Consider the following 72,089-nt stretch of genomic DNA (forward strand, 5'->3'; position numbering starts at 1 on the left):
TTGTTCCTCAGGGGTAGAAGTATCCCCCACGTTGAGTTCTTTCCACCATAATATATCTGAAGGATGTTTTTGTGGACTTAGCTTCTGAGCCGATTGTTCAGTGGTAGCTGCAGGTACGCTGATCACATCTTGGAAAGTGACTTGTAGCAGTTGAGCCACAGGGCAGTGCTTCTTCAAAGTTATACTATGATCACTTAAATTCAGAAGACGAATAGGCACTTTACCTTGAGATACAGTCACTAGGCTTCTTGCAGCTCGGACTAAAGGATGGTCTTCTAGCGTAATGGGTTCTACCAGGGCCTGTAGTCTTAGCCTTGGATCCCAAGAGCAGCTTGGCACCACAGGAGTGTTTTGATATTTGGTTTAAGGATTACTGGTTGGTTACCTCGGATGTGGGCACAGCAAATCTCTCCTTTCTCATTGGCAAATTTCTGTTGTGCACTTAACACACGGATAGTCTGTTGTATCGTCTTTTTGGAGGCAGGTGCGGCGGTAGGCATAGATTTATACAAAGCTTCAAGCATTTCAGTATAACAGTTCCTAAGGACGTTCATCCCTAGGACTACCAGAGGGTTGTTATCTTCCCTGACCTGCAAAACAATGATACCTTGCTGGAGCAGTGTAGTTCCTCCTACTAGGAGAGTTGGCTCCCAGTAACCATGCACTGGCACGGGTTTGCCGTTGCTGGCTATAAGACACAACCAGGATTCTGGGGGTTGTGTTAACTGGCTCTGATCCCAGTATTTCTCAAATGCCGACTGTTGAATAGTTGTGACTTGAGACCCGGTGTCTAATAAAGCAACAAAGGGAACCCCATTTATTTAAAGAACTACTTCTGGAAGGGATCCTACATATCTGGGCATCCAGCAAGGATCTTTTGGACCTACTGGTTCACCTCCCAAGGGGTGGTACTTGACCTCGAGGGTTGCCCTTTTTAACTGCCAGAACATCATTTCTGTATGGCCTGGTTTGTGACAGTAGGTGCAAGTGGGTTGTCTCCGAGCACTGATGCGGCCAGGAGGGCACTCACCATAATTTCTGGGAAATGTCTCTTTATAATCCGGAGGGAAAAGCCTCCTTCGTAACAGTGTCTCATCCTTCAGCACCAAGGGTTTTTCCCACTGTTCTAATTTTTTGAATACTTTCTCTACACTTTTGGTCAGAAAGTTGATATGCTCTGTCAAGGCAGCAACTGCATCAGGAGCTGGGGCTGGAGTTGCTTGACTGGCTATAGAATAACATTTTGGAGATGCAACTGGCGTATCCATAGATATTTCGGCAGGCCTAGTAGGCTCCGATGGTGTGTTTGTTCCCATAATACTGATGGCTAACTCTTTGAAGTCCAGGAAAGTGGAGCTTGGATGCTGAGCCGCTAACCTCCTTAACTGACTTTTAAAGGCTTCTGTACTAAAGCCTTCAATAAATTGCTCCTTAAGCGTTTTATCTACATTTTCCGCTTAATGTGGGTCTACCTGTACCACAGCTCTGAGGGCTTCCTGTAATGACAATGCAAAGTCTCTGAGTGACTCACCAGATTGCTGTTTCCTGCTGAAGAACCTCATCTTGACCTCCGACACAGTCTTGGGTTCAAAGGTGGTGCAGAGCCGTTCAAATATCTGCTCCAGCGTTTTCCTCTCTGAGCTTGGCCAGGACTTCACTTCTCTGAGGGCAGCTCCTTCCAGTTGCGCAAGCAGAATTTCGATTTGTTGCTCTACTGTTACAGGGTACAACCTGACTATAGCAAGTCTCTCAAAGTGTGAGCTTCCCCAGAGTATCGTGGGAACAAGGGTGCCCGAAAGTAATAAGGCATTGTTAGAGGCATCATACTTGATGCTGCATTTGCCGGTGATGCGTTAGGACCGGCTGCGGCTACTACGGGGGACCTGTTGAGGTCAGGCTGCACCTTATCTTCCTGCACCGACATGGTAACAGCAGATGCTTAATAATACGTAGATTACACACGGCTTTACGCACTTGCTAGGTTGCGTTGCGATGAGACACCTTTATTTGTGGGTTTATGACCCTTTAAGAATCACGGTGCCGGCCAAATAAGGTACTTAGTAGGGCTGCTTGTATATGGTCCCGACAAGAGTCTTTCTCCAGTTATATACAGATTCCGTGGAGGATGGCTGGTATTCGCCTTCTCTTTCCTACCGTTTGCTTACACGCCAGGTCTCGCGTCTTTTATCGGGCATGCGTACGCACGTCATGCTCCCCTATTGCGCGTGGACCCTCCTTCCAGTTTGTCCGACAGACAGAAGAGGTGGTGCGATGTTTTGCATGCAAGGCCGGCCTTCCCTGATCACTACAATGAAGGTATAAGGGGCCGTCCAATTTATTTTGCATATGGGGTGGCGCTCAATTTTCCCGCCAAGCAGGGCGTTTTGCAGAGCGATGGCGTAGCAGTAATTTAGATATATACTTCAGGTGGCCATTTTGGGTGCAAGAGAAAGTCAATTCAGTCACAGCAAGCAGCGATTTTCTCAGTTTTAACAGTGCGATTCCAAAGTAGATAATTGGCACAGTATATCCAGGCAGTTTTAAGCAGTTTAAACAGTTCCTTAGCCCAATAAAAACAGTCAAACAAATGGGGCTCATTCAGATAAGGCACAGAGGATATTGAACTGATTTTCTGAGCCAGGACTTAACATAATTGGGTGGTTTTTGGTATGTGTGGCACCGTCACCTCCTGCCCGTTAAAATGGCATACCTCAATAATCTCTATTGAGATGTATTTTCGAGTTATGACCGATGACATAACTTTTCCCGATGACAGCGAGGTGTGGAGAACAGCTTGCCCCCACCCTCCGGAAGTGTGCCCCTAACATAAAGTAATAAACCCCTTTGAAGCTGTCCACTATACAGGCATGTTTATATAAAGTGTCGTGGATGCCAGTGATCGTTGTCACCTCTGGGTCAGGGACTAAGAAGTTTATGGCGGTGGTCTAGTTTTGGATGTGGGGGAAGAGGGAGAGAAGGGACAGTTATCTGTTTGAATAAGGGGGAGCTCCGAGTCTCCAGAACACAGGCCAAGCACTCATGCTCGGTGTGCCACAGGTACCATCTCCAGACTGCACGTCTCAGCTCCTTCTACAGATGTTCCATAGGATTTAGAACTGTGCTCATAGAAGGCCACTTCAGAATAGCCCAGTGCTTTGCTCTTACTGTAGCTATCCCTGGATGTTTTTAGCTGTGTTTTGGGTCATTATCCTGTTGGAAGACCCATGACCTGTGACTGAGACCATGCTTTCTGACACTGGGCAGCACATTTCGCTCCAGAAAGCCTTGATAGTCTTGAGGTTTTATTGAACCCTGCACTGATTCAAGACACCCTGTGCCAGATGCAACAAAGCAGCCCCAAAACATAACTGAGCCTCCTCCATGTTTCACAATAGGTACAATGTTCTTTTCATTGTATACTTCATTTTTGCATCTGTGGACATAGAGCTGATGTGACTTGCCAAAAAGCTCCAGTTGTGTTTCATCTGCCCAAAGGACATTCTCCCAGAAGCTTTGTGGCTTGTCAATATGCATTTTGTCAAATTCCAGTCTCACTTTTTTATGATTTTGCTTTCAACAGTGGTTTCCTCCTCAGATGTCTTCCATTAAGTCCACTTTGGCTAAGACAGCGATGGTTGGTGCGATCTGACACTGATGTACCTTGACCCTGAGTTCACCTCTTTGGAAGTTGTTTTGGGCTCTTTGGTTACCATTCCTTTTATCCATCTCTTCAATTTATCATCAATTTTCCTCTTGTCGCCACATCCAGGGGGGTTGACCACAGTCCTTCTGAATAATATGTGCAACTGTAGTAACAGGAACATCAAGCTGTTAGGTGATGGTCTTATAGCCTTTACCATGTTTGTCTATAGTTTTCTGAGACAACTCTCTCCTTAGATTTATTTGGTCATGTTCAGTGTGGTACCCAACATGATACCAAACAGCACAGCGACTACTTTTCCCACTCTCAATAAGCAGACTGACTGATTACAAGTTTGAAGACACCTGTGATGCTTATTAAAGGACACGCCTTAGTTTCACATGTCCCTATGGTCCAATTATTTTAAAGCTTTTCTAGGGTAAGCATCATTTTTGTCCAGACCAGTCATTAGTTGTTTTACTAAATATTCTGTTGAACCACAATTCAAAAGCAAGCTCTGATTTTCATTAGTTGATTTTCAGTTAATTTTTATTTATTATTACTTTTGTCAGTTTCAAGTTATTTCAGTGACCATTGTGGGTTTTTCTTTCTTTATCAGAAACGGTCCAACAGTTTTGTCCATGTGTGTATCTAATTATCTATCTATCTATCTATCTATCTAACTATCAACGGGAGGTTGCATCAACTGTTTCATTCTCTGCAGTTTTGCCTGTGCATAACCTTCAGCATTCAGTTGTCAGTTTCAAGTTATTTCAGTGACCATTGTGGGTTTTTCTTTCTTTATCAGAAACGGTCCAACAGTTTTGTCCATGTGTGTATCTAATTATCTATCTATCTATCTATCTATCTATCTACGGGAGGTTGCATCAACTGTTTCATTCTCTGCAGTTTTGCCTGTGCATAACCTTCAGCATGACAGGAAGATGCGCATTAAAGGGTTTCTATCACTTGGTATGACATAATTAGCTGTCAGACACTAGCGATCCGCTAGTGTCTGCTCTGGCCAACCATCCTACTATAATCACTTGTGGGGCAGCGGTTTTGCTAAAAAACTAACTTTTATAAATATGCTAATGAGCCTCTAGGTGCTATGTGGGCGTCATTAGCACCTAGAGGCTCCGTCTACCTTCATACACAGCCGCCGCCCAGCGCGTCCCTCCAGCCCGCCCATGTCCTCCTCCGTGTGACGCAGCGGCCGAATTCTCGCGCATGCGCCGTGCGCGGCTGTATTCGGCGCATTTGAGATGTGAGCTCGGAGCGGTCAGACATTCAATGCGCATGCGCCGAATACATCCGTGCATGCGCATTGAATGTCTGACCGCTCCGAGCTCAGACATCTCAAATGCGCCAAATACAGCCGCGCACGGCGCATGCGCGAGAATTCGGCCGCTGCGTCACACGGAGGAGGACATGGGCGGGCTGGAGGGACGCGCTGGGCGGCGGCTGTGTATGAAGGTAGACGGAGCCTCTAGGTGCTAATGACGCCCACATAGCACCTAGAGGCTCATTAGCATATTTATAAAAGTTAGTTTTTTAGCAAAACCGCTGCCCCACAAGTGATTATAGTAGGATGGTTGGCCAGAGCAGACACTAGCGGATCGCTAGTGTCTGACAGCTAATTATGTCATACCAAGTGATAGAAACCCTTTAAGGAATTCAATGTATGGCTTGGTGAATGGTGTCTGAACCAAGGGTTTGGCTTTGTGTCTCATGTTAGCTCTCGTTGGAATGAAAAAGAACTGTACAAGAAAGATGGTGTGCATCTTCCTCTCAAGGGAACGAATGTCCTCGGTGAACAGTTCCAAGTATTTGCTAAGGAGCATTTAAACTAGGAAAGGGCGGCAAAAGAGTTATAATCCAGCAGTCCGACTACCCCCCGGAACAGTGCCAGAAGATGCCAGTATCACAAAGGTTAAGAAATGACAAGCTCAGATTCTTGTCTACAAATGCTCGCAGTTTAGGGAATAAGATCAATGAACTTGAGGCTATAATGGCATCTGAGAATATAGATTTAGTGGCTGTTACTGAGACGTGGTTCAATGGGTGTAATGACTGGGATATAACAATACCAGGGTTCTCTCTATACAGGAAAGACAGAGAAGGCAAGAAGGGGGGAGGGGTGGCCCTGTATGTGAAAGATAGCATGAAATCTAATTTGATACAAGTTAGCAAGACCAATTTAGAGTCAGTTTGGGTTACGTTGCAGCTTGATAATCATAAGGTAACTCGTGTAGGTGTGATATATAGACCACCTAGCCAAGTCAAAGAATTAGATGATCTACTAGTTGAGGAAATAGCTAAAATGACATTGAAGGGGGAAGTTATCATTATGGGAGACTTTAATCTTCCTGATGTAAACTGGAAAACCAACCTAGTTCTGCCAGGAGTACAGATATTCTAAATGCCCTACTGGGATTATCTCTACAGCAAGTAGTTAAGGAGCCAACCCGGAAGGAGGCCATTTTAGATTTAGTATTCACAAATGGGAATTTGGTATCTGATATTACTGTAGGGGAAAGCTTGGGATCTAGTGATCCCCAGTCAGTGTGGTTTACTATAAGTACACCACACAAAAACAAAAGTTTTAGATTTTAGAAAAACTGACTTTTCTAAAATTAGATTAGTGGTATACGAGTCCCTATCAGATTGGAACAGTTTCAATGGAGTCCAGGAGAAATGGGACTACTTAAAAGTGGCACTATTGAAGGCAACAGAAAATTGCATTAGGCTTGTCAGTAAAAGCAAAAAAAGGAAGAGACCACTGTGGTACTCAGCAGAAGTGGCCAAAATCATTAAAAACAAAAAGATAGCATTTAGTAATTATAAAAAATTAAGTCACAGGGGCCTGATGGGATACACCCAAAGCTATTAAAAGAGCTCAGCGGCGAACTAGCAAAACCATTAACAGATTTATTTAACCAATCACTGGCAGCAGGAGTCGTCCCAGAAGATTGGAAATTAGCAAATGTTGTGCCCATTCACAAGAAAGGTAGTAGGGAGGAATCGGGCAACTATATGCCAGTAAGCCTGACATCAATAGTGGAGAAATTAATGGAAACCATACTTAAGGAGAGGATTGTGGAACATCTAAAATCCCATGGATTGAAAGATGAAAAACAGCATGGGTTTACTTCAGGGAGATCATGTCAAACTAATCTTATTGATTTTTTTGATTGGGTGACTAAAATAATAGATGGCGGAGGTGCAGTAGACATCGCTTATCTGGACTTTAGTAAGGCTTTTGATACTATCCCACATAGAAGGCTTATCAATAAATTGCAGTCTTTGGGCTTGGACTCCCATATTGTTGAATGGATTAGGCAGTGGCTGAGGGACAGACAACATAGGGTTGTAGTCAATGGAGTATATTCAGACCAAGGTCTTGTTACCAGTGGAGTACCTCAGGGATCTGTTCTGGGACCTGAATTGTTTAATATCTTTATCAGCGAAATTGCAGAAGGCCTTGATGGTAAGGTGTGTCTATTTGCTGATGACACAAAGATTTGTAACAGGGTTGATGTTCCTGGAGGGATACACCAAATGGAAAAGGACTTAGGAAAACTAGAGGAATGGTCAAAAATCTGGCAACTAAAATGTAATGTTGATAAGTGCAAGATAATGCACCTGGGACGTAAAAACCCAAGAGTAGAATATACAATCAGTGATACAGTCCTAACCTCAGTATCTGAGGAAAGGGATTTAGGGGTCATTATTTCAGAAGACTTAAAGGTAGGCAGACAATGTCATAGAGCAGCAGGAAATGCTAGCAGAATGCTTGGGTGTATAGGGAGAGGCATTACCAGTAGAAAGAGGGAGGTGCTCATGCCGCTCTACAGAGCACTAGTGAGACCTCATTTGGAGTATTGTGCGCAGTACTGGAGACCATATCTCCAGAAGGATATTGATACTTTGGAGAGAGTTCAGAGAAGAGCTACTAAACTGGTACATGGATTGCAGGATAAAACTTACCAGGAAAGATTAAAGGACCTTAACATGTATAGCTTGGAAGAAAGACGAGACAGAGGGGATATGATAGAAACTTTTAAATACATAAAGGGAATCAACAAGGTCAAAGAGGAAAGAATATTTAAAAGAAGAAAAACGGCTACAAGAGGACATAGTTTTAAATTAGAGGGACAAAGGTTTAAAAGTAATATCAGGAAGTATTACTTTACTGAGAGAGTAGTGGATGCATGGAATAGCCTTTCTGCAGAAGTGGTAGCTGCAAATACAGTGAAGGGGTTTAAGCATGCATGGGATAGGCATAAGGCCATCCTTCATATAAGATAGGGCCGGGGGCTATCCATAGTATTCAGTATATTGGGCAGACTAGATGGGCCAAATGGTTCTTATCTGCTGACACATTCTATGTTTCTATGTTTCTATTATTTATCTACCTGTCTCATTATCTATCTATCTTGTATTATCTACCATCTAATATCTATCTGCCTATCATCTATCTGTTGATCATTATCCATCTATCTATCTATCTATCTATCTATCTATCTATCTATCTATCTATCTATCTCTCTCATATCTAATCTAATTCATGTATCTAATCTATCTTCTTAATTATTAAACTCAGTGACTCTTCAAGTAGGTATTAATATCCTAGAAACTGAGGAGGAAAGGCCTGTGGCAAAATTTAAATAGACCCCAAAATGGTGTGAATGGAGAACAAAAAGAAAAAAAAAAATACTCAACTTATCAGTTTATTGATAAAAAGAACTGTACACACAAACCAATACAATATCTCAGTCGCCTTGTACATGAAGTGCGGCTCATGCACAGGTGCAGTAGCGTGACCCAGTTGTATAAGCCGCAGCGAGAGGCTGCCGTTACATACCCCGGTATAGCATGGTACCGTTCATTCACTGGCACAAAACATCCTTCACATTAGTATGTCAACTGATGTAAAATGGAAAAGGTTAAAGGGGAGGTTACTGTGGGGCATTTATCAACAGTCTTAAAGGGTTTCTGTCAGCAGGAAAATGGTTATTAACCTGGCTGACATTAGTGATGTACTAATGTCAGCTGAGCATAACTATATTAGTGCCACCTCACTGCGTGCCGCCGTTATTGAGGAAAAAAAAACGTTTATAATATGCAAATGAGCCGCTGGGTGCAGGGGGGGCGTTGCTCCTGCTCCTAGAGGCTCCGTTCTCCCACCTCTGGCCGCACCCTGCTGCACTTGATTGACAGGGCCAGGCACTGTTGGTCTCCGCTTGCCGGCCCTGTCTCCTGTGGAAATCTCGCGCCTGCGCCGTCCCGTTCAGTATTCGGCGCAGGCGCAGTGAGTGAAGATGGCAGACGACGAGCATCCTTCACTTACTGCGCCTGCGCCAAATACTGAACGGGACGGCGCAGGCCCGAGATTTCCACAGGAGACAGGGCCGGCAAGCGGAGACCAACAGTGCCTGGCCCTGTCAATCAAGTGCAGCAGGGCGCGGCCAGAGGTGGGAGAACGGAGCCTCTAGGAGCAGGAGCAACGCCCCCCCTGCACCCAGCGGCTCATTTGCATATTATAAACGGTTTTTTTTCCTCAATAACGGCGGCACGCAGTGAGGTGGCACTAATATAGTTATGCTCAGCTGACATTAGTACATCACTAATGTCAGCCAGGTTAATAACCATTTTCCTGTTGACAGAAACCCTTTAAAGGGGTTGTCTGGTATGGAAAAAAAAAAAACATTTAAAAAAATTCTGAGTGGAGAAAGGCTACAAAGAGAGATTTCTTATATGTCAAGCGGCGTAACAGTCCCCAACGGGGCTCACAGTCTAAGTTCACATTGTCTGATTTGGACTTTCATCAAGGTCCCTTGGCAATATGATCACAAAGGGTCCCCTTGTTGTGAGTCCCAGCGATCAGCTGTAATCTGTGGGGAAATCTGGCAATAAGTGTTTAATTTCCCTGCAGCGCTACAACAGGTGAGATCAAGCATTACACAGTGCTAATTAAAATCTGTTGGTTGTCCGTGTAATGTAGGACAGGACAAGTCCGCCAGAGAAAGAGACACTCTTTGTAACCGTTTTCACCTCTGGCCAACAGCTGAAAAAGGAGACTCGGGAGTCACTAATAGTAGACAGCCCTTTAAGGGTGATGTCCCACAAAAAGTAGTCTACATTTTTCAAACCAGCCTCTGGATCTGAATACTTTTGTAATTGCCTGTTATTAAAAATGTATTAAAGCTACTAAGTTATTCAATGAAATCTAGATGTATAGCTCCATCTGCTGTTGGTTCTTTTTCTAATTTCTCTGTCCACCTCAGTGAGGTGGACGCACATGCTCGTTTCCATCCGGCAGCAAAAGGACCCCCCCCCCCCCCCCACTGAGCTGCCAGCTTAATAAATCTAGTGGAGCAATTGTAGCAATGAATGTTGACAGCTGTGGGTCCATGTGAGGTACACGGCTGGTTGTAGCTTTGTTAGAAAGAGATTATCATGTGCTATATGACCTCTGGTTTTAATTTTTTAGATTAATCATGGGATAACCCCTTTAAAAAAGCCAATTAATTTATCAGTATATTTATAGCATGTGGGAGGAAAACACAGTAGAACATACTAACTCCATGCAGATGTTGTCCTCACTAAGATTCAAACCCAGGACTACAAGATAAGAGGGTTAACCACTGAGCTGCTAATTCATGTATACGTGCCCATATTACACCTGTATGAGGCCAGCTAGCAAATAATGGTCTGTACAGTTGGCTAACATGGTGCGACATCCTACTAGAGGGAAGCCCTCTGTATCTCTAAATGTCACCCAGACGAGAATGCCATTAGACCATATCTAGTAATGTCGCCTAATGCATGATGCCGCAGCCAGAAATATTGATTTGTCATCATAAGCGGTTTATTTCTAGGATTCCTGGAGAAATGAGTACTTGTAATGTAGAGGAGCAGAGCAAGGCTTTATGGAACAGGTGGCCCTTTGGCTATGACGTGTTGGTGGCATCATGGACAAGCAGAAGGTCCGCGGAGGAAGCAATGAGTTCATGATGTCCATTACATGTGTCTGTTTGGTATATTCATTTTACCATTCTTCTCATCCATGGGCCTGTAAAAAAAAAAATTGCAGTAAGAGGGATTAATGGAACATTTCTTGCAGGTACTATCATGTATTATATTTTTGGACAACCCCTTAATGATAACATACATGGTAGTCTAGAGCAGAGAAAGTGTTAAATCTAACATTCCTGGTGGTCTAGGACAGAGAAAGGTTTAAGGCTGACATCCCTATTGGGTCTAGAGGAGTGAAAGCATTAATGCTAACATTTCTGTTAGTCTAGGTTAGTGAATAGGGTTAATTTTAACATTCCTGGTGATCAACAGTAATGAAGGCGTTAATGCTAATATCTCTGGTCATCTAGGGTAATGATGAGATTCACGGGGTTTTCCAGTAATAATTACATTTTACCTATTGCCCTCAGCCTGCCTCCTACTCTCTACTGCCTCGGTCCTCTGTGCTACCTCTGCTGTCTCAATCCTCCGGTCCCCATAGTGTTTACATCTGGCAGTGCGTGGGCCTGGTCACATGCTCTGCTGCAGCCAATCACTAGCTTCGGCGGTGATGTGCTACTTGTGGCCATATTACCGCTGAAGCCAATATTGGTTGCAGCAGAACACATGACCATGCCCATACAGTGCCAGATGTAAACACTACAGGGACCAGAAGATGAAGACAGCGGAGGCAGCACAGAGGAGCGGTGCAGATAAATATGAATTTTCTGTTTCAGGAGGTAGGCTGCTAGCATTAGGTTAAATGTAATTATTACTGAAAGACCCCTTTAACGCAGCTCTCTGGTGGTCTAGAGTAATTTAGGAATTAATGCTAACATTTCTGGTAATCTTGGGTAGTAAAGAGTTAATATTAACATCCCTAGTGGTCTAGGATAATTTAGGAATTAATGGTAACATTCCTGGTAATATTGAGTAGTTAAGGGTTAATATTAACATCCCTGGTGGTCTCGGATAATTTAGGAATTAATGCTAACATTCCTGGTAATCTTGGGTAGTGAAGGGTTAATATTAACATCCCTGGTGGTCTAGGATAATTTAGGAATTAATGCTAACATTCCTGGTAATCTTGAGTAGCGAGGGGTTAATATTAACATCCCTGGTGTACTAGGATAATTTAGGAATTAATGCTAACATTACTGGTAATCTTGGGTAGTGAAGGGTTAATATTAACATAAAATCACTGTAGAATTGCAGTGGCCAATATGGCGGAACTGCTCAGACCCCAAACACTGTAGCGTGTTTCTCATTGGGCGAGCAGTCCCATCGCATGTGAACCACAGAAATATCGTGGCAGATATGGAGGAGCTGCTCAAACCCCAAACACTGTAGCGTGTTTCTCATTGGGGGAGCAGTCCCACCGCATGTGGACCGCAGCAAACGACCATCCCGAGCAATTAACGCGTACAAAGGAGGACGCCAGCGCGGTCCACATGCACCACAAAAGCATCCTGCACAGGCGGAGCACCGTGCGGATGAAAATACAATTATATAAATCACTGAAGAAAATGCACCAAAAGGATATGTCACTGACTATACTGGCTGGTCATACAAGCAGATATTAAAAGCTGAGACTTCCGCCAATATGTTCCTGTCAGGAAGATATCGGAGCCCATCATTGCACCACGTCACGGTCACTCAGCATGGCAAAGGGTCCTACCACTACGCTAACTGTGGTGTGAACACGGTCTGAAGGTGATGTGATCCAGCTCACAGCCCAGCCTGCACACAAATGCCTAGCAGGACAGCCAGTGCAATGTGAACAAAGCAGGACTGTGAGCCCCACCCATATCAGACCATGTGATGGAGGATTCCAGGTGCAAAGGAATGTTCAATTTAACATCCCTGGTGGTCTAGGATAATTTAGGGATTAATGCTAACATTCCTGGAAATCTTAGGTAGTGAAGGGTTAATATTAACATCCCTGGTGGTCTAGGATAATTTGGGAATTAATGCTAACATTCCTGGAAATCTTGGGTAGCGAAGGGTTAATATTAACATCCCTGGTGGTCTAGGATAATTTAGGGATTAATGCTAACATTCCTGGAAATCTTAGGTAGTGAAGGGTTAATATTAACATCCCTGGTGGTCTAGGATAATTTAGGAATTAATGCTAACACTACTGGTAATCTTGGTAGTGAAGGGTTAATATTAACATCCCTGGTGGTCTAGGATAATTTAGGGATTAATGCTAACATTCCTGGAAATCTTGGGTAGTGAAGGGTTAATATTAGCATCCCTGGTGGTCTACGATAATTTAGGAATTAATGCTAACACTACTGGTAATCTTGGTAGTGAAGGGTTAATATTAACATCCCTGGTGGTCTACGATAATTTAGGAATTAATGCTAATATTCCTGGTAATCTTGGTAGTGAAGGGTTAATATTAACATCCCTGGTGGTCTAGGATAATTTAGGAATTAATGCTAATATTCCTGGTAATCTTGGTAGTGAAGGGTTAATATTAACATCCCTGGTGGTCTAGGATAATTTGGGAATTAATGCTAACATTCCTGGTAATCTTGGGTAGTGAAGGGTTTATATTAACATCCCTGGTGGTGTAGGGTAATGATGGATTAATATTAATATCCCTGGTGGTCTAGGTTAGGAGAGAGGTTGACTCCCAGCAGTACCTTTATTGCTCTTGTTTGGTAGCATATGCTGATGGCAGCACCGCAGAGCATTGTTAAGACGACTGAACGGCACGGTCTTTTGGCCAACATATGGCACTTATACTTATGTATGGTATGATAGTCGTGTGCTGTTTGGGGGTTGGGTGGTGAGGTTGGCGTTCAAAACAGGCTACTAATCTACATAATGGTGGCCCTGCTTCTTGTAAACAATGTAGCTCTTGGTCCATAGACTACATCTTGTTTCTCCCCTCTTCATGAGCTTTCGGCAGTAGGACGTGCAGTATGAGAAAGAGTGGTCCGAAATGTAAAGGAGAAAATTAAATACATTTTCCGGTAGTCATGTTGTAGAAATGAAACTTACACGTGGTTTGGCTGTTTTTCTGTTCGTGGCATGGCTCAAATCCACACACCTATATATTTTGTGCAGCCAGTGAAACACCATACTGACCACAGATGCTTGTATAGTCAAAGTGGACTTTCCACCAGTAACAAGGTTTTAACTTGTGTCTCAGTGTTTCTATATCCTACCGGGCAGTTGTGGAGATATTCACCTACCGACCAGGTATACTGTGCCTTTTTAATCAGCACACTTTTTCATTTTCAATTTTTAAAGGGGTTTTCCGAGATATTTTAACTGATGACCTGCCCTCTGGTGCAGGGGTATAGCTAAAGGTTCATGGGCCCTGGTGCAAGAGTTCAGCTTGCTTCCCCCCCCCCCCCCCACCCACCCTTCCCTCAGTGCTTTCTGGCAAGGGGCAAGGGTGTTCCTAGCCTTTCTGCTGCCTGAGGCAACAATTGAAATGGTACCCCCATGCCAAATTCTCAACCGTCAGAGCCACATATCAGACCCCTATATCACACCTCAGATCATACCCCCATATCAGACTTCAAATCAGACCCCCATATCAAACCTCAGATTAGACCTCCATGTAAAACCCCCCATATCAGACTTCAGATCAGACCCACTTTAGACCTTCATGTCAGACCCCATTTCAGACCCCATATCACACCTCAGATCAGACCCAAAATAAATACACTTACTTACCTCTCCTGCTCTGCCGCTACTATGCAGATCCGACGCTCTCTCCTGCAGTCACCGCTCCCTGGTCTTCTCGAGGTCACTGGATTGTGACCTGACTGCATACAGCATCAGGTTATAGTACACGCCTTACATCCTGACATAGTACGTAGTCAGAACAGTGCATCGCGGGGCCGGAGAAGACCAGGGAGGGTAGAGTACAGAGCTCTGATTCCCCCGTCTCCTACATACTGGTGAGCGTTTCCACTAGTATTCACTTTTTTAAGATGGACAACGTCATATAAAGTTAAAAAATATGAAAATTGGTGGACCACTTGCCCCTGTGGGCCCCCCTGGCTTAGGGTCCTGGTCACAATTGTGACCACGACGACCCCTATAGCTACGCCACTGCTCCGGTGCCTTCTCAAACAGCTGATCAGCGGGGGTCCCAGGTGTCAGACCCCAACCGATTAGATAATGATGACCTATCCAAAGGACAGGTCATCAGTATAAATCTCCTGGAAAACTCCTTTAAAGTTTTTTGTAGTTTAGACATCTGTTGATTTAAAAGGTACCTGACCATAGGATGACCATGAGGATTGATGTCAATGTCTATCTCTAGCTGTAATAAGCTCTTATTATCTGGAGAAACAGCTGCAAAACCTACTCTTTTCCATCCAAATGTCCATAGGTTTGTTTGTTTTTTAAGAAGTTATTTAAAGCAGACAATCCCTTTAACATGTGATTGTGCAGGTTACCTAAGTGGGTTAAAAGTAAACGTTTACTTTTTGAAGGATTTTCTGCACCATGACAATGGGAGGTCCTGGCAAGGAAGTGGTTAATCCTAGGTTAGTTGAGGAATTAATAATACTATCCCTTGTGATCCAGGGCAGTAACAGTGTTAATTGTAACATCCTTGGTGGTCTAGGGCAGAAAGAGCATTAAAGTGTAACTGTCATGTTTTCATCTAAAGATCAATTTTAGCATATATTACTGCTGCAGCAGCATTATGCATAAAGCAATCTTTAGTTTCTTCACATACCACTGTTTTCCTTGAGTTTTTCCCTTAGTTACGGCTGTTTAAACATTTACAATATGATGACCTTCTCAAGATGGCTCCTCTGCCAGTTCTCTGAGGCCAAAACTGCTTTCCCTTACTTCCCATGCACACTTGCTTAACCAGCCAATCAGATTGGATTACTGGGAGACACGCCTCACTCACTCTGAAGCCTAATGCAGACATGCAGGGTGAAGGACCGCCCCTCCGTCTTCTGTTTATGATTAGCTGGAGACAGACAAGCCATAGCAACTGTCTTTTAAGGGAGCAGTGGAAAGGGACAGGGGACATTAATGAAAGCTGTTATTATAAGGTAATTACAGATCTTTTGACAATCATTGACAGACTAACTCAGGTATACATGCCTAGCTCTAATAAACTAGCAAATAAAATATATGACAGTTATCCTTTAAATCTCACATGCCAGGTGTTCTAGCATTGTGAAGGGATTAATGATAATATTCCTGCCAGTCTAGGGCAGTTAAAGGGTTAACGACAGCATTCCTTGTGGTCTAGAACAGAGGAAGGGTTAAGGAAGACATTCCTAGTGGTCTAGTGCAGTGAATCTGGTGATTTAGGGCAGTGAAAGCATTATATATAACATCCCTGATGTTCCAGGGTTGTGAGATGATTAACAACCCCATTCGTGGTGGTCTAGGGCAGTGAGGGTATTAAATCTAACATCCCTGATTTTCTAGGGTTGTGTAGGGAATCAATGGTAACATCCCTGGTGGTCTAGGGCAGTGAAAGGATTAATGAAAACTTCCCATAGTATTCAGGATACTACAAAGGTTAGTTCTAACATCCCTGTTGACCACCATTTGGCTCTATGCAAGAACAATATGGCATTATTTGACAGAGTGGTCACTGTATGAATTTTGACATTAACATCCCTGGTGGTGTAGGGTTCTATTTTGACACAGCATAACATTTTGTGGTCACTGTATGAATGTCAGAGCAAAATATTATAATATGCGGCCACTATATGAAAATGCATGGATACTTTTGTGAATGCTCTGTAACTCTATAGGTTTACAGTATATTTTATATTCCTTCTTGACAATCATATTGCAAATTCTAAAAGCACAACTATTATGGCTTAGTATCAAACATTGACCTGTGACGTGTGGTCGTCTATGCATAGAGTTCAACTGTATTATTTTCTGGACATGTCCAGTGGTCGGTCATGTCGGGAGGTGTATAGTAGCATTGTACTATGGACATGTCCAGTGGTTGGTTATGTTGAGAAGTGTATAGTAGTATTGTACTATGGACATGTCCAGTGGTCAGTCATGTTGGGAAGTAGTATTGTATTATGGACATGTCCAGTGGTCGGTCATGTTGGGAGGTGTATAGTAGTATTGTATTATGGACATATCCAGTCGTTAGTCATGTTGGGAGGTAGTATTGTACTATGGACATGTCCAGTGGTCGGTCATGTTGAGAGGTGTATAGTAGTATTGTACTATGGACATGTCCAGTGGTCGGTCATGTTGAGAGGTGTATAGTAGTATTGTACTATGGACATGTCCAGTGGTCGGTCATGTTGAGAGGTGTATAGTAGTATTGTACTATGGACATGTCCAGTGGTCGGTCATGTTGGGAGGTGTACAGTAGTATTGTATTATAGTCATGTCCAGTGGTCGGTCATGTTGAGAGGTGTATAGTAGTATTGTACTATGGACATGTCCAGTGGTCGGTCATGTTGAGAGGTGTATAGTAGTATTGTACTATGGACATGTCCAGTGGTCGGTCATGTTGAGAGGTGTATAGTAGTATTGTACTATGGACATGTCCAGTGGTCGGTCATGTTGGGAGGTGTACAGTAGTATTGTATTATAGTCATGTCCAGTGGTCGGTCATGTTGAGAGGTGTATAGTAGTATTGTACTATGGACATGTCCAGTGGTCGGTCATGTTGAGAGGTGTATAGTAGTATTGTACTATGGACATGTCCAGTGGTCGGTCATGTTGAGAAGTGTATAGTAGTATTGTACTATAGACATGTCCAGTGGTCAGTCATGTTGAGAGGTGTATAGTAGTATTGTATTATGGACATATCCAGTCGTTAGTCATGTTAGGAGGTATATAGTAGTATTGTACTATGGACATGTCCAGTGGTCGGTCATGTTGAGAAGTGTATAGTAGTATTGTACTATAGACATGTCCAGTTGTCAGTCATGTTGAGAGGTGTATAGTAGTATTGTATTATGGACATATCCAGTCGTTAGTCATGTTAGGAGGTATATAGTAGTATTGTACTATGGACATGTCCAGTGGTCGGTCATGTTGAGAGGTGTATAGTAGTATTGTACTATGGACATGTCCAGTGGTCGGTCATGTTGGGAGGTGTACAGTAGTATTGTATTATAGTCATGTCCAGTGGTCGGTCATGTTGAGAGGTGTATAGTAGTATTGTACTATGGACATGTCCAGTGGTCGGTCATGTTGGGAGGTGTATAGTAGTATTGTACTATGGACATATCCAGTGGTCGGTCATGTTGAGAGGTGTATAGTAGTATTGTATTATGGACATATCCAGTCGTTAGTCATGTTAGGAGGTATATAGTAGTATTGTACTATGGACATGTCCAGTGGTCGGTCATGTTGAGAAGTGTATAGTAGTATTGTACTATAGACATGTCCAGTTGTCAGTCATGTTGAGAGGTGTATAGTAGTATTGTATTATGGACATATCCAGTCGTTAGTCATGTTAGGAGGTATATAGTAGTATTGTATTATGGACATGTCCAGTGGTCGGTCATGTTGGGAGGTGTATAGTAGTATTGTACTATGGACATGTCCAGTGGTCAGTCATGTTGGGAAGTGTATAGTAGTATTGTACTATGGACATGTCCAGTGGTCGGTCATGTTGGGAGGTGTATAGTAGTATTGTATTATGGACATGTCTAGTGGTTGGTCATGTTGAGAGGTGTATAGTAGTATTATATTATAGTCCTGTCCAGTGGTTGGTCATGTTGAGAGGGGTATAGTAGTATTGTATTATTGACATGTCCAGTGGTCAGTCATGTTGGGAGGTGTATAGAAGTATTGCATTATTGACATGTCCAGTGGTCAGTCATGTTGGGAGGTGTAGTATTTTATGTATTGAGTGTGCAAATTAGCTCATGTCAGCCAAACCAATGGATAGAATGACCTAGCTGTAGACAGCTGTTTTGGGGTTCCTCCCCATAACTGGTTGGCTGGATGAGATATGGGGCATCTAAGACATCTCCTCCAGTAACTAGTGCCCAGCTTTGCACTGATAGGCAAGAACCCTGAAACAGCTACAGATGGGTTACTCTTTATTTCAGTGGAGTCTCTGGTTTTGTGGACGTGAGCTAATTTGCATACATTCCCATGGAGCATTGCCTGAAATTAATTCCCCATACACCTGCTGCATCTCTTAAATGAGAACCAATATCACCCCCTGAGCTATGTATAACATATTTGTATTATGGTCATGTCTAGAGGTCAGGTCATGTTGGGAGGTGTAGTGTTCTACGTCCGTATAGAGTTGTTGGCAAAAAATAAGAAAACAGGAAGGACCCAAACCGCGTCTCGCATTTTAAACTATACTATATTTAGACTAAACATTTATATTGTTGCTTTGAGTTTTTGTGATATTCTTACTTAGGCTTACACCGGCATCGCCTTCTTCTTGTTCCTAAAAGATAAAAAAAAGAGTATTAAGACATAGACTACTGTGAGCAAACAAAGAATAAATTAGAAGTCAGGTTGAAGGTCCTATAGTGATGACAATAGGGCCTGGCATTCATATTCCTGTAAATGTTTCATCATGTGTTTAATATGCGTTTTATAAACTTTTCATTGTCTGTTGTTTTTTATAATACAGTGATTTTTATTTTTTCTATTTTGAGACTTCTTTTAGATGCTTTGAGCGATATGATGAGTTTCATGACATAAAAAAATCAGCAAAAAATCTAATTGCATGACTGTATATCAAGATCTGAGAGGTATAGCCAGTCTGAGAAACATGTTCTAGATAAGATTTCTCACCCATGGGAGATGGTCACAGAGGTCACAATTTAACGTTACCCCTCATGTGAATGATGCACATTACATTTATATAATTAAAGTGGTTGTCTCACCACAAACATTAGTGGCATATCAGTAGGATACACCACCAATGTCAGATAGGTGTGGGTCCCACCTCTGAGACCTGCACCTATCTGTAGAACAAAGCTCAAAAAGAGAACGAGAACCCCATCCCATTGCTGTGGGAGTGCCGAAAATAGCTGTGCGCTGGCTTGGCAATTTCCAGCAGTTCCATAGAAGTAATCAGAGCGGTGGCTGCGCCCGCGCGGTGTGTGCCCTCTATTCATTTCTTTGGGATTTCCTAAAAAAGCAGAGTGTGCTGCTCATCTACTTTCGGGGCTCCCGTAGAAATAAATGGAGGGCGGAAGTGCATGTGCAGTGAGCTCTCCCGAACTTTGGACGCTTTGTTCTATAGATAGGTGCGGGTCCCAGAGGTAGGACCAATTTATGGAATAACTTCTTTAACTTACATACATAAAAGCTTAAAGGCTCTGTACACCTTTGGAGGCAATTTTTGTTTATGATTGCATTTTACTCATTATTACTAAGTTTTACTTATTATTATTAAGTGAATTATTCACTCAATATTCAGCTGTTCTGTCACAAAGTTAACTTTTACTAGCTGTGTGACTGGTACTTTCACTTTCACTTTGTGCGGGTCATCTAATAAACCTTATCTCTAAACTATTAACAGGTCATAAACACTTATTTAAGCCACATTCCTATAGGTGAGACAAGGAATGAGCTTTAATGAGTGTTTATAATGTCAGAGAGCAGAGATAAGGAGTCCATCTGCTCCTGGTCTGACGGAAAAGACAGAAAATCCAGAGGCTGGTACTACAGCATCTCAGCTCTATACAGAAAAAAAGGATTCCATATTTTTTATAAAGACGAATTGAAGAAATTATTTTTAGCTCAAAATAAGTAAATTCCCCTCGAAGATGTACACAGTCTTTAATTTCTAGTTTGTCAGTTTATGACAATATATTGTTAAATGGCCTCTTATTTCTTTTCTTTCATGTTGAACAGTTTTTTGTCTGTTTGTTGTTTTTTTGCAGTTTTTTTTGTTTGTTTCAGTTTAAAGCATTCCATAGGAGCTTCACCAATCACATTCATTGATGTTCAGCTTGGGACAGACCAATGAGCTGTCAGCATACGGGGGAAGCTACAAAATTATGTATTTGAAGAGGACTAAGCAGGGGCGGTACTCATAATAAATATTCATGAGTAGCTGTTATGATGAAATTCAGAAGGACATAGTTTTGGACAAAATTAAATAAATATTGATTATGTCGTTCTAAAATAACTGGTCCAAACACTGAAATAAATCATTTTTGTAACAGAGCAATAGCAGATCTATGTTACTGGCTCTGTCCAATCATAGACTGGGGTCCTGAGTGGAAATGTGAAAACGTATAGATATCTAATATATTTATATGGATATATCTATAGATAGAAAATATCTTACGGCAGCAGAGCATTATGGAAGTGATGAGAAGACAGATAAGAAAAACTCCACATATTCCTGCCAGAGGAGCCCATACATACAGGTCACACGGTAAACCCAGCGATTCAGGCTGTTTATCTGGTTAATAAAAGAAAGAAATGTGTATTAATGACATGCTTTACACAATGGGTTTATATTATGTGGGGATTCGCTCTGGTAGGCAGGTTAGCGGACGCAGTATAGAGGCAACAACAAAGTCTGAATTAAACAGTTCAGTGTTTATTCACACATTAAGTAAATGACCAAACAAAAAGTCTGCTTCAAGGAAAACAGTCACCTTGTGATTCTGGTGTTCGTTCACACCATGCGGCAAAGAAGAAGTCCTTGGACAAAGCTGAATCCACCTGCTTTCACACCAACAAGGTAGCAGAGCTTAATCCAGGGCCAAACTCCCAGGTCCCAACACAGAGACTGACAGAGCTCCACTGTCAGAGAGGAGTAATCCACTCATAGCTGAGGCTGCTGGCTGGGTTTTTTATAGGCCAGTCAAGACCCGGCCTGGAACGTGGGGAGTAGTCACCCACCCATCACTTTGGCTACTCCCAGTAAGAGCCGTCCCGGATCAGCTATACAGCCATACTAAAATAGCAAAGTGTCAATCAGCATTAGCTGCCGCTGACACCTGAAATTACCGGCTCCTACTTCACTGAGGCCAGGAACCTCGGTGACACATACCTTCCGTCAATGACGGACCGTTGCGCCTTCCTACAATTATCATTTCTATATTTTCATGTATGGACTTTTTTCACAAGGTATATCACAAATAGGTTTCTCAAGAACAGCGCCACTCTCGTCCTGTGGCTATGCCTGGTATTGCAGCACAGTCCTATTCACTTGAATGATACAATGCCAGACACAGCCCATTGAATGAGTCACTGTACTTTCACAAAATTTCATTTTATTTAATAGAGAATGGTGTAACTAGCAAATTTCTAATTCACTTAATTGAAAAAATCTGCCTGCATCCACCTGAAAAAAGCTGATCATGCCAACTAGGGGTCTCACTTCTAGAGATGGCCTTGCGGTTCGCCCAGCGGTAGTTTTGCGGCGAACTTTGCTCGTTCACGATTCGCCGAACAGGCCAACATATGGCAATGTCCACCAGCGCCATATTCTTTTGCATTGTGCAGAACTTTGACCCATGACACATCCATCAGGTGGGACAGGACAGCCAATTGAGACGTTTCAGCACATGGACATACCCCCTACCTTATAAATAAACCCGATCTGGCCGCCATTTTACATTCAGTCTTTTGCCAGTGTAGGGAGAGGTTGCTGTGTGGGGCAGGGACAGACTGTTAGGGACACCAAAGGCTAGCTAATAGGGCCACAAAAGTCCTTTTAAGGACTGGTATAGGTGTGCTATTGATAGGTGTGACATACAGAGGGCTTTGAATAAAACTCCTTTCTTCATCAATATTATCCGGGTCCTGAGTCCATCTGCTTCAGCGCCGAAAAAAAGGTCCGAACTTCTACTCCACTGACGCACATACAGAGGGGTGTGATATACTTATAATATACTTTCTAACATAGAAAGTATATTATAGTGCATTTGTATTGTGCAGCAGTTGTGTGCGGTTCTGCTGAGATACCGCAGCTATACAGAGGGACAAACGCTATTGGAAAAACTAATTGCAACTAGTGTGATATACCTGTGGCCCCCAAAAAAAATGATTAAGGGGTTTGATATACCTGCCTCCAGCAAATAATCATTAACCACCTGCCATCTGGGCCATTTGTCCCCTTCCTGACCAGGCCAAATTTTGCAAAACTGACATATCTCACTTTATGTGGTAATAACGTTGGAACGCCTTTATTTATCCAAGTCATTCAGAGATTGTTTTCTCGTGACACATTGTACTTCATGATAGTCATAAATTTGAGTCAAAATATTTCACCTTTATTTATGAAAAAATCCCAAATTTACCCAAAAATTTAAAAAATTCGCAATTTTCTAAATTTCAATTTCTCTGCTTTTAAAACAGAAAGTGATACCTCATAAAATATTTATTATTTAACATTCCCCATATGTCTACTTTATGTTGGCATCATTTTGGAAATGTCATTTTATTTTTTTAGGACGTTAGAAGGCTTAGAAGTTTAGAAGCAATTCTTCAAATTTATAAGAAAATTGCCAAAACCCACTTTATAAGGACCAGTTCAGGTCTGAAGTCACTTTGTGGAGCCTACATAGTGGATACCCCCATAAATGACCCCATTGTAGAAACTACACCCCTCAAGGTATTCAAAACCGATTTTACAAACTTTTTTAACCCTTTAGGCGTTCCACAAGAATTAAAGGAAAATGGAGATCAAATTTTTAAATTTCACTTTTTTGGCAGATTTTCCATTTTAATCAATTTTTTTCTTTAACACATCGATGGTTAACAGCCAAACAAAACTCAATATTTATTACCCAGATTCTGCGGTTTACAGAAACACCCCACATGTGGTCATAAACTGCTGTATGGGCACACGGCAGGGCGCAGAAGAAAAGGAACTCCACATGGTTTTTAGATGCCATGTCCCATTTGAAGCCCCCTGATGCACCCTTACAGTAGAAACTCCCAAGAAGTGACCCCATTTTGGAAACTAGGGGATAAGGTGCCAGTTTTATTAGTACTATTTTTGGGTACATATGATTTTTTGATCATTCATTATAACACTTTATGGGGCAAGGTGACCAAAAAATTGGTTGTTTTAGCACAGTTTCTATTTATTTATTTTTACAGCGTTCACCTGAGGGGTTCAGTCAAGTGACATTTTTATAGAGCAGATTGTTACGGACGTGGCGATACCTAATATGTATACTTTTTCTCATTTATTAAAGTTTTACACAATAATAGCATTTTTGAAACAAAAAAATTATGTTTTAATGTGTCCATGTTCTGAGAGCTATAGTTTTTTTATTTTTTGAGAGATTTTCTTATGTAGGGGCTCATTTTTTGCGGGATGAGGTGACGGTTTTATTGGTACTATTTTGTGGGACATACGCGTTTTTGATCACTTGGTGTTGCACCTTTTGTGATGCAAGGTGACAAAAATTGCTTGTTTTGACAGTTTTTTTTTTTTTTTTTACGGTGTTCACTCGAGGGGTTAGGTCATGTGATATTTTTATAGAGCTGGTTTTTACGGATGCGGCAATACCAAATATGTCTATTTTATTTAATTTTTTCTATTTTTAATTTTTTTTTTTTATTCCTAACTTGGGAACTTTTTTTTTTTTTACATGTGAAACTTTATTTTATTTTATTTTTTCAACCCTTTATTTTTTTTATTTTTTTTTTACACTTTTCGTCCCCCATAAGGTCATACAAGACCTCTGGGGGACATTTGCTTCACTTTTTCTTTTTTTTTTACAGTTGATTTCTCCTGTAACTGGGGCTGACATAGTAGCCCCAGTTACAGGACAAATGCACCCCTAGAGAGGCTGTACAGCAGCAATCCAGCGCTGTACAGCCTCACAGCAGGGCTGATCGAGGTCTCTGAGAGACCTCACACAGCTCCTGCACACTCCGGTCACGGCGGTCACATGACCGCCGGGCCGGAACAGGAAGCGCACAGCGCTTCCTGCTCTGCAGACACAGCGCTCGGTGAACGCTGTGTCTGCAGCGATCGTGAAGGCAGGGACACCTGGGAACTGTCCCTGCCTTGTCTTAGGGTTGCCCTGCTGTCACTGACAGCGGGCAACCCGATCAGCAGCTGCACGATTAGCGTGCAGCTGCTATTTCTGACAGGACGTTTTAAAACGTGCTGTCAGAAATAGACGTCCACCCATAGGACGTTTATAGTCTATGGGCGGACGTGAGGCGGTTAAGGGGTTAAATATCCCTGCTTCCACAAATACTGCTCTTCTATAGGGACTTTGTCAAAGGGTCATTTTAAAAATGACAGGCAGAGAAAGAGGCAGCCATTCCGCAGGGGTGGTAGGGGTCTGGCAGGTGCTCCAGGCTGGAGCCTGAGTGGGAAGTTGGAGAAGGTGCGTGAGATTACGTCATAGTTGGTTGAGTGGCTCACTCAGCCTTCAGCTTCTGCACCATCTTCATCCTCTGTATCAGCACCCTCCTCACTCTCTGCTGTGTGCACCCCCAAATACACCACCACCACCACCACCATAGCCCCTCCACTCGAGTCAGAGGAATTATTTTCCCATCCAATCCCAGACCTTACCGATGCGCAGCCATTCTTGGCATCGGATGAGGAAGAGGAGGTAGCAACGGCTGCCACCAAGTGGTCTGACGACAGTACCCAGATCAGCCCAAGGAGGGTGGTCACCGCTGTTGCTGCCTACTTCGAGATCTCTAATGTCAGTGGTGGTGAAGGTGACGATGATGACGTGTTGATGGACGCAACCTGGGTGCCCATAAGAGAGGAAGAGGAGGGGAGTTCAAAGGGAGAGCAGCAGAGAGGGAGGAGAAGCAGGCAGAACTCGCAGTGCACAGGAGGCAAAAAGTAGACTGCAAATGTATCTTGAGCGAGCCATCCACCATGCACGGTCAAATCTGGCGCTCCCAGAACGCCAGCACATGGCTCCGCAGTATTGGGCTTTTTTTAACGTGTCAGCTTCTGTCAATAGTGTTGCCATCTGCAGCCTGTGCTGTCAACACATAAGTCGCGGTAAGCCCAGCACTCACCTAGAGACGACCGCCTTAAGAAGGCACCTGGCCTCCCATCACCGAGCCCAGTGGGAGCAACGCCGTCAGAACCCACAAAGCCACACTCCCGGCGCTCCACATCCTGCCTCTTCTCCTTCTCCTCTCTCCTCCCATTTGTCCTCCACTCCACCTTCCACCGTGCTGTCGTCACGTTCATCTGGCAAAAGGCAGGCTTCCGTGGCCCAAATGTTCGAACGTAAAAAGTTGATGATGCCGGATAACCCTCTTGCCCAACGGCTGACCGCCGGCTTGTCGGAACTGCTAGCCCGCCAACTACTGCCATATAAACTGGTGGACTCGGAGGCCTTTAGAAAATTTGTGGCCATTGGCACACCACAATGGAAGGTCCCTGGAAGGAAATATTTCTCCCAAAAGGGCATCCCAGAGCTATATGGCCATGTTCAGTGGCAAGTGAATGTATCTCTGGCACACAGTGTTGGTGCCAAGATACATCTGACCACAGACACGTGGTCTAGCAAACACGGGCAGGGAAGGTACATAACTTTTACTGCTCACTGGGTGAACCTTCTGACAGCTGTCAAGCATGCAACCCGTGGCACCTGTGTGGATTTGGTGTTACTGCCACGGATTGCATGCAGGCCTGCCTCTTCTTCTCCTCCTCCTACTCCATCCTCCATCTCCTCCTCAGCTGACTCCTCCTTTTCCACTGCTACCGCCTCTTCCGCTGCACCCCCCAGCTCCTCAGAACCTATTCGACGTCCCAGGTGAGGCGTTGCCATGCTGTGCTGCGGCTGTTGTGCCTGGAAGCCAAGAGCCACACTGGTCACAGGCCGATCAGTGCCTAATCCTCTTTTCTCTACGTTGAATGCCTAATTGTTGGGGCCTCGGAGGAATTCAACATCTGTGACGACCACGTGTTATCGAATTTCACCTATTATCATTTGGGGTTTATTCAAGAGGGGGGATTTCGTTAGCCATGTTTTTAATCCAATTTTATATTTTTAGTTCTTTTAAACATATGCATTTGACATGTATTTGTACTGGCCTGCAGTAAAATTGATATCCTATGACCGTCTAATATACCTCTAGCCACATAATCACTTGATGTTTTCTGTCTGGTGAATGCCTAATGTTTGGGGCCTGTACTCCACTGGCCTGCAGTAAAATTGTTATCCAATGACCGTCTAATACAGTATACCTACAGCCACATAATCACTTGATCTTTTATGTACGGTGAATGCATAATTTTTGGGGCCTGTAATCTAACTGGCCAACAGTAAAATTGTTATACGGTGACCGCCTAATGTACCTCCAGCCACATTATCAATTGTTGTTTTCTGTATGGTGAATGAATAATTTTTGGGGTCTGTAGTCCACTGGCCTGCAATAAAATTGATATCCAATGACCGTCTAATATACCTCCAGCCACATAATGACTTGATGTTTTCTGTCCGATGAATGCATAATGTTTGGGGCCTCTACTCCACTGGCCTAAAATAAAAAATTTCTAGGCTTCAGCAGGGCACATTTTTGAGTTTCCCCTTAAAACGCATAAAAATGGCCCCTGATTAAAATACATTTTTTTCGTGGGAATTTTTGCTATTGATCGCCCTCTGGTATGTCACTGTCCATGTTGTGGGATGATTTGTGCACTTATAGTAAGTATTTGGTGTTAAACAGGCAGGAAGTGCTCAAACCCATATGCAGTTGTGCATGTGTATTCAGGGGAGCAAATCCTGCACTTGTAGCCTGTTGCTAATGGCGATCCCCAAAAATGCATACAGTGGAGGATGCCCGCAGCGGACCACAAGTACCACAATAGACATCCTACACAAGATAGCAATTATGTGGATGTGATAACCAATATAACAATGTCCTCCACAGTAGGAAATGTTGGCTAATCTCTCAATTTTAACATCAGTATGAGGGTTTAGTAAGACCGCAGAGTGCAGCTGTCTTTGCAAATGTTATTATATTGGCTGCAAATATGAGCAGAAGGTTTTTCAGGTTCGCCTGCCATTAAAGTGAATGGGGCCCGAAGCGAACTTGCGGTTCGCAAACATTTGATCACGTTTGCGAATCGTCCCGGCAGATATTCGTCCATCACTACTCACTTCCACCCAATTTGCAGTCGGCTGCCTGTTGTCAGGCAAGATCTTTCCCTAATAACAGAGACTCAGAAGACGCCTGAGAAGAAGTGGGTGCGTGTCAGAGCTAGCTGAGATACTGAGCCTAATAGAACAACTGCTTCTACACTGCTTTTGCAGACTCTAAGAGCCTCCCGTGTGCCTGTAAGTGGGATTATCCCCTTCTTATATGTTCTTTGAGCTCCGGAACTGAAAACAAAACCTAGTGGGAACTAAGGGAAAGGACGTCACAGCCTCCCACAAGACCAACAGACTCCCATCCTGTTGCGTCATCATTTCTAGGACCTGATGTGCGTTTCCATCTCCACTCACTTTATGATAGTTCCCTTGTTATATGCAGTCCTGTTATTAGTAACCTGCATCACATAAGTGGACAGGTCACAGCCTCCCACAATATCACCGCACTTCTCTGCTTCTCTCCTTCAAATATTCTGATCATTTACGGTAATCGGCTACAGTTTGTTCTTTTTCCACCCATTTCAACACCTCTTATTCACTAAAAAGCAGGACAAGACCTGAACCACAAATCTCACAAAAATGTAAAAAATACAAAAAACAAAACAAAACAAAAACATTTTAATAGATAGATATGAGATAAATAGATAGATAGATTGTAGGATGACGAATTGTACCAAAAACTGCTGAGAACTGAATCACAAATCTCCCAAAAGATGCAAGAAATGCAAAAAAAAAAATTGTTTTTTTATAGATATGAGATAGATAGATAATAGATAGATAGATAATAGATAGTTGGATGACGATTCATACCACAAACTGCGACCTGAACCACAAATCTTCCAAAAAATGTAAAAAAATGTTTAATAGACAGATATGATAGATAGATAGATAGATAGATATTGATAGATAGATGATAGATAGATGATAGATAATAGATAGATGATAGATAGATAGATAGATAGATAGATAGATAGATAGATAGATAGATAGATAGATAATAGATAGATAGATAGATAGATGTAACAACAACACTGTCACAAGGGGATGAAGATGTGCTGACCATTGGCTGATGGTCCAAGAATATCCACAAAAAGAAATGAGGCAGCTTGGATGACAGAGTTGTGGACCACCACCCTTTCACCCAAGCTGGAGTGCTACCTCATTTTTTTTGTAGATAGATATGAGATAAATAAAAGGTAGATATAAAGATGGATGATGATAGATATGAAAATATCTCAGGTTAAGACAAAGCCACAACACCCAGAACCCAATGCCCTTCCATTTATACAGAAGCATATACCTGTGATACAATTACATGAACCTCCTGACTCTGTCGTTCTAGCGGTGGCTTTTGTTGTCCTTGGTTTCTGTGTCGTTACTAGAGAAGAAAAATTGGATGAATTAAACCAATGTGTTTTCATCCTTTAAACACACATAATTTGTGAACATGGTTACCTTCAGGATAGATGAGCTGGAGGCCCGGGCTGAACGTTAGCACAGCATTTTTATTGATCAGACAATAGTAGGTTCCTTGGTCCTTCTCATCAAATCTCTCAATGACCAAGGTGAACAAACTTCCTGACATTTTTGCTTTGAAACGGTTGCTGTCACTTGGATCCCTGTATATTGGTTTGTTTAAGTTGCTGAGAAATAGAATAGATTCTGGATATGTGGCCCCTTTCTTCTGACGGAACCAGAACACCCCAACATCAGTGGCTTCTCTGGATTCCCCTTGACAGTTCAATACCATAGACCCTGAGCTGCCCCTCTGCAAAGGATTGCTGGTAAGCTTTAACTGATGAGTGCCTAAAAGAGATGCATGTGACATCTAATTATTAATATTGTTGTTGCTTTTGTGGTTATCAGATAGATGCGTATGCTTGCCACAAGCAGGAGCCAGCATGGCCATCATGTTGATCCCCCTGGCACAGCAGCTGAACCCACGAGATCAAGTGAGGGGCAATAACTTGGATTCCAAGTACATCTCCTACAGGTAATGCAGGGATGCCCAACCCGCGGCCCTCCAGCTGTTGCAAAACTACAACTCCCAACATGCCCTGATAGGTGTAGGCTGTCCAGGCATGCTGGAAGTTGTAGTTTTGCAACAGCTGGAGGGCCACAAGTTGTGCATCCCTGTCCTAATGGATTCAGGTATACAGTAGATATATGACATTACATTGTTGCTTTGTAAAACAAAATAAACATTTGTGATAAAATAAATAAAATAATGTAAAAAAAAGCAATAAATACAAATATATAAAAGAAATACATATATAAAAATATGTAAATAAATAACAATGTTATGATACCAACAATGTTTTTTTTTATATGGAAAATTTTGAAAATTTAGCATTACATGGTGCCTAATGAAAATGTGAAATCAGATCTGGGTTCTAATGGTGATTGCTGGGGGCTGAGAAGTCAGGCCGGGTGGCTTTTTTTCTGGTGAGGCAAATATATTTTTATTAAAGGGTTTATTCTATAAAAAGTATTTATCACCTATCCACAAGGTGATAAATATTGTAGCATTGAGCGCGAATATTCGAATTACGAATTTTAATCGCGAATATCGGCATTTCGAGAATTTGCTAATATTTTGACAAGCAACTTAAGCAGGGAGGAATCATGACGAATCATGACGAAAAAATGACGAATATTCTAAAAAACAAATATATATAGAACTATATTCTATAGTGAGTGCTATATATTTGTTTTTGACCCACACCTGTATTGATCGCGTAACATTCGCATATTACACGATCTTTACCTTGCCGATTTTTCGAGTAAAAAAAAAAGAATGTAGAATATAACGAATATTCGAATTCGCGAATATTCGACAAATATTCTACAAAATATTCACGAAATATCACGAATTCGAATATGACCCCTGCCGCTCATCACTAAAATATTGGATTGAAATGTCTGACTGCTGGAACCCCCACTAATCCTGAGAATGAGGGAATGAATGCTGCGTCATTCATCTTTATGGGATTGATGGAGCGCTATTCTTGGAATTGATGGTGGTCCCAGCATCGGACTGTCAGGTCAAAGACTTAAAATTATGGTTGGCAAGGTTGCTTAAATAAGGCTGGAGGATTTTGATGGCTATGTCACTTTATGTAAGGAGCTGCTAGGTTTGAAGGAGCAGAACATTCGCTATGGTTGCCAGAAGGACTGGAATTTCTCATGAGTGCCATCTAGCTAGCTCTTCTAATTAATAAATCTGTTCTGTGTATTTTATAAGGGTGCTTCTGTGGAGCTCAAGTTTTATAAGATGATGAGCTTGGTTGCTGTTAACAATTGTTAAGTAATTTTTCTTCGAGGAAAAAAAGGAGGTAAGGGGGCCCAAAGAAGAGCAAGGGCTTATGTATATAACATGCAATAACGGCTTGGCTTAGTTAAACTTATACACTGATCTCGGACCTCATCTCAATTTAGAAACAACAGAGCTCCAGCCAATTAATAATCCAACACAACCACTCTTCTTTCCTCATGTGAAGGAATGGTCATCAGGGTCTACCAGACAACTCAGAAGCTCTCTCCAGCAGGAGTTTTCATTGCTATCAGTGTTCGACTGAGGTTTCTTAGGCCTACCAGAGAAAATTATTCTCAGGGCTCATTCAACAATAAAGTCAAATAAATTTTGATTCAATGAGATATACCGTATTTTTCACCCTATAAGACGCACCTGCCCATAAGATGCACCTAGGTTTTTGAGGAGGAAAATAAGAAAAAAAAAAATTTGAACCAAAAGGTGTGCTTTTGGTGGGTTTTGAACTAATGGTGGTCTGTGGATGACACTATTATGGGGGATCTGTGGATGACACACTGTTATAAGGGATCTGTGGAGGACACTGTTATTTGGGATCTGTAGATGACACACTGTTATGGGGGATCTGTGGGTGACACACTGTTATGAAGGGGATTTCTGGATGGCACTGTTATGGGGGATCTCTGGATGGCACTGCTATGGGGACATCTGTGGATGACACTGCTATGGGGGGGTCTATGGATGACACTGCTATGGGGGGGGTCTATAGATGACACATACATAGCATCTTATGCTATGTGCCATCCACAGATCCCCCTCATAACAGTGTCTCTGCAGTGTGAATGACCCCATCACAGGGGCTGGGGGCCGGCATCTGGATTAGGAATGACAGCGGGGACCGGCGTAGTCCCTGTATTCTAATGCACCGGCCCCACTCACTGTTATATAATGTTATCTAACCTGCATTGTTAAGATATAATAATCATGTGTAATCCAGCTGTATTACTTACAACTAAGTTCCATAGCAGAGAGGAGGGAAGAGGCAGGCCGGGAGAATGGGTGTGCGACGCGTCCCCGCTGTTATTCCTAATCCAGATGCCGGCCCCCAGCCCCTCCTCTCTCTCAGTTGATACATCCGCTGACCCGCTGTGCGGCATCGCAGCAGCCGTGTATCATTGTAAATTGCAGCATCTGCCCCATAAGACGCACTGGTGTGCGTCTTATAGGGCGAAAAATACGGTAACTCATTATGGACTCCAAAGGTGTCTCCAAATGTATTTTTTTCTTCTAGAAGTTTGGTGCCCACTATGGTTTCAGAGCCTCAACTCACCTTAGGATCCTCTGGTAGGCCAGTCTGATGCTGATCACTACTTAAAGAGGTTGTCTGGGCTTTTTATTATTGATGACCTATTCTCAGGATAGGTCATCAATATCAGATCAGCGGGAGTCTGAGACCCTGCACCCCCGCCGATCAGCTGTTTGAGGAGACAGCGCACTGTGTGCACATGCCCTCTTCCGGCTCTCCGCTGTATGTCTATAGAACAGCAGCAGCGGACAAGAAGAGAGAAGGGAGATGGCATGTGCGCACTGTGCGTGCAATCTCCTCAAACATCTGATTGCTGGGGGTCCCGGGTGTTGGACCCCCACTGCTCTGATATTGATGACCTATCCTGAGGATAGGTCATCAATATGAAAAAGCCCAGAGAGCCCCTTTAAGTTAAGCATGCTCATTCGATGTGTTTTATTTTTACTATATCTCAATGGATTTTATTTTTAAAAGATTTTATAAAGATCCTGTTCACACATCCAAGCCCAAGGTTACTTGTTGTCTAAGACACAATATAGTATCCTGCAATCAAGATCCTGCCCCGTCAAAAGTGTTCCCTGTTATACTGAATGAATTTTTCTTTTATTTATTTTTTAACATGGACAACATCATTTGTGGTTTTCTATAGAAGCAGTTCTAGAAAGAAATTCTATTTACGACTTGACAAAAGTTGTGAAGATAGAGTCGTCACTGACTGAATAATAAAGGGGTGAATTTTTGAAATGACGAGAGGGATTTTTCATGGGGGAATCTAAATATCATGGCAATTGATTTAGCAGTAAATTTTCATCTACTATCAAAAATCAAAAATTAAAAGCTTTGATAAGCAGGTCAAATAATGGTACTGTTTGGTGTAAATGATCATATCTGGACTCTATCATGATAGATCATTAATTGTTACAGCTTTTTTTATATTATATTTTCCATAATTCTTACCACATAGAAAATTTGCAGTATATAGTTCAATAAAACCATCATGCAAACATAAAATATCACATCATGGTATTATAATCTATTTAATCCACCCCCTCCAACTAACGCTACGGGAAAGGCACAAAACCCCCTCTCGCAATAATCTGCTTTTTCAAGTCCATAATAATTCTTATTTTTTGGGTATTGAATCCAAACGTTTTCAAAAGGGGATGACGGAAAATCCACTTAATAGCAATAACTTTTATGGCATAAAATAAGAGTTTATGATGTCGTTTTGAAGCTAAAACCAGGAAAGGATTCAAAATAGATGAAAAGAAGAATCTGAATTTTAGATGTTATCTCCTTGTGCAATCTACACCTGGTTTCAGCTTCAAAATTGTATCGAAAACTTTGAACAAAACCTAAACGTGCATGGGCAACCTTAGGGAAGCATTCAAAGAAGTATCCTCAGCTTCAACATTCCAACGATATATATATATATCATAGGGGTAAACCATATGGCTGCTACGGTGTTCAAGGGAGTGACCAGGTTGACCTTTATTATAGTTGGTATTGTGGAGTATTAATAGAGTAATGAGCAAGCACTCATACACTTGGCAACCAAATTGACATGTGCAGAAAATATTTATTATATCCCCATAAAATACAAGTAATAAAATTTATAAGAACAATGTAGCAATAATATACAACATTACAGTCACTTATATTGTGGTAGATATGATCAACACTATATTCATATGACTCAATAGTGTCGATAAATTCAATAATATATATCACACCAAGAAACTTCAAGTATATGCTGTTATTTGGGAAGAGGGGGTATTATCTTCTAGCGCTCTATCCCAATTTGGGAAACTGAATGTCACTGAAAATGTTGTAGGTGTATTCACTGGGAGCGCAATATGTTCATAAAGTGTCCACAGGAATCCTGATAATGTGAAAAGTCTCTTATAGCTGATCCTTTTAAGCTCGATATGAGCTTTGGATTGGAGAAAACTTTAAATCGATGTTTGGCTTACCGTCTAGCGTCTGCTGTCTCCCTATTGCTTCAATGGAGCTTTAAATATTTGCTGGCTTATTCAGTCGCTCCATACAGCAAGCTGGTTTAAATTTCGCAGGAGTTCCAAAGATCGCAGGAGTTGCCACTCTGTTCCGCAATTTCCTTTGGTGCAGCTTTCGACGATAAGAATAGTTAATCCTTTACTGTAGAGATTTTCTTCTGTATGGCCATACAGTGTTATCGGAGGCTTTTCAATGCAGGTACATCACTTGTTTCACCATACGCGTTACGGGTAGATTCACTCTCCCTTCCTCAGTGGTGACCGTAACGCGTATGGTGAAACAAGTGATGTACCTGCATTGAAAAGCCTCCGATAATACTGTATGGCCATACAGAAGAAAATCTCTACAGTAAAGGATTAACTATTCTTATCGTCGAAAGCTGCACCAAAGGAAATTGCAGAACAGAGTGGCAACTCCTGCGATCTTTGGAACTCCTGCGAAATTTAAACCAGCTTGCTGTATGGAGCGACTGAATAAGCCAGCAAATATTTAAAGCTCCATTGAAGCAATAGGGAGACAGCAGACGCTAGACGGTAAGCCAAACATCGATTTAAAGTTTTCTCCAATCCAAAGCTCATATCGAGCTTAAAAGGATCAGCTATAAGAGACTTTTCACATTATCAGGATTCCTGTGGACACTTTATGAACATATTGCGCTCCCAGTGAATACACCTACAACATTTTCAGTGACATTCAGTTTCCCAAATTGGGATAGAGCGCTAGAAGATAATACCCCCTCTTCCCAAATAACAGCATATACTTGAAGTTTCTTGGTGTGATATATATTATTGAATTTATCGACACTATTGAGTCATATGAATATAGTGTTGATCATATCTACCACAATATGTGACTGTAATGTTGTATATTATTGCTACATTGTTCTTATAAATTTTATTACTTGTATTTTATGGGGATATAATAAATATTTTCTGCACATGTCAATTTGGTTGCCAAGTGTATGAGTGCTCGCTCATTACTCTATTACTTCATTTGCCTTTAAGAGAGGGTGGGGTGATTCCCTCTATATGAGCTTGCAGCACCATACCTTAACTACTTGCTAGTGAGCCACCACAACCTACCACTATTTATTGTGGAGTATTAACCTAAAGGTAATGAAAAGGAGATGGGCCTCAAACGAGCAGGTGGTTTGCTCTTGGACTTCCTTGCCTCTATGTAAACTTTTGACCATTCCAATCAACTCCAATCAGCTGTAATGTTCTGCATCTACCTCCTTGTGCCATCTTTGTAGTGAGGCAAGATATACTCCTATTTACCATCATTTGAGAATTCCAGTGATACAATGAGATATTATTTAAGATTGAGAGACTTCATCAATCCGTCATAGCTATAGACATCTCCAGAGACAGTGTTCTGCTAAACTTGTGTATCTAAAGCTTGTCCTATTCATGATATAGCTGTACGACAAACGATGACACATCTACTGTATTTCTCATGACTCTACTATCAACACCCAGGGTTAAATTGGCCAACCATTTTTATTTCATGAGATAGTGCGAAATGCCCATATTCGGTCCAACTTTCCCATGTCATGGGGGGATACTCAGACCCCCTCTACATATAGAATAGTCAGCTGATCAAGCCAGATCTTTAATCTAAAATGATCAGCTTAGGTCTATTATTTATGATACTGTCTCATGGAACCCATGCAAAACTTTAAATGAAAATTTCTAACAACAAAGAACATGTAAAAAAAAAAATCCATAAACTCAAGCCTGAAGGAAAGATATATATTTTTATGGAGTTCATGTATGCAAATCATTTGCAAAACCTGGCAGTATGGGCTGACTATCTTACGAGGTACGGGGTGGATGGTCTTCCAGTTGTCTCCCGATGGCATACTTATTCCCCTCTCCCCAGTGATGTAAACATGCACAATAATACCTATTGAATATACTGCATAATGATATCAACTCATGCAAAAAATACTAAACATTTTCATAATTATTATTAGTGTCTCCGAGATTTTATGTGGATCCATTATTTTCTGTAATTACTAAATGATGAAATGAAAGGAGAGAATTAGCATTTTTTCTGTCTTTACTTACTGCAGTAATAATTTACGTGAATAATATTTAATTGAAAAAATTTAAAAAATATTTATACAGCACCAAAATATTCCTCTAAAAGCAACATTCTGTCATAAAAAGCTATTCATTTCCTGTTGCTTATACATTTTTTATAGAGAGAATTTGCATAGACAGTTGTATATTAAACAGTAATAGGCAAATTCACAAGGCAGCGTTTTTTGCCACTGTCAAAATATTTTATTACTCAAAAGCAGAAGCATAAAAAAAAAGCTGAAAAAAAGTTGAAAAATAAAAAAGCAAAACGCAACTATAAAAAAAATACAAGAAACAACATATACTATATTAAAATCTTCATCGGAGACACCTTTAATATAAAAGAAATAATAATTTTGTTCCTGCAAAATAATTATGGAAATTGATAATTAGAAATGTGACTTACATAGGAAGAGGCAGAGAAAAACTGTGAGAGAGGTGATGGCTAACATAGTGTGAGAGACCATTACGGGGCTGCAGTCCTCGCCGACTGACAGTACAGGACATGATTCACACACCTGGGGTCTCAGCACTAGAGAGGATGTGATGTCAGACACACAAAGATGAACTGTAAAAATGCAGAAAACAAAGTGAAAGATAATACAGAGTACATAAAATAATATTAGGTACTCATCAATATAGACCAGGGAATACTACAGTGTTCTAGCAGTGTAGATAGACTCTAAATACATCCTACATACATGTGCCCTAAATAAATGGGCCCTATATAGATGGATCCTAGACAGATGAATTGTAAATAGATGTATCTTAAAGGGGTTTATTTTAAAGGGGTTGTCTGGGTTCAGAGCTGAACTCGGACATATCCTCTTCTTCACCCAGGCAGCCCCTCTGAGATAAGCATTGGAGCATTTCTTCCTTGCTCTGCGCTGTACAAACTTACACTGCTAGGCGGAGGCTCCCACCTAGCAGTATTCCCGGTGACTGATGGGCGGGCTTTAGTGCTGCCCTAGCTGTTTTACAGGCTAGGACAGTGCTAAAGCCCGCCCATTAGTGCTGGTGACATCACCGGGAACACTGCTAGGTAGAAGCCACTGTTTAGCTGAGACCCGGTACGTCATCAGATCTAATGAAAAAGCCCTTGCCTTGCGCGGGTCAGCACATTAAATGTTCTGATGATCATCTCAGAGGGGCTGCCTGGGGGAAGAAGGGGATATGTCCGGGTTCAGCTGAAACCCGCACAACCCCCTTAAGTAGACAGAACCTACAGAGAAGGATCCTCAACAGATAGATCTTAAATAAGTGGATTTTAAATATATTGGTGGAGATTTAGCAAAGTGGTGTAAAGGAAAACTGAATTAGTTGTCCATAGCACCCAATCAGATTCCAACTTTCATTTTCCAAAGAAGCTCTGAAAAATGTAAGGTGAAATCTGATTGGATGATATGGCCAACTAAGCCAGTTTTCCTTTACACCAGTTTTGATAAATCTAACCCATTGACTTTAAATAGATGAACCCTAAATAATTGTCTTAAATAGATAGACCCTAAACAGCTCCAAATAGATGGACCCTTGATATGTAAATCCTAAATGGATGGTTTTGGACTTTTGGAAGTCAATTCTTGAGACAATTCTTCTTGGAAAGGGATTAACATGTTTTATTGGAGATGAGCAGCAAGGCAGATTACAGAGTAGATTGAAAATTCAAGAAGACTGCAGAATGCAAAGTAAATAATGGAATGGTAGAATGGTCTGGTCTGGAATGAAAGAATCGTTGAATGGTATGGTGCTATGGTGGAATGGTACTGTTTTTTTCACAAACAATAGATTTTTATACCCAGGATAATACAGGTATCATCATAAATAGGGATGAGCGAATCGACTTTGGATGATACATTCAAAGTCGATTCACATAAGACTTCGTTTAAATACTGTACGGAGTGAGCGCTCCATACAGTATTGGAATGCATTGGCCCCGATGAGCCGAAGTTATTACTTCACAAAAAAAAAATCCCGAACTCGGGTTCTGTTCCAAGGTACCTCTTGGAACCGAACCCAAGTTCGGGAAATAATTTTTTGCAGTAGAAATTAATTTATGAAGCTATTGCTTATTGCGAGACTTCGCAAAGCAATAACTTCGGCTCATCGGAGCCAATACATTCTAATGCTGTATGGAGCGCTCACTCTGTACATTATTTAAACAAAGTCTTATGTGAATCGACTTCGGATGTATTCGCTCATCTCTAATGACATCAGAACACTATTATGCATAACGGAAGCTACACCTCCTGGTATACTTTGAAATTCTTAATTTGCTAAACATTTTCTGTCACTCCTAAAACTTGACTACCTATTATAGTTTCTTAGGAGTCATATAACAATAATCTTTGAAGGGGTTGTCCAGTTTCCAATATTGATGACCTAACCTCAGGATAGGTCATCAATATCATATCGGCAGAGGTCCGACTGATAAGCTGTTTGAAGAAAACAAATTGCTCATGGGAGCGCTGCGTTCTCTTCATTTTATACCTGCTTGTTGTCGACATTGCAGTGATGAGCAGGTGGGACGTTGTAGTTACACTGCTTCCCTTTCAGGTAAACTGAACAGAGGAGCTGTAATTACCCCTTCTCACTGCTGCAATGTCAACAGCAAGCAGGTAAACAATGAAGAGAACAAAGCACTCACAGGAGCTCTGCATTCTCGTCATACAGCTGATCTGTGGGGGTGTCGGGAGTCGGCCCCCCATCTATCTGATATTGAAGACCTATCCTGAGCATAGGCTACCAATATCGGAAACTGGCAACCCCTTTCGTTTTACTTTATATTTTGTTCCTGTCCTCTGAAAGGAATATATTGGCGATAAAACATTACAAATTTTGTCACTAACATATAATTTTGACACTATGGTAATATATCCACACTGACTCTATACCAGGGATGGCCAACCTGCGGCACTCCATCTGTTGCAAAATTACAACTCTCAGCATACCCAGACTGCCTAAAGCTATAAGCGTACAGCAGGGCATGGTGGGAATTATAGTCCAGGTCAACATTAACACATAGATACATGTATTAGAAGACATCCTAAAATTGATTAATACAGACTTTCACTCTCTATTAAGAACACGAGACGTTACGTCACACACTAATAGACGAACTTTGTCACTTTCTAAAGTGGGAATATAAGATGGCTGACTAGGACAACATGACTGACTATCCAATAGGACCTTATTTTTCATACAGATGGGTAAAATATGTATAGATCCTAAATAGATGAATCCTAAACATGTGCCTGAAATACATGGACCCTCAATAGATGGACCCTAAATAGATGTACTCTAAGTTAAATTATCCTAAACAGAGATTATAATTGAGTTGTCCATGGGATGACTAGTGAAATGTCTTCAAGAGAAAATACAACAGGTCCAGTTGCTCCAACATATTACTACTGATGATCCTAAATAGAAGGCTCCTAAGTAGATGGATCCTAAGCAGATAGACCCTAAAAAGATGAGTCCTAAATATACCTAATATATGCCTTAGAAATGGACCCTAAGTAGAATGATCCTTAGAAGATAGATCCTAAATAGATAACCCCTGTGGCGAAAGTAACCTCGCCACTGGGTTTTGGAGGGGCCTGTTTGCCAGCCTCTTGCCTCAGGATTATGGCCCATGTACATTCTGGAAGGAGAAGATAGACCGGCCGCACAGCCTAAATCTGTGTAACTGTTTTGGGCAGGAAAGCCATGCTTGCAGTCGGACAAATGTGACTTCCGTGGAATTCGGCAACCCCTGCTCGGATCTGGGTGATTTTTGGATATGTTGTTCGCCCAGATCAGAGCTATCCAGGGATGTATAATTAGGGGGATATGTGGGGTTTTGAAGTGTTTTCTGTGTTTTGGGAAAAATGTGCATTTTCTGCCTGTGAGTGATTAAGTTAATTGTGTTTGGTAATTATATCACAGGCAGAGCCCATTGTATTTTGTTAATTTTGTCACAGGCAATGCCCATTGTATTTTGTTAATTGTGTCACAGGCAATGCAATTTGTATTTGTTGATTGCATCACAGACAATGTCCATTGTATTTTGTTAATTGTGTCACAGGCAGGGGGGGGGGGGGGGTTGTGTACAACTGCTGGGAGTGTTTCAATACTTTAAATGCAAGTGATTGGCTAATGTAAAATCGATCTCAGTCTTCCACAAGGTCCCCAGGGGGAGTGTCCCTTGCTGGAAGACCTGCATAAAAGGCTGACAGGTAGCCCCATTAAAGAGTTCCTGTTTTACCCTCAACATAGAACCTCGTCTCATGTGTGGGGGGAAAGGTTGCATCTACACTGGGGAATGCTATATGCTGTATACTCCTCTGGCTATAATCCCTGAGCTCTTTTAAGAGCTTGGTCCTGTATCGCTCTCTGAAGGAAGAGAGGTTCACCCACTGGAACCTGGAAACCCTGTCATAGGTCCAGGGTGGGTAGAAGACAGCGAGATCCCAACCAAGCTGCAGCAGTTAGTGGGATCGGCAGTGATTATGGTGTAAAGTGGAGTGCTTGGAGCCCTCGGGAAGCACTAGGAGCATCCATCAACAGAGGTACCCAGTCGATGTGCCAGGATATCTGTTACAGTGGTGGCAGCAGTGGGATGTCGTCCTAGTGCGAGGAGAAGCAGCTCAGAGACAACATTCGTCGATTTACAAAAAAACGCTTGTCCCCGTACAGCGCCCCTGGCTACAGCAGTATGGAACCAGATTGTAACCAAACAGCGTCACTAGACGAGGAGGAACTGATTGATCGGGATACAGTCCGGAAAGGCATCTGGTATGAGGCCCTAGAGGGCGTACAGTGTCGGCAGGGCGAGAGACTACCCAGCAAGGACCAGCGATGGCAGATGCGACTAGCCCTATGGATGCCCCTCCTGGGAGAGCAGCCGAGGATTGTGGGCCCTACGTCGATCAGGTTTTCCGCCAGCACCTACGTTAGTGGCTCCAAACCCCACTTCTCCTTCTCCGCCTCCTCCTCCACTTCCACATCTGAATTATCTGCGCGCAGCACCAGTCAGCCATCAGCCAGTAGCTGGAAGCAGTGTAGTACTGCAGTGGGGAAGAAGCAACAGGCCATGCTGAAGCTGATATGCTTAGGGGACAAACAGCACACTGCCGCAGAGAAGTTGCAGGGGATAAGAGACCAGACTGAGCTGTGGCTCTCGCCACTCAACCTACAACCAGGCATGGTTTTGTGTGTGATAATGGTCGTAACTTGGTGGCGGCTTTGGATCTAGGCAAGCTCACACACATCCCATGCCTAGCCCACGTCTTAAACTTAGTGGTTCAGCGGTTTCTCAAAACCTACCCCAATTTGCTTGAGCTACTGGGGAAGGTGCACCGTGTGTGCACATTTCTGCAAGTCATCGACAGCTTCAGCCGGTCTGTCAACACTGCAGCAGCCCTTTTAATTGCCAGCTCACCGACTGTTGTGCGACGTGAGCACACGCTGGAACTCGACGTTCCACATGTTGGCCAGGCTTTGTGAGCAGCAGAGGGCAGTAGTGGAATACCAGCTGCAACATGATCGTCGCCTTTCCAGTCAGCTTCCGCTAATCAGAAGCGAGGAGTGGGCATGGATGTCTGACCTCTGTGAGGTTTTAAGAAACTTTGAGGAATCAACACAGATGGTGAGCGGCGATAACGCTATTATCAGCATCACCATCCCACTTCTGTGTCTACTCAAATGCTCGCTGCTCACAATTAAGGATGAGGCTTTGCGTGTGGAAGAGGTGGAAATGGGGGAAGACATTACACAGGGTGATAGCCAGACCACCCTCCGTCTGTCTTCTCAGCGCGAATTAGAAGATGAAGAGGAGGAGGAGCAGGAGACGGTTGCCTCCGCTACAGAGGGTAGTACCCATTGAAGTTTAATTCCATCTGTGCAGCGTGGGTGGGCAGAGGAGGAGGAAGCTGATGAGGAGATGGACAGTCATCCTCCTGATGACATCAGCAAAGTCTTGCCTGTTGGTACTCTGCCACACATGGCTGACTTCATGTTAGGCTGCCTTTCCCGCAAAACCGCGCGTTATACGCATTTTAGACAACACGGATTACTGGGTGTTCACCCTTCTCGACCCCCGCTACAAAGAGAACTTCTCATCTCTCATTCCTCAGGTGGAGAGGACGAGCAAAACAGTGCAATACCAGAAGGTCCTTGTTGAAAAATTGCTCCAAAGTTGATAGGGCAGACATCCAAATGGATCATCGCCGTCACGGGGACGTGCGATCGCCTAGAAGTTATCTAGAGTCAACAAAGCGGCAGCAGGCCATCACCTACAAGTCCAGTCTCAGTAGCCAAGAGTCTGGTCAACACAATCCTCACCATGACGGCACACTGGGTGAACTTTGTGGAGGCCGGGTGCAAGTCGGCTGCTGGCACCAGACTTGCTCTCCAATAGATCCTCGTTAACGGAAAGTGTACTCATTCCAATAACACGGCCTCTTGTTATTTATCGTCACTACCTCCCCTAATCGGGAGTGGGTAAATGCTGCGCGCCTGCTGCCTTCCTTGGACACGTGTGCTTTAATAACTTGACCCACCCTACCTGGGTGGTTCACAATTAGGAAAAAAAAGGGGCAAGGCAACAACAGCTAATCAGAATTCAGCCGTTTCTCAAGTTCCCTCTCCGGCATCGAACCCTGATTCCCCGTTACCCGTAATCACCATGGTAGGCGCAGAAAAGAACATCGAAAGTTGATAGGGTAGACATCCGAATGGATCGTCGCCGTCACGGGGACGTGCAATCACCCAGAGGCTAACTAGTCACCAATGCGGCAGCAGGCCCTCGCCCCTAATGTTTTAGATGGTCAGATCAGCAGGCCCTTGCTTCAAATGTTTTTGAGGGTCACCAGCAGGCCATTAATCATAATTTTTCAAGGCTGTGTATGATGCCCTCCTTTATGTGTAACAAAGGGTGTTTTGCCGGTTCCTTGTAATTTTTGGCAGCCCTTTCACTTAGTGCATAGGCTTTATGAGTGTAGGAGTCCCACTACCTGAACAATTGTACCACAATGTGAATGAGGCCCTCCTTTATGTGATATACAGGTTGTATCGGAGTGCCTCTTCCTTGTCATTTTGGGCAGCACTTGCACTTTATATACAAGTAAATTTACAGGAAAGAATGTTTATTAACAATTTTTCCTCTAAGGCTCCATTCATACGTCCGTAACATGTTTTGCAGATCCGCAAAACTTGGACACTGGCAATATGCGTGCCGCATTTTGCGGACCGCACATCGTCGGCACTAATAGAATATGCCTATTCTTGTCCGCAATTGCGGACAAGAATAGGACATGTTCTATTTTTTTCGGGAACGGAATTGCGGACCCGGAAGTGCACATCGTGCTGCCCCATAGAAATGAATGGGTCCGCAATTCCATTCCGCAAAATGCGGAACGAAATTGCGGACGTATGAATGGAGCCTAAAATTTACCTTTTTTTCGGTTTGGTGCGCATTATTGTCAGTCTGTAAAAGTGGCGTACTACTCGGACAACATGGTTCCCAGCAGCGACCTGGGAGTCCAAGATGCATCCAGACATCCTCCCCATGCTGTTCCTGAACCATTTCGGTGGTGTTTTCATCTATTTCTGACCTTTTCCTATTAACCAGACACCCTCCCCTCTTCAGAGCAGGGAGTGCCTGGTTTAATGCTCGGGTTTCTCCTACAAACTTCCATTATACTCGGGTGCTCGGTAGACCGTAGAGTACCCGAGCATCCCGATGTGTTCGGCCAGAGCACCCGAGCACTTTGGTGCTCGATCAACACTATTAATGATCCTAATTAGCGATTCTACTTGAGTATGCTAATTGGATGACTAGCGAAACATCTTCAAGAAAAAAATACAACAGGTCCAGTTGCTCTGACTTATTACTACATTACTGCTTTGGCAACAACACACAAATCACAGTCGCAATCCTCACACCAATGCTCTCTAGGGCTGGACAGTGACAAAAAGGCGCACCCTTTCTTCCCTTGGGGCACACCTTGATGTTGGGGCTCCTGCCTGATGGTAGCTGAGGTGCCCTTGGTGTTAGCATTTTGTATGGGTGCAAGGCAGCAGATATAGGTGCTGCAGCCGGCAAATGGTCCTGGACTCAGGAACCAGGCCAGTGGTAGAAAATAATAAAGTCTCTCTTAACTATAGTGCAGAATGGTAGATGTAGTACATCCAACGGTATTAAAGCACAGTTCCAAACAAATGACAGTGCAATTCTTCTCCTATAGCAATAGCAGCAAAGATAGGGGTTGGGGTACGCCTTCCCTCTCTCTCGAAAGTCTCTCTCTTTTTACAGAATCTAAGGCTGGCAATAACGTTCTTGCAAATTTGTCTGTAATTTTCAGGCTGAGGGGTACAGGATAAGATAGCGCTGGCCAAAATCATGTCAAAATGTGGAAGGGTGTATTGGTTTCACAGAAGCATAGTCTCTATCAGCTTTAAAGTGCATCTGTCAATGGACTGGTACCTGTGAAACTGGCTGACCTGTTACATGTGTACTTGGCAACTGAAGTCATCTGTGTTGGTCCATGTTCATATGTGCCCGCATTGCTAAGAAAAGTGATGTTTTAATATATGCAAATGAGCCTCTAGGAGCAATAGGGTCATTACCATTACTCCTAGAGGCACCGCTCTCTCTGCAAGGAGTGAGGAGATGTGGCTGCTGTGCCTCAAAGCAGAATTGCCGCTTTTTGTTGGGGGGAGCCGGGTGAAGCGGGGGCTTCATCATCATCATCATCATCATCATCATCATCATCATCATCATCATCATCATCCGTCAACACATGCAGTGCCAACATTAAGTGGCCTGGGAAAACAGTAGCACTAATATACTGGGACAGCCTGACACAGAAACCGCTGCATCACCCAGTGGCCAGCACCCCTTTTCCTGCAGTCAAGGCTCCACCACCTCAGCAGAAGGGAGCTGTGTTTCCTTCCCATTATCTACTGGTCCTGATGCTCCTGCTCTTCCTCCTCCTACTCCTCATCACTCATTTCATCAGCAATCAATCACAGAAGCAATTGCAAAAAGACAACAGTATATGTGCACTCATCCAACGGCGCAGAAGCTGAACGTGCTCATGGCCAACTTGCTGGTACTACAGTCCCTCCCTTTCCATGTGGTGGACTCTGCACCTTTCAGAGAACTGGTGGCTTGTGCCAAGCCAAGGTGGAGAGTCCCAAGCCATCATTACTTATCGAAAAAGGCAGTACCAGCCCTGCACACATACTGTATGTTGAACAGAAGGTGGGCCAGTTGAGTTCACGGCAGCGCCGACATGTGGAGCTGTAACTATGGTCAAGGACAATATATGTCTTTTACGGCCCACTGGGTATATGTGGCTCCTGACCAGCCACACCAACAACTTGGCCAGTTGTCCTCCTCTGCCTCCACTGCAGGCACAATTCGGAGTGCTCCTCCAGCATACCACATATGCAGGGCACGGTAGTGTCATGCTGTTCTGCACCTAGTTTGCCTGGGCAAACTGAGTCACACAGGGGAGTAACTTCTCCGCGTCCACCATGAAGAAATCCAATCCTGGATGTCTCCTTGCCAACTGAAAATCGGAACCATGCTGACCAACAACGGGAAAAACATTGTGTCTGCGCTGCGTCAAGGAAGGCTGAGCCATGCGCCCTGCATGGTGCACGTGTTTAATCTGGTTGTAAAGCGGTTCCTGAAGTCTTCCACCCATCTGCAAAACATTCAGAAAATGGCCAGGAAACTGTGCATGCAGTTCAGCCACTCACACTGCAAAGCACACTCTTCTTGAGCTGCAAAGGCAGAATGGCATTCCCCAACATTGCCTCTTATCCGAAGTTTCCACCCATTGGAACGCCACCCTCCACATGTTGGATCGACTATATAAGCAGAGGAAGGCCATAAACTATTTCTTGATGCTGGACGGAAAAATGAGAAACACAACGGATCCTGTCGTTTGAGCATCCGTAAGGCCTGTTTCACATGGTCCCTATTTTGCATCAGGATTTGATCATGATTTGGAAGCCAAAAGCAGGAGTGGGTACAAAACACAGAAGACATGCAAAATTTCCAATCGTGTGTCATCTCTGTTTTGGATCCACTCCTGTTTTTTTTTTTGGCCTTAGCAATACTGATGGATTACTGACCAAATGCTGACCATGTGAAGGCAGATGCTCAAAAGACAGGATCCGTTTTTTGGGGGTTGTTCTTATGACGGATGAGAAGGGCAAAATAATCAGTGACGTCAACACAAACTTACTGCTGACACCATCTCCACTCTGTCGGGGGGGGGCTCTAACTTGTATGTAACGGTCGCGTACACACACACACAGGGGGGAGGGAAGTGACCACTGCGCTCCACCCTTACCCCTGGCCCTGCCTACTTGCCTCGCGAGTCCTAATGACAGGGGACAACTGGACGGCAATCCCTAACTTGGAGTAAGTGCAGGGATGACAGACAGACAAACAACAGGACGTGAACGGACCGAGTCAATACCAGGAAAGCTGCAAAGTACAAATGGAGCAAGCAGAGAATTGTCAGGAGAAGCCGGGGTCATAAATACCAGGAGAGCAGAGAAGTACAAGAGGAGTCCTAAGAGAGTAGTCAGGTGGGAGCCGAGGTCACAATACCAGGACGGATGCGCAGTACAGGAGGATCAGGCAAAAGGATGGTCAAGGAACAGGATCAGGTAAGTATTCAGCAGTCCAACAAATACCAGGAACCTAGAAATTAACAGGCAACCTGTAGCCAGCAGGCTGCCTGTATTTATAGTGGGGAGTGAGGGTCATGTGACGTGGCCAGCGTCACATGACCGACAGACCAACCAGTCGAGCACCGAGTGATCAGCTTGGCGCTCAAGGCAGACTTAGGAGCAAGGAGCCACCCAGCTAGTAAAGCCGCCCTGGGAATGAGGTCAAACACAGAACCTCATTCCAAAAGCTAAGCAACAGTTCTGTGGGCAATGGGGGACCGAGTGCACCTTCGGAACCCCGTGACAGTACCCCCCCTTTTACGAGGGGCCACCGGACCCAAGACTTCAGGCGATGGTTTTTCAGGGTGTTCTAAATGAAATTTACGAACAAGTCTAGGAGCATGAACCTCCCTGGCAGGTACCCAAGATCTCTCTTCAGGTCCATACCCCTTCCAGTGAATCAGGTGCTGCAAGGAATTACGCACCTTCCTGACATCCACTATTTTAGACACCACATACTCGACAGCATCATTAACAAGAACTGGCGGAGGCGAGGCTTTTGATGGTACTACCGGTTCAAAATATTTTTTAAGCAGAGTATTATGGAACACATTATGAATGTGGAATGACTCAGGCAGCTCCAACCTAAAAGATACCGGGTTAATCACTTCCGTGATCTTATATGGTCCAATAAATCGAGGAGCAAATTTTTTAGAAGTTACCTTGAGAGATAGATTCTTGGAGGACAACCATACTTTATCCCCAACCTGAAAGTTTACCCCCCTTGAACGTCTCCTATCGGCCTTGAGTTTTTGAGAACATTGAGCCTTTTCTAGGTTCGATTGAACCCGGGCCCAAACTGTGCACAGTTCGGAGGAGAGTTTATCAGCTTCAGGGTTAGAGGAGGAGACGGACGACCCAGAATGAAAACGGGGATGAAAACCATGGTTACAAAAGAAAGGGGAGACCCCAGCAGAAGAATTGACACGGTTATTCAGAGCAAATTCAGCCAACGGAAGGAATTTGACCCATAATTGCTGGTCATCAGCAACATACAACCTCAGGAATTGTTCCACAGACTGATTAAGGCGTTCAGTCTGCCCATTACTCTCAGGATGGTAGGCGGAAGAAAAAGACAACGAAATTTTACATCTTTGACAGAAGGCCCTCCAGAATTTGGACACAAACTGCACACCCCTGTCCGAAACAATATTTTCCGGGATACCATGCAATCGAACAATTTCTTTCACAAAAATAGACGCCAGGGTTTTGGCATTCGGGAGTTTAGACAGGGGAATGAAATGGACCATCTTGCTAAACCTATCCACCACTACCCACACTACAGTCTTACCCTCCGCCAGCGGTAGGTCAGTTATAAAGTCCATCGAGATATGGGACCAGGGTCTACTGGGAATGGGTAGGGGTCGTAGGTTACCAGCAGGGCGAGTCCTAGGTGTCTTGGACCTGGCACAAACCTCACAGGCTGACACATAGGACTTGACATCCCTAGTTAGAGTGGGCCACCAATAAGATCTAGAAACCAGATCCTTAGTGCCCTCAACACCCGGATGTCCACAAAAGGCAGAATCGTGACACTCACCCAACAGCTGGAGACGAAATTGTACGGGAACAAACAACTTATCTGTTGGGGTGGATACCGGTGCCAGATGTTGTTCCGACCTAATGCGAGCCGAGATATCCTGGGTAAGAGCTGCTAAGAAGATTTTTGCTGGTAGGATGGATTCAGGTGGTACCTCAGTAGGTTGAAAAGCCTGGAAGCTCCGAGATAATGCGTCCGCCTTCACATTTTTACTTCCCGGCCTGAACGTGATGGAAAAATCAAAACGAGTAAAAAACAGAGCCCATCTGGCTTGACGGGGATTCAACCTCTTAGCAGACTCGAGAAACATAAGGTTTTTATGGTCAGTGACAACAGTTACACAATGCCTTGCCCCCTCCAGAAAATGCCTCCACTCCTCAAATGCCCATTTAATGGCCAGCAGCTCCCTATTCCCTATGTCGTAGTTTCTCTCCGTGGGAGAGAATTTCCTGGAGAAGAAGGCACATGGTCTCAGATTAGTGAGGCTGGCAGGACCTTGTGAAAGGACTGCTCCTGCGCCGTCCTCGGACGCATCCACCTCCACAATAAAAGGTTTCTCCTGATCAGGCTGGATCAGAATGGGAGCGCTACTGAATGCCTTTTTTAATTTTTCAAATGAAGAAATGGCCTCAGTAGACCAATTCTCCAAATCCGCCCCTTTCTTAGTAAGGTCAGTCAACGGTTTAGCAATTACGGAAAAATTCATAATAAATTTACGATAGTAATTGGCGAAACCTAAGAACCGTTTAAGGCCTTTAAGGATGAAGGTCTTACCCATTCCTTAATTGCTAGTACCTTACCAGGATCCATCTTGAAGGCGTGAGGAGTCAGAACATGCCCTAGAAACAGAATCTCCTGCACACCAAAGACACATTTCTCTTGTTTAGCGGATAGCTGATTCTCCCTCAACACCTCTAATACTTGTCTAACATGAGACACATGGGATTCGAAGTCAGGAGAGAATATCAAAATGTCGTCAAGATAGACAATAACAAATTTACCTAAGAACTCCCTAAGAATGTCATTCATGAAGTTTTGGAACACAGCTGGGGCATTGCTGAGTCCAAAAGGCATCACCTGATATTCAAAGTGTCCTACCGGAGTATTGAACGCCGTCTTCCATTCGTCTCCCTCCTTGATTCGGATTAGATTGTATGCCCCTTTCAGGTCAATTTTGGAAAACCAGGTTGCCCCCAGGACCTGGTTAAATAAATCCGGAATCAATGGGAGGGAGTATCTATTCTGGACAGTGATTTTATTTAATCTCCGGTAATCGATACATGGCCTAAGACCACCATCTTTTTTCTTAACGAAGAAAAACCCCGCCCCCATAGGAGAGACAGAAGGTCTAATATGCCCTTTACCAAGGCTCTCCTTAATATAATCTTCCATGGCCTTGCGTTCGGGCATAGAAAGATTATAAATTCGTCCTTTAGGTAACTTGGCCCCCTCTACTAGCTCTATGGTACAATCATAAGGTCTATGGGGGGGTAGAACCTCCGGGGTTGGTGATGAGAATACATCAGAATATTCTCTCACAACAGAGGGTAAAGTATCAGACTTTACTGAGACCCCAGCCTGTACCACGGACAGGCACGAGTCACACTTAGGCCCCCATCTCACCAACTCCCCATTGGACCAATCTATAGTGGGGTTATGTAGTCGGAGCCAAGGCAACCCTAGTACCACCTCAGCAGGTAGGTTCTCCAGGACTAGAAGCGAACATCTCTCTGAGTGGCACACACCCACGGTTAGAGAAATCTCCGAGGTACATAAGCTCACCGTACCACCAATAAGAGGAGTAGCATCAATAGCCATGACATGGATAGGAGTTGGTAAGGCAAACATAGGAATACCCAATCTAACAGCATACTCAGAGTCAATAAAGCTAGCCGCTGAGCCAGAATCAATAAAGGCCTTACCCGGCCATTTATCTACTCCCAGAGAAATGGGTACCGAAAGCTTACATTTAGAAAATTCAGGGTGTACCTGGTCTTTAGGTTGCCTTGCCTTAGGAGACTTGACAGAGAGGACCTTCTTAGGACACTGGTTGATCCAATGGTCAGAATCTCCACAGTAAAAGCATTCTCCACGTCTGCGGCGAAGATTCCCTCGGGTCATGCCAACCTGCATGGGTTCCTCGGTGGAGACCTCAGCATTGTCTCTGGGATAGGCCTCTGGCTGGACCACCATCTGGGAAGAGAACTGTTGTTCCTGTCGTCTCTCTCTAACCCGTCGGTCAAGTCAGACAACAAGGGTCATTATCTCCTCTAAGGTCTCTGGAAGTGGATAACTGACCAGAAGATCCTTTAATTTATCAGACAGACCTGACCTGAACTGACTCTTCAGGGCTGGTTCGTTCCATCCTGAGGGGACACACCACTTTCTGAATTGGGTGCAATAATCCTCCGCTGGTAAATTGCCCTGAACCAGTGCCTTTAGAGCCGTCTCAGCTACTAGAGCCCTGTCTGGTTCATCATAGAGGGTACCTAGGGCCTGAAAGAACCCCTCCACAGAATATAAACAACTGGCGCCAGCAGGTAAAGAGAACGCCCAGTCCTGGGGATCACCCTGTAATCGGGAAATGATAATGCCCACGCGTTGACTCTCGGGGCCAGAGGACACGGGGCGCAAACGGAAGTAAAGTTTGCAACTCTCCTTAAAAGAGAGAAACTTCTTCCGGTCTCCAGAAAAGGTTTCTGGGAGCTTAATCTGGGGCTCAAAATGCGGACTGGAGGCCTGAGGAGTGGAAGAGCCTTGCCCTAACTCAAAAGAGCTGAGTTTTTCCCCTAACTCCTGCACCATCTGCGTCAGATTAGAGACATAGTCAGTCAGGGTCACCAGAGGATTCATAATACAGTGGTTATTGGGCCTGTTAATCTGAAACGGTCGCGTACACACACACACACAGGGGGGAGGGAAGTGACCACTGCGCTCCACCCTTACCCCTGGCCCTGCCTACTTGCCTCGCGAGTCCTAATGACAGGGGACAACTGGACGGCAATCCCTAACTTGGAGTAAGTGCAGGGATGACAGACAGAAACAACAGGACGTGAACGGACCGAGTCAATACCAGGAAAGCTGCAAAGTACAAATGGAGCAAGCAGAGAATTGTCAGGAGAAGCCGGGGTCATAAATACCAGGAGAGCAGAGAAGTACAAGAGGAGTCCTAAGAGAGTAGTCAGGTGGGAGCCGAGGTCACAATACCAGGACGGATGCGCAGTACAGGAGGATCAGGCAAAAGGATGGTCAAGGAACAGGATCAGGTAAGTATTCAGCAGTCCAACAAATACCAGGAACCTAGAAATTAACAGGCAACCTGTAGCCAGCAGGCTGCCTGTATTTATAGTGGGGAGTGAGGGTCATGTGACGTGGCCAGCGTCACATGACCGACAGACCAACCAGTCGAGCACCGAGTGATCAGCTCGGTGCTCAAGGCAGACTTAGGAGCAAGGAGCCACCCAGCTAGTAAAGCCGCCCTGGGAATGAGGTCAAACACAGAACCTCATTCCAAAAGCTAAGCAACAGTTCTGTGGGCAATGGGGGACCGAGTGCACCTTCGGAACCCCGTGACATTGTATCAGCGTGTAACAGAACAGGTTCTGTAGACATCTATGTGGAATCAGCTGATGACGGTGTAAAAGGAGTGGCTATTTCACGCTATACTAGGATCTTGTGCCTCTGCACGGTTCTTTATACTTGGCTGGCGCTAACATTGACATGTAAGGCTGAGTTCACACTTGAGTTATTTGGTCAGTTTTGGCCCTGTAATTGACCAAATAAGTGAAGTGTGAAGTGATTCTAAAGTGACGCCTGTCATCTGCATGTCATACTGACTCACAGTACTGTTTCACTACCACAGTGGACTCCCTATGCGTGTTTCTGCAATGCACAGTGTTCACATATACAGAACACATATACAGGCTATCTGCAGCCAGGAAATAGCTGTTTTTAACGTGATTCGTCACAAATACATTTGGATCAAATTTTTTGGGGAAATTCAGCAAATTGAATGACAACATACCCTTTTGCAGTTAGCCTGTTCTGGGGTACTGCAAAATGTTCTCCATAGACCCTAAATAGATGGCTAATAAATAGATGGAATATAAATAGACACGGCAGAATTTATCATAAGGGGAATTATTGAAGTTAGTTTTGCTTGAGCATGTGCAGAGTCCCACTGCAATGCAATGGTACACTGGAAAAGAAAGCCAAAAAATCTCAGAACGCATACCAGATGTAGAAGAGGAGGTGTAGTGAGAAGTTCTTTAAAGAATTGCTGTCTGAAAAGGACCACTGAGTCTCCATAGCCATGTATCGAGGAGATCAAAGTCTACGCTAACAATTCTGCCGTCCTTGGATTCACCACCCACAGCTTAGCTGAGCTCCTAGAATGCAGGTTGTCCAACACGGAACTACAGTGACTGTTGCGGAATGCAAATCACATGACCAAGCACTGGCCAAGAGGAAGACTGGGAGATTTCAACTCTGAAGGCTGCTGAATTGAGAATGCAGCTCTGGAGTATAATATAGGCTGTAATGTATCTCCCATATCTGAAAAGGTATGTGTGTGTGTGAAGGGGGTGAATACTAGTGTTGGGCATGAATATTCGAATAGCGAATATTAATCGTGAATATCGGCACTTCGAGATTTTGTGAATATTTAGAATATAGTGACATATATTCGTAATTTCTAATATTCTAGATTTTTTTTCATCAGTAACCTCCCTTCTTGCTTGTGGGTCAATGAGATTGTAGCAATGTCTTTCTCTGAGCTTAGCAACATCCCTAGCAACCAATAGGAAAGTTGCCTACCCCCAGGGCTGGTGCAAGGATTTTTGCCACCCTAGGCAAAAGCTAATTTTGCCGCCCCCTTGACCCCGCCCATTGACCCACTCCTTTTTTGTCGGCCACCTATTTAATGATTGTTGCATGCAACATTTTACTTGACCAGCTAATCTTAGATATTCTACAGCAGTCCCGTTACAATCCCCCTTCCCCCCAATCAGCCTTTCGACCAAATAAATATAGTAAAATAGAACATTTAATTAAAACATTGTAATTGTAAACATTTTCTCATATGCAAAACATAAAATAGCAGCATTGCATATATACAGCAGCATGTACCTCTCACATCAGGTGACGTCTCCTCCAATGTAGATCTTCTCTGTCATCATCTTCTCCATTCGGTCCGGACAACTTCTCTCAGCCGCCTCGTCTCTGCAGAGTGTGACACACGGACATCTTAGTGTCCTCACTTTTCTATCATCATCCCCCAAACTGGAGTCCCCACAGTGTTATCCTGCTGCTCGCTGTGCCCCCCAATAACCCCAAATACTATCCTGAAGAAATAATAGTGCCCCCCATAGTAATACTGCTCCTCATAGTTCCACCAATAGTAATTCCCTTCTAGAATGCCCTCATTAGTAATACTGCCCCCTACACTGCCCCACATTAAGTAATATGCCCCCCACACTCCCTCACATTAAGTAATTTGGCCCCCACACTGCCCCACATTAAGTAATTTGCCCCCCACACTGCCCCACATTAAGTAATTTGCCCCCCACACTGCCCCACATTAAGTAATTTGCCCCCCACACTGCCTCACATTATGTAATTTGCCCCCCACACTGCCTCACATTAAGTAATTTGCCCCCCAAACTGCCCCACATTATGTAATTTGCCCCCCACACTGCCTCACATTAAGTAATTTGCCCCCCACACTGCCTCACATTATGTAATTTGCCCCCAAACTGCCCCACATTATGTTGTTTGCCCCCCCTACACTGCCCTCCGTTATGTAATTTACCCCCACTAAGTAATTTTGCCCCCACACTGCCCTCCATTATGTAGTTTGCCCCCCCCCCCCCTTCCCGTACTTGTGTCGCTGATCCTGTACAGTCTGTACTTGCCGGCTGCGCGAGCATGAGTTCAGTTAAGTTCAGTGTCTTCGGCGCGTAATGCCGTCCTGCGGAACGTGATCCCGCGAGACCCACCTCGGGAGGTCACTGTTCTCACCGGGATTGCGCGCCGAAGTGACTGAACTCATGCCCGCGCAGCCGGAAAGTACAGGATCAGATCAGCGACACAAGTACAAGGAGGTGGGTGCTAGTGGTGTTGGGAACTTGGGTCCGGCGGGTGACACCCCATCAGAATGGAGTCTGGCCGCACCCACCTCGCAACGCCACTGGCGGCCAGACTCCAGAGCGCCGGCGCCCCCAGCAAGAGTGGCGCTCTACGCTTACTTTACTATAAGGGGAGCGCTCTACGCTCCCCTTACTATATAAGAACCTCCGCAGCAGCCCTTGTATGCAGTATTTTGCAGTTTTGCGAGAGAGCAGTGTTATTGCTATGCTCTGTGCTTTCCTGTGTCATTACATTAGATAGTTAGTTAGTTAGCTTATATATATAATCAGGGACGTGCACAGACATTTTGAAGGGCAGGGGCTTAAAAAAAAAAAAAGGGCACTTGACAAAAATCAAAAAAGTGTTTGTACCACAAAGCTTAGTTGCTTTCTAAAAGTCTTTCCTTGTTCTCCATAAATGTATAGATACAGTAATAATGCATATTCCTTTATTTTTTGTCAATTCTTTTTATTTATTTTTTTGTATATGCAAAAAGAAAAAGGTACATACAGATATGAAATCACAATGTGCAGTCCAATACAATTGAGGCGACTCAGAGTATGCAAATATCACGGTCCAAGCAAAGTAACAATATTATCAGGATCTGCTGATCTAACTTATCACGCCAAGAGAATCTTGTGTCCCAAATCTTGGCCAGGTTCTCTGGGTGTCGGATAACCCCCTGACCAAGGTCCACCGAACTGCTCGTCGGGGTTGGTGCCATACTGGAGGGAGCACAGTATGGGTAATGGTCTGTAATTTAGTTCTATGTGTTTTAGCACTTTATATGCGATTCATATATGGAATGATCTGCTGTTGCCCACTGTGTTTTCCGTCCATGTTGAGTTCGCCTTTTCCCTGTACTACTTATTTTTCAATTTATTTTATGTATTGTTCTTGGTAAATAAAGGATTTATTTATGTGAGTGGTCTGGTACTTATTTTTTTTTTTTTTTTGTGTAAGGTGTGTCAGATAACAAACTGATGACCATTAATAGTGGTCATAAGAAGTCCCAATGGTAAAAGCCACCTCATAGATAGTCTTCTTGCACTGAGTTCCCTCAGCGCACCGGTGTTCTTGTAAGATCTGCTGCCCATACAGATGACGTGCTCTCGTCAATTCCAGTCTGTCCGTCACACCTGTAATGGAGGTGTGTCTCCATGCTAGCTTACTCATCCGCTGTGAGGACAGGGTTTGGCAGTGGGTGTGGTCACAGACAAGTTGGCACATTTTCACATGCAGTGAGCGGCTGGCACACGCAGGTGCCGGATTCAAATGGTCTCAAAACGTGCTTCAGCCACAGACATCGCTCAGGTGTATGAGCAGCTATATAGGAAAGACTGTATGGGGCTACAAAGGGGATCGCATACACAACTGTATTGTCAGGGATTGCACTGCCTGTATGGGACTAAAGGGGATGCGCAGGGCCAGCTCATGATAACGGGGATAGCACTGGCTGTTAAAATGGGCTGCCCCTGCACGTCCCCTTCAGCCCCATACAGCCAGTGCTATCTCCGTTATGATGAGATGCCTGCATGGTTAAAACCAGGTACCAAACAACAAGATACAACACATTACCCAGATGTTGAAAGTTTTACACCTGAGAGCACGGTAGAGATCCTTCAAGCAACAAATGAATTACAGAAGAGGTCGTACAGCAGGAGAATTATAGGTAAGCAATTAGAAAAAGGCACGTGAGAAAATAAAAGAACATGCAGAGTCAGAGCATGGTGTGATGGAACACATACAAAAAGAGTGCTTTACAATCAGCTTTTGACGTATCTGATGCTTTAGGCAAGGCAAAAAGGGAGAGAGAGAAGCAACAAAACAGAGAACTCTTGACCCGATTAATTGATATAACCCTATATCTTGCACGGCAGGGGAAGGCTTTTAGGGGTGATGACGAGTCTGACACAAGTAGGAACCAGGGCAACTTCCTTGAACTTGTAAAAATGTTTAGCCAGTACGATAGCGTACTTAAGCTCCATTTGGAAAATTTAAAATGCCAGAAAATAGGTAAAAATAGGTGTCAGGTTTCACTCCTCTCAAATAGGACACAAAATGATCTTATCAAAGCACTGGCCACATTCACAAAACGAGAGATTAGGAAAGAAATAGAGGAGGCCACTATATATTCAGTTCTTATAGATGAAACTACTGACGTATCTCACTGTGAGCAGGTGTCTATTGCGGTGCGTTATGTGTACCAAATGGAAATCAAAGAGCGCTTCCTCCAGGTCTGTAATGTGGCAAAAACTACAGGTGAGGAGATGGAGAAAACTGTTCTTGACTTGCTAAAGAACAACAATCTACAGATAGAAAACATGCATGGTCAAGGCTATGACGGTGCTGCCAATATGAGTGGTCAATACAAAGGTCTGCAGTCTAGAATATTGCAGTGGGTGGGTTTTGCAGGCAGGTAGAGCATCTCCTCTCCTATACACCCTCCCCCCCTCCCTGTTTTTTCCCGCCAGCCGCCACTAATGGCTTACCTCCATGACAGTGAGTGTGGCAGGCTCAGTCAGCAGGCCAGGCAGCAGCACAGTAGCCAGAGCACAGAGCGGGGGGCGATCACAGACAGACACATCACACTCACACACTCACACAGACAGTGACTCAGACCGACAGACAAGACAAACACAAGACAACAACCCAGTCACTCAGCACAAGCAAGCACACACAGGAGGAATTAAACTGAGTGAGCAGGGCAGGGCCGCAGGGCAGTGGTATGTCATTAATCATTTTCTTTTTCTTCACTCACCCACACTTGAATCCGGATTCCTGACGGGAGGGGCGGGCGGTGAGGCTCTGAGGCGGCTTGTCAGCAGGGGCAGGACGGGCGGGAGCACACACAGCCAGGCAGCTCTTCTTCTCTGCTCAGAAGACTGCCTGTGCGCGCCGCCCGTACCACGTGACTTGCCGGCGGGTCTGGTCTTGATAATTAACAAAGATTAATGCGCAGCGCACGTGACAGTGAGTGCCAGCATCTGCGCATTATGAAAAAAAAAAAAAGTTCCAATAAAATAAAATTTCTGTAAGAGCGGAGGGCATTTAAGGGGCCGGTGATGAAAAGGGCAGGGGCTCAAGCCCCCTTTCATCCCTATGTGTGCACGTCCCTGTAATACAGATAGCTAGTGGAAGATAGTTAGTGTAGGTTAGATAGTGATATAGTGTAGCTGATACGCTATATACATACATAGTGCTGTGATGTCACAAGTTCACAACAATACTTAAGTGCACCAATCACTAATAAGTAGTCAGACATGTTAAAATGTGAAGTTGCACGTATTGGGCCAAAATATTCTCATCATTAGTGCCGATTTCGCAATCGCGAATATATTGGAGCACTCCATCTGCATATAAAGCTATTGTAATGTTCTGCCGTGCCAACCATTTTCTCCAATCTCAGGAAACTTCTAGCAGCTTGAAAAATATAGCTATAGTGACCCACGCCTGTATTTCGCGCGCATTACACGAATATTACATTGCCGATTTTTCGCGATCAAGAAAATAATCTCGAATTCGCGAATATATGACGAATATTCTACCAAATTTTCACGAAATGTCGTGAATTTGAATATTGCCCCTGCCGCTCATAACTAGTGAATACCATTTCATGGAATAATTAAATTGACTTATTTTTCTACTACAAAAAAAATGCAGAAAAGAAGGCTTGTAAATCCATTGATGTTCCCCACCCGGCATGTGTGTGCAGCAGATGTGCTCAGCCAGGTGTAGCACCATATTTACTTCTGGAGAGGAAGTGGCACGTGTTCCTTGAGGGTCTTATAAAACCCACCACTTATAGTCCTGTGGTCCAATTATCTGGTATCTCTGCACACGCCTACCTCTGAATGTAACCACAATTAACTTCCGCCCTGCAGAAGGTGCCTCACAGCGAGCTCTGTATAAGCAGGATTGATGAACTTCTGCAACAAGTCTGCCTCGACCACAACTACACTAGACTAACATGGAAAAAAGCTAGGTGGTCTACAGCAGTGTTTCTCAACCTTTTAACACCAAGTACCCCATAATGAGAAGAAGTTCCAACCGAGTACCCCCAAGGAAGCAAACCGTGATAAATGGTAACAAAAAAAGGCTATTATCACATTTTCTGTCCTGAGCATCTGTCAGCAGTTCTTTCAGATTGATTTGACAGAAAGAATAGCGCAGCATGCAGCAGTAATCTTCCTGCCAAAATGACACCACATTAGGACCCATGATGGATGACTATAACTTTTTAAATTACATGATGTGCTACCAAACAAACAGGAGAGTGCAGCACCGCATACCAATTACATCTAGTGATGTCTCCTCTGATGTAGATAGCCCTTTATTCTTTTCAATCAGTCCAGACCGCCATGATGCTTCTTTCAGCCATGTCAAGTCTCTGCAGAGTTTCCCACACAGACATCTCAGGTTCTTCAATTTTCCATCATTCTCTCTACCTTCTCAACACCCAATCCTGCTGCCACCCCCAATACTGTGCCCGCTGTGCCCTACAATACTACCAAATACTATCCTGCAGAAAACATAGTCCCCCTGAAAATACCATTGCCACACAGATAGCACCCCTTCAATAATTATTGCCACAAATTAGTGCCCAGCAAATAGTGCCACTGAGAGTAGCAGTGCCGCAAACCTAGTGCCCCCCAAAATAATTGTGCCAAGCTAATATTGTGCTAGGGTTCCCCCCCCGCAATAATAGTGCCCCCAATAGTAATAATGCCCCTCATAGTGCCCCAGTAGTAATAATAGCCCCTTTAATGCTCCCAGAAGTAATAATGCCCACATATAGTGTCCCCAGTAGTACTAATGCACCCATAGTAATCCCAAAAGTAATAAAGCGCCTATGATATGCCCATTTGTTAAAATGCCCCATTATAGTACCCCAGTAGTACTACCAATACCCCTATGCATGTTGAGTGGCCCTAGAATGAAATATTGCTGGATACTAGGGCAGCCCCACATTTTCTCTCAGCCTGCAGCGAGTACCACCAGGCGGTACACATACTCAGCGGCAGGTTTGGCATTTCTGGGGCCCCAGGCAAAGCTTTGTCTTGGGGCACTAATCAGGACAGCCAGCCAGGAGTCACTATTTCTGGCAGCGATTCCCTTTCTGTCCACAACTGTATCTGCATCCTTAGGCCAAATATACAGTTGAAAGTTCTGGCCAGGGACGATTCTACTGCCTGAGGTGAAAACTGAAATGGCGTCCCACCACTGTGCCAAATTCTCTATTCAACCAATATCCCCCAGCCTCAGCCCTACTGCTAAAGGCATATTTATTTTGGACATTACATATGGCACCACATACACTTACAGCCAATGATGTTCTCTTTTCTCATCTTCTCCATTTCGACCAGACCGCCATGATAGCAGAGATCTTCTTTTCAATTGTACTCAAATGGGTTGTACTGGATTAGAAAACATGGCTACTTTTTTTCCAAAAACAGTGCTATACCTGTCCATTGGCAATTTCTGGTACTTCAGCTCAGCTAAATTCAAGTACTGTATATTGATAAAATTGCCATCTGACCTGCCTACCACCGGGCTAGCTGGTATAACCATTAGGAGGTTGGTACACAAAGGGGATTTCTGGGACCCTGCGGGCAAACCCATCTTAATTACTCATAATTCTCCTGTAGAAGAAAGTTGTAATATATTATATTATACAGTCTCAAAGTTGCGTTGATCAGCCACTCGGGAACCTGGTCACGTGCGTGATGCTCCTCTTATGAAAATCCTGCATTTGCCCGACATTAGTGGCGTCGCTAGAGGGGGGCGAGGGGGGGCAATCACCCTCCCTATGTTGTTCTTTGCCCCCCCCCCCCGCTGTTTCCCCAGGTGAATACTAATGAGCGCTTCCATTATGGAAGCGCTCATTAGTACCGAAGGACCAGGAAGTGGTGAACGCTCTGTACTTACCACTTCCTGGTCCTCGGCTGACACCGCCGAGCCCTGCACATGTGGTATGCTGGAGGAGCACTGTGAATTGTCCCTGCAGTGGAGGCTGCGGACACAGTGGAGGATAAGGAGGCAGAGGCAGACATTGTCGCAGGACCAACGGCATGAGAACGTGAAGGCAGAGGCGGCGTCACCTGGCCAAGTTGCTGGTGTGGCTGTGCAGGAACCACATTCACCTAGTGGGCCGTAAAAGGACATGTATTGTCCCTGACCGTAGTTATGGCTCCAGACGACAGGCTCAAGGACTGGCACACCTTCTGTTCTATATACGTGTGCAGGGCTGGTATTGGCTTTTTGGTAAAGAAATAATGGCTTGGGACTCTCCACCTCGGCTCGGCACAAGCCATCAGTTCTATGAAAGGTGCAGAGTCCACCACTTGGAAAGGGAGGGACTGCAGCACCAGCAACTTGGCCAGGAGCACATTCAGCTTCTGCACTGTTGGATGAGTGCACGGATGCTGTTGTCTCTATGCAATCGATTCAGTGATCGATTTCTGACGGAATGACTGACGAGGAGGAGCAGGAGCATCTGGACTAGCAGATGATGGGAAGGACAGACAGCTCCCTTCGGCTGAGGTGGTGGAGCCTTAACTGCCTGAAATCAGCTGCGTGCCACTGGGTGATGCAGCGGTTGCTGCGGCAGGCTGGACCACGACATCAGAGCCACTGTTCTCCCAGGCCACTTTATGGTGACGCTGCATATGTTGACGCAGGGCCGTGGTGCCAACATTCACTCCCTGGCCACGCTTCACCTTCTGCCTACAGATTCAACAAATGGCCATGTTCACCTCCTCCGGCAGCTTAACAAAAAACTGCCACACCGCCGAGTAGGTGATTTTACCCCCAACACTCCGCACTGACTGACTGCTACCGCCACTGTTTCCGTGAACCCGTGCACCACTACTTTCCAGGCAGGTAGGCTCCTGTGAAGCTGGTGGTCTACCCCGGGCACGTTTGGCTCCCGACCTTCCACTGCTGCCACCCTGCTGACTCCCAGCCATTCTACCACCTTCCTGGCTCCGCCGCTGCCTCATGGGCAAGCTGCAACCCTCTTCTCCCGATGATGATGAAGCCCTTAATTCACCTGGCTCCCAGGTGCGATCAGCTAAATCATCATCATCGAGTACTGTTTGCACATCACTGATGTCCTCCTTAATGGTCTCTGAGTCAGGAGCCTCACCGCTCACAACACCAGGTCCCACGCTACTCTCCTCATCACTACTTGTCCGCCTACTGGAGGAAGCGGCAGATGTCTCCTCCACATCATGGCTGGCCAGTAGCTGCTGACTGTCCTCTAGTACCTCGTCTTCGCTATATAGTGGAGCTGAGTCTACAGCATATAGTAAATAATAAATAAATAAATAAAAAGGAAATTAAAAGACTTTTTTTCCCACTAATACAAGCCACAAACAGCTTTAGAACATATAACTGCACAAGGACAAATAAGACGTAGAAATATTTCCTTGTAATAAACCCTGTTAATGTCTGTATCAAACAGCACTTGCACCAGGGCCGTTTCTAGGGGCGGGCGGGACGGGCGGCCGCCTGGGGCGCTGTCAGAAGGGGGGGCGCCGGCAGGGGCGCCCTCTTGTCGTTTCTCGGCCGTCCGCCCTGGCTCCCTCCCTCTGACATCTCGCCTGACCTGCGCCCGAGTGCCGAGTCCTCTCACTCTTCAGACAGTGCGGGCGGCACTTACTGACGTCACGCGCCTGCTCCTCCCACTAGGCGGCGCAGGAGCGTGACATACAGTGAGTGAGTGAGCGCCGCACTGCCTGCCTGTTACCGCCCGCCCTGAGCCCCTGAGCAGTGCTGATGCCTGACGTGAGGCGAGTGATGGTCTGGGGGGGCATTAATTACAATGGGGGGGCATTAATTACAATGGGGGGAATTAATTACAATGGGGGGGCATTAATTACAATGGGGGGGCCACTGTGGGAGACATGAAAATGGGGGCCACTGTCACTGTGGGGGACATTAAGTTTAATAAGGATCACTATGGACATTATTTAGAATGGAGGCTGCTGTTGGTGTCATTACTCATTATAACTGTATAATGTCTGATAGGCCTAGTCCTGAGCTGAGTTATATCACCCTGCCCATGCCCTGTATAATAATGTACCCATCCCTGATACCGCTTAGTTATATTACCCCGCTGGAGTAATATAACTAAGGGGTATCAGGGTACATTATTATACAGGGCAGGGTAATATAACTCAGTACTAGGCCTATCAGACATTATACAGTTATAATGACACCCACAGCAGCCTCCATTCTAAATAATGTCCATAGTGATCCTTATTAAAAATAATGTCCCCCCACAGGCAGGCAGTGCGGGCGGCGGCGCTCACTCACTGTACGTCGCGTGACGTACAGTAGTGAGGTGAGCACCGCCGCCCGCACTGCCTGCCTGTTACCGCCCGCCCGGAGCAGTGCTGAGAAAGAAGCCTGCTGTGAGTGAGAGCCTGAGTCTGTGGGTCACTGTGACCGTCCGTGCAATGTGGTTCCACATTTTTTACAATGGGGAGACACTTATTTCATCGAGCAGTTTTGAGGGGGGGGGGGGGGGGTTTTTTTGACACTCGCCCTGAGAGAAATTTTACCTAGAAACTGCACTGACTTGCACCCTAATAATAAGAGCGGTTTTCTGGAATTACAGAGCAGTATAATGGCAATTTGGATCCGCAGTCAGTGCAGCAAGGTGTAATAGGATTGTTCCTATTACCCAGGCTGTCACTTCCCCTACTGAACCCTGTTCAAAATAAATGCTGTGGAATAATTCCTCCCTTTCCTTCCCAACACCTTGAATAATCTTTCCCTGCACTTCCCCCAGTTTTTCCTAGCACTGTCCCTAGCGCCTGCACTAAGTACACTGGAAAATGGCAGAATCCAAGATGGCTGAGGCTATCTATAGGGCTGTGACATCACGGGGCTGGCTGCTGATTGGCTGCATGCATGGCATTATGGGTGATCCTGCGTTCCCAGAGTTCCGTGCTCCATGTCCTCACACATGCAGCAGCCTTTTTAGGAAAAAATGCGATTCGTTACCACAAAGCGTGAGGAAATTTGGATTCGGTGCGAATCAAATTTTTCCTTAAATTCGGATCAAATTCCACTTCGTCAACTTCAATTCGCTCATCTCTACTTATAACAACTATGGGTTGGCTTCAGATAGAATTTTTCGCCAGAATTCTGGTGCAATTCTGGAGCAAAACATTCTGTATTAGGCCACACCCCTTTCAATTATGCCACCTCCATTGTTGGTCTAGGTGCAGATCGTTTCTCTAAACACAGAAATTGGGCAACATTTCGGTGCAACTTACACCAAAGACTAGGTGCACTCTTTGGTAAATGTGCAACAAAATGGTGCAAAATTTTGGTGCAAAGAAGGCTAACCCATAGTTGTTGTAAATCGAGTATGCATCGACTATGGTAAATTCGCCATATCCTTAGGCTGCCTGGTCAAAAAGTTTCCGCTGTCAGGACAGAATTAGTGAATCTGTAGTTGTGCATGAAGAACTACAACTGATCCCACAAAAATGAACCCCTTATACAGTGACCCAAATGTAAAAATATCAAAATGCAGGGTAAAAAAAATCTTCCTTCAGTGGTAAGAACACTGCGTACTTTCAGTTACCAGCACTGTTGGTTTTTTAGGTTAAAGGGTTTAAAAAGAATTTCTCTGAGATGTGATGCCACCTGCTGGCGAATATATAGCATCTGCAGTAAAAAAAAAACTTTGCACAAATGAAGCTGCAGTCCTGTCATTTTGTTACTAGAGGAAGATATTTCACCCAAATTCACTTTACATTTTGCTGGAAAATTTGATGACTATTATTTTTTTTAAAAATGTCTAGAAATGTATTTACAATCCAGTACAGAATATACACAGAAGTGGAGAGGATTTTCAGTTGATGACAAAAAAAATTGATAGGAGCTGCAGAAAAATATAAAAAAATCATAGAGAAAAAGGTTTTAAGAGCAGCTAAAAAAAAATGTAGTGTCATTGTGGTGGTCCGGGTAAATGCGCTAATACTCTCCACTGAGAGAGTGACAGGGTGGCTCTGATCACCCTCTGAGAATCACGTGCGTCACGTTGGATAGCAACCCAAAAGCAGAATATTTCCACAGTTCAGCCACTAGGTGTCGCTGCAGATTCTGCTAAAAATCACATGGTATGTTCTGTGGTAAGATGCTGTGTCCCAAGGCTAAAAACTGACTGACCCCATTAAAGTCAATGGAGTCTGTTGTATTCTTCATGTTAGAGATTTGGTGCTTCTGTTAAAATACATGCTGATGTGAGAGAAGGCTATGAATGACATAAGGCTATGAACAAAAAGTATACAAATAAAGCAAATAATTCATAAACCAGAACAATCCAAGTCAGAAAAAGCCACATAAACTCATGCTGTTACTGCAATCATCTCCAGCTGTCTGTTATAACTGGTGCCAGAAGACTATGTTCTGCTTTTTTATCTACTACAGATATCAAAGCTATTTAAAGGGTTAATGCCATGGTTAATGTAAAAAATAAAAATTAGCCATCATATAGTACAGTCGTGGCCAAAAGTTTTGAGAATGACACAAATATAGTTTTCACAAAGTTTGCTGCTAAACTGCTTTTAGATTTTTGTTTCAGTTGTTTCTGTGATGTAGTGAAATATAATTACACGCACTTCATACGTTTCAAAGGCTTTTATCGACAATTACATGACATTTATGCAAAGAGTCAGTATTTGCAGTGTTGGCCCTTCTTTTTCAGGACCTCTGCAATCCGACTGGGCATGCTCTCAATCAACTTCTGGGCCAATTCCGGACTGATAGCAACCCATTCTTTCATAATCACTTCTGGGAGTTTGTCAGAATTAGTGGGTTTTTGTTTGTCCACCCGCCTCTTGAGGATTGACCACAAGTTCTCAATGGGATTAAGATCTGGGGAGTTTCCAGGCCATGGACCCAAAATGTCAACGTTTTGGTCCCCGAGCCACTTAGTTATCACTTTTGCCTTATGGCACGGTGCTCCATCGTGCTGGAAAATGCATTGTTCTTCACCAAACTGTTGTTGGAAGAAGTTGCTGTTGGAGGGTGTTTTGGTACCATTCTTTATTCATGGCTGTGTTTTTGGGCAAAATTGTGAGTGAGCCCACTCCCTTGGATGAGAAGCAACCCCACACATGAATGGTCTCAGGATGCTTTACTATTGGCATGACACAGGACTGATGGTAGCGCTCACCTTTTCTTCTCCGGACAAGCCTTTTTCCAGATGCTCCAAACAATCGGAAAGAGGCTTCATCGGAGAATATGACTTTGCCCCAGTCCTCAGCAGTCCATTCACCATACTTTCTGCAGAAGATCAATCTGTCCCTGATGTTTTTTTGGAGAGAAGTGGCTTCTTTGCTGCCCTTCTTGACCCCAGGCCATCTTCCAAAAGTCTTCGCCTTACTGTGCGTGCAGATGCGCTCACACCTGCCTGCTGCCATTCCTGAGCAAGCTCTGCACTGGTGGCACTCCGATCCCGCAGCTGAATCCTCTTTAGGAGACGATCCTGGCGCTTGCTGGACTTTCTTGGACACCCTGAAGCCTTCTTAACAAGAATTGAACCTCTTTCCTTGAAGTTCTTGATGATCCTATAAATTGTTGATTGAGGTGCAATCTTAGTAGCCACAATATCCTTGCCTGTGAAGCCATTTTTATGCAACGCAATGATGGCTGCACGCGTTTCTTTGCAGGTCACCATGGTTAACAATGGAAGAACAATGATTTCAAGCATCACCCTCCTTTTAACATGTCAAGTCTGCCATTTTAACCCAATCAGCCTGACATAATGATCTCCAGCCTTGTGCTCGTCAACATTCTCACCTGAGTTAACAAGACGATTACTGAAATGATCTCAGCAGGTCCTTTAATGACAGCAATGAAATGCAGTGGAAAGTTTTTTTGGGGATTAAGTTAATTTTCATGGCAAAGAAGGACTACGCAATTCATCTGATCACTCTTCATAACATTCTGGAGTATATGCAAATTGCTATTATAAAAACTTAAGCAGCAACTTTTCCAATTTCCAATATTTATGTAATTCTCAAAACTTTTGGCCACGACTGTACATGACAATACACCTCTAACAAAGCAGCCCTGTACCTCACATGGATCCAGAGGTTCCACATACATTTATTTCAAGCTGACAGCTCAGGGGGAAGTGTCCTTTCTCAGAGGGTGTGTCCTTTCTCAGGGGGTGTGCCCTTTCTCATAGAGTGTGTCCTTTCTCAGGGGGTGTGCCCTTTCTCATAGAGTGTGTCCTTTCTGCCGAAGCTGTGTCCTATCACGGCTCAGGGGGCATTTCCTTTAGTTTTTAGCTCTCCCCCTGTCACAGCGTCTAACAGTAGATAGGACTGGTGGCAGCTGAAGGATGGAACTGAGAATGTGCGACCACCTCAGTAGGTGGATGTTTACATTACCATACAGATGAAACACAAGGGGGCGCCATTATAATGAAGCAATGAGAATATCTCTCAACCGGAGCATTTTTGTAACAGAAAGTAAATTGAAAAAGTAACTTGTTTTTCATGCTGAATTATATTAGAATAATGTAATGGTGGCACCACCCCTTTAAAGTTTTTTTTTTTTAAGGCTGGTCAATTGGGATGAGTGAACCCGTGGAAGTTCGGGTTCGCCAGGTTCAGACGAACTTCAGGTCAAAGTTAGGGACCCGGACCCCATTAAAGTCTATGGGGACCTGAACTTCGCTTTATTATTTTCAGTTATAACATGGTTATAACGGAAAATAATAGCATTCCTATAACAGAATGCTAAATAAAATGGCCATTGAGGGGTTAAAAATAATTTTAAAAAACTCACCTCATCCAATTGATCGCGCAGCCGGTATCCGCTTCTTGCTTCTTTCTGAAGGACCTGTAAAAGGACTTGCAAAAGGACCTTCGATGACGTCACCGCGCTCACCACATCCTTTTGCAGGTCCTGCAGAAAGAAGAGGATACCGGCTGCGTGATCAAGTGGATGAGGTGAGTTTATTATTATTTTTAACCCCTCAATGGCCATTTTATTTAGCATTCTGTCTTAAGAATGCTATTATTTTCCGTTATAACGATGTTATAATGGAAAATAATAAAATCACCCGAACACCAAACCCGAACTTCAGTGAAAAAGTCCGGGTTCGGGTCCAGGTACCCAAACTTTGCAGTTCATGTTCGCTCTACCCTACTGGTCAACCCTCTAAAACTGTCTACTTCTGGAAAATAACAAGCTTTCAATTATGTTTACATGCTAATTCTGTACCATCCTCCCCCACACACCCTTTCTCTGCCTCTAGTCATCTATACTCCTCAACACTGAAATTGTAACACCCAGAAGGATAAGCAGTCAGGTTATGTAAATCAAGGAACTTGTAGGTGTCGCTAAGATCTGTAGATGGTCGAATATTTAACCACCTAGCTCCAATCTGTGGCATGTGGGAGGAGCATAAAAGCCAGATTGAAAGCAAAGTTTTTTAGCCACATGAAACCGTGTGAGATGGTTGTGAGATGTCTCCTGTTCATCTCCATGCCAGTTATCGCAACTTGTCACAAACTGAGAGGGGCCGAATCCATGAACTAAGAGACCTTAGATGCCAGCACTGGTCTACGTTGAGTGTCCCGGTGATTTAGAGAACAACAACAAGCTGGAATGACAGCAAGAGGTGCACAGAGGAGAACCTCTGCATGGACGGATTGTCTGATTAGAAGAATGGAGCGCTGTCTTCACTAGCGGTACCTCCGCAAATTCACCCTATATTGCGAATGATCTCTCCTCATCTATTAAGAAATGTAAGAAAATACACAATCAAAGAAAGTCTCACAACTGGATCCGGGGTAAGGGGCCAGTGTAAACCAGATGCAGTGGGTAAGTGGTGGGGAATAGGTCCCTAGCACTAATGCCCTAGACTGGTCCTCAGCCCAGGGACGTCTCCTGATGGTGGGGACGCCCTGTCCACGTACCTAATCTCAACCTCCTAGCTGTCCCTGGTAAGGTGAACAGTGGGGGGAGATGGGTGAAGAGTGGTACCCGTACAGATTCCCAGCACACAATTAGAAAATAGAGAAGATGTCCCCTGTATGCTGCCCTTGTGACAGTTTGCCAGGAGGTACAGGGTCCACCGAGAGGATCAAACTATACAGACAAACACACGCACACAAACATAAATCTAGCAATGTAAAAAGAAGACCTACAACCCCGACGCGTTTCACCCACAGCAGTGGGATCATCAGGGGGTGATATGGGGTAGGTAGAGTTTGGACCGAACGCCCGTGACAGTAAAGATAACGGGCGCAGTCACATGATATGCGCGTAGATACATGTGTATATAAACACTTATAACGCTACAGCAGACCCAGAATAAGTAAGGAGTTGCCAATTGGCAGATAACATACGTTCAAACAGCGGCATGGATAGTAAGTTCGACCGCCTAGATGCAACCTGCAACTCTAAATAGAAAAGAGAGGCTTAAATGAGAACGTATAAGGTAAACAGAAAAATTAAACACGAAGCGCTAAAGAGATAAAATCCTTGTAAGTACCTGATATAGGCGATGGCAAAAGGATCATGTAGGTATACTATGTGCAAGGGTTCATGCAGGGGCATGGAGAGTGATCACCCCGGACCTAACTAGCTGTACAAAACACAATGAGCATAATGAGCCCTAAATGCATACATAACCCTAACCCGTATAACCCGAATAGGAGGATGCTGGATAGATACCTATTCAGTGCTCCAGGAAAATAATGACAAGGTTCGTAGCTCCTCAGGTATAGTGCTACCCGCCTGGAAAATGCCTATGATGCACAAAGGCCTGGAGAAAAACACAGGAACTAGGCCATGTATACTATAAATGAACCATATATATATTGGATATAGTACAATAGTACTTACATGGTGACGTCGTCGGTGTGGAAAGCTGGGTCTGAGGCAGACGTACTGTGATGCCTCGCCCATTAAATACCCTAAGATCCCATGTCCTAGGATGAAACAATTACCCCTACGGGGGAGGAGGAGAGAGAGGGAGGGAGGGACGGCTCAGGTGCAGCCGCCATAATTAGTGCGTTCCAAGGTGGAACGCACACAGGGATGCGTCCACACTGGTGATTAGCCGGACAGATATCCGGTAAGTGTGTTACAACCAGCCCAGTGTTGCTGCCGAGCGGCGTGCATGCCAGCGTGGAACGCACGCCGGAAGTGACGTACCCGTATGGCTGACAAACCGGAAGTGCGGTATGTGTCATGCGGCGTGCGTTCCAGCATGGAACGCACACCGGAAGTGACACACCTATGTTACTGCCGGATCGGAAGAATGCCTCCAATAGATAGAGGAGGTGGATTAGGGTGGATAAATCAACTGAGAGGATGACAACATGATCCTCCCACCTATAAGCCATATATAGTAGCAGGGGAAGGTATCCCCATCCCTTCATGTACCCAGACCAAGGCCACATATGGGGTAAATGCTAAAGAAGATAATTATGAATGAAGTGGGCTAAACATAGAGGGACAAGGGGAAACTAGGGAATGGGCGGGGGGGAAATAATGTACCAGGAAAGATAAGAATGGAGAAATGACTACATATATACAAATCCTTAGATGCAAAATTGGGGCTACCTTGATGATAACAAGGACGCCCACTAGAGGGTGTGGAAAGTTACAAGAACACCCCAAATAGGTAAACATTCGGGTACTTAACGTGCCCAGGCTAAGTTTAAGGGAATAACTATTATTTCTACTGAGGCCACAAGCGCTAAGGGGACAACCGCGGAAAGGGGGGGGGGGGGGGGGGAAAGGGGGGGGGGGGAAGAGGGGGTGGGGGGGAGAACCCCACTCTGAGGCCAAGAAAAGCAGGACATCCAGAGTATTTAGACCATAATTAAATGGATATAGGTGGGTAAATGGAAGACGAGGGTGGTTATAGAAAACATGAATAAGTCAGACGCTCGTTGAGTCTACGGGGTGATTGGGAGCGGAATCTGTGAATCCACTCACTCTCTTTCTGAAGTACACGCCTGTCCAGGTCTCCTCCTCTTGGGGAGGGAGGTATCAATTCGAGGACAGTAAACCGGAGACAGGAAGGGTCGCCACCGTGGCAATCATTAACATGAGTAGCCACAGGTGTAGGCTCCTTCTTGATGACATCGTTAACGTGTTCTAGGATTCTTCTCCTAAACTCCCGTATCGTTTTGCCCACGTAATCCATGGGACATGGGCACTGACATAGGTAAACAAGCCCCTTGGACAGGCAGTTGATAAAATCCCGGACCTGAAACGAGTGACCTGTGGCCGAACAAGTGACCGATTTAGTGGTGAGGACATATTGGCAGGCCTTGCAGCGACCACATTTGAAAATACCCGTGGGTCTCCGGTCGAGCCAGGAGCCACTCTTCAGGGGTGGTGAAAAGTGGCTCCGAACCAAACGATCCCTAAGGCTCCTACCCCGTGTATAAGAGACCGAGGGGTACTTGCCAATGATGTCTGAGAGATCGGCGTCCATATGTAAGATCGGCCAGTATTTCTGAAGGACTTCCCTAGTTTCACGATTAGCGGAGTCAAAGTTTGCGATGATGCGTGCCAGTTGAGGGCCGTCATCGGTTCTCCTTCTTGGAACTAAAAGTTCCGTCCGTGGTCTAGTGGATGCACTCTGGAACGCTTCACGCAGTATTCCTCTAGGGTAACCCCTTGCCAGGAATCTATCCTGAAGCTTACCAGCCTCACGAAAAAAGGAAATATCATTGGAGCAGTTTCTCCTGACCCTAAGGTATTGGCCTTTAGGTATACCCCGCCTAAGAGGCGCAGGATGATAGCTGCTCCAATGAAGAAGGGAGTTGGTCGCTGTGCTCTTCCGAAAGATGTTGGTTGATAAACCGTCACCCACCTTTGTAACTCTTACATCGAGGAAGGTAATGGACACGTGGTCCCATTCACATGTGAACTTAAGACCTACCTTGTTCACATTAAGATCCGTCACAAACCGTTTGAAACTAAGAGGGTCACCCTTCCAGACAATGAACACATCGTCTATATATCTGGTCCAAAATTGGATATATTCTGCCCACCAGACGATGTGGTCCGGGAACACATGGGTGTCCTCCCACCAGCCCAGGAAGAGATTGGCGTATGACGGGGCACAGGGGCTGCCCATCGCCGTCCCCCTGAGCTGGTGGTAGAACCGTGTGTCAAAAAGGAAAAAGTTGTGATCAAGGGTGAACCTCAATAGTTCGTGGATAAAGGCATTGTGCGGAAAACAGTGAGTGCCCCTGGTGCTAAGGTAGTAATCAACCGCTTTGAGGCCCTGCTCATGTGGTATGGAGCTATAAAGAGCTTCAACGTCGATACTACAAAGTA

At 44.2% G+C, this 72,089-nt stretch overlaps 1 protein-coding gene across 1 annotated transcript; it reads right to left on the bottom strand.

The window, feature by feature from the left end:
- Nucleotides 1–8,358: 8,358 nt before the first annotated feature.
- Nucleotides 8,359–36,848, bottom strand: CD8A (CD8a molecule). Its single transcript, XM_040419273.1, has 6 exons — nucleotides 36,756–36,848; nucleotides 29,128–29,478; nucleotides 28,973–29,050; nucleotides 20,913–21,029; nucleotides 19,019–19,052; nucleotides 8,359–10,718 (listed from the first exon to the last, which is right to left on the bottom strand). The coding sequence occupies exons 1-6, from the start codon at nucleotides 36,814–36,816 to the stop codon at nucleotides 10,667–10,669; spliced, it is 693 nt and encodes a 230-aa protein (XP_040275207.1). The 5' UTR covers nucleotides 36,817–36,848; the 3' UTR covers nucleotides 8,359–10,666.
- Nucleotides 36,849–72,089: the final 35,241 nt, after the last annotated feature.

This window comes from Bufo bufo, chromosome 2, assembly GCF_905171765.1.
Source record: "Bufo bufo chromosome 2, aBufBuf1.1, whole genome shotgun sequence".
Taxonomy (NCBI): domain Eukaryota; kingdom Metazoa; phylum Chordata; class Amphibia; order Anura; family Bufonidae; genus Bufo; species Bufo bufo.

Bases quoted from the DNA above. Each gene is read 5' to 3' on its own strand.
- CD8A (XM_040419273.1), bottom strand. From the start codon at position 36,816: ATGGTCTCTCACACTATGTTAGCCATCACCTCTCTCACAGTTTTTCTC. The intron at 29,479-36,755 runs GTAAGTCACATT...CATCTCTTTTAG, and splicing joins TTTTCTCTGCCTCTTCCTAT to GCACTCATCAGTTAAAGCTT. The intron at 10,719-19,018 runs GTAAGAATATCA...TTTTTTTTACAG, and splicing joins CGATGCCGGTGTAAGCCTAA to GCCCATGGATGAGAAGAATG.